The sequence below is a fragment of the Vulpes vulpes genome, chromosome 1 (assembly GCF_048418805.1).
Source record: "Vulpes vulpes isolate BD-2025 chromosome 1, VulVul3, whole genome shotgun sequence".
NCBI classification, from domain to species: Eukaryota; Metazoa; Chordata; class Mammalia; order Carnivora; family Canidae; genus Vulpes; species Vulpes vulpes.
In genome coordinates, this window is record NC_132780.1 from 61,405,785 (window position 1) to 61,477,873 (window position 72,089).

Sequence of the window (72,089 nt, forward strand, 5' to 3'; positions counted from 1 at the left end):
AAAAATCTATTTAGAAATAAATTCAACAAAAATATTTAATAAATGTATTATAAAAAATAAATAATTGTAAATAAATGAAAAGATATCACTATTTCTTAAGAACATCATAAATATGAATATTCCAGATTAGATATATAAACTTAATACAATCCCAATAAAGTACTATACACATTTTTCTGGAGCTAGAAAAATGGATTCTACAGTGTGTAAAATTAAACATGAATGGAAAAAGAATAATGAATGAGGACTTCCTCTTCTAGATATTAAAACATGCTATAAAAATTCCATACCTAAGACTACCTAGACGTGAATAGAAAGTCCAGAAATAAACACAAATGTGTAAAGCAATAAAGTATGTGAAACAAATTTCAGGTAGTTCAGAGCACTTAGGAAATAAATGATGAACTGTTTCAAAATTACTGTTTGCTTGTTTGGATAATGGTTTGGAAAATAACTAAAATTGGACTCATGCTTCCCATTATGCACCAGAATAAATTCCAAGTGGATTAGAGTTGTATAAAGTAAGCTCACACAAGTATTAGAAGTAACTATGAATGAATTTATTTATAACCTGCATATAGATAAAGCCTTTCTAAGTATCATTCAAAATCTGAAAGCAAGAAAAGATTGGCCCCATTATACATTCAAATCTCAATCTCTCTCTTCCTCTTTCAATAATGAACATATAAATCTATCCTAAAGTAAATGAAAGAGATGGGGAGACAGAAAACATGTGGCAAAATAATGGCTGGAATTTTTCCAAAATAGATGAAAACTACAAATCTATGGAATCAACAAATCCCAGAACCAACAAACATGAAGAAAATTCAATCAAAGCACATCATAATCGAATTGCATAAACCTAGAGAAAAAAGAGAAAGTCGGTGTTTTTTTAAAAAAAGTCATTGATTCCTTTTAGAAAGAGAGAGAGAGGAGAGCAGAGGCAGAAGCAGACAGAGAGAGAGAGAGAGAGAGAGAGAGAGTAGCAGACTCTACCCAAGACACTCTCTGAGCAGGGATCCCGATATGGGGCTCAATTCCATGACCTGAAGTTATGACCTGGGCCAAGAGTCTGAGGCTTAACCAACTGAGTTACTCAGGCTCCCTAAGGAAGTCTTAAAAGGAGTGAAAATTCATGACACATTACACACAGAGGAATAAAATTAAGGATGACAGTAGTTCCTCATTAGAAATAATACAGACCAGGAGACTGCTTTTAAATTATTTTAAGAAAAAATGAATCAACCTATAATTCTTTGCTGTGTGAAAATATCTTTTGAAAATGAAGACTTAAATAAAATTTTCAGACATACAGAAGTTGAAAGAATTCACTTTTAGCAGACCTGCGCTATAATAAATATTGAAGTTCAAACAGAGGGAAAACGATCTGGAGAGCATAGAAACATAATTATATGAGTAAGTATAAAGACTTATTTTTTCTTATTTAAATACCTTTAAAATATAAATTCTTAATATAAAATTAATAGCAATGTACTATGTGATTTATAACTTAAATGGAAATAAAATAAAATGCATAACAATAATAGTACAAAGTCCAGGAAGAGAGAAATGAAATATACTGTTTTAAATTTCCTATAGTATAATTGAAATGGTATCATCTGATTTGAAGATAGACAAGAATAAGTTGAAGAAGTACATAAATAACTTGTGGGAAAAAAATTCAATATCAAAAGTCTTTGGGGAAATGCAAATTAAAACAATAAGATATCCATCTACACCCATTAGAATGGCTGAAATTTAAAAGAGTGACCAATTACCATATTATCTAGCCATTTTGCTTCTAGGTTTCTCCCCAAGGAAGAAGAAAACATTTGTTCTTATAAAGACTTGTACATTATAGCAGCTTTGTTTGTAAAGCCCAAATTAGGACAACCCAAATGTGCATCAACAGGCGAATAGGTAAACATGTTGTGATACAGTAACTCAGTGAATCCCACTGAGCAATAAAATGGAATGAACTATTGATACATGCAGTAACATGGATCTCAAAATGTACTGAGTAAAAATGCCAGGCAAAAATTAGTACCTATTATATAATTCCATTTATGAAAAATCCTGCAAAATGAAAACTCTTTTACTACTTTTTATTGCTATATAACAAGTTACCACAAATTTAGTAGCTTAAAACAGCATACATTTATTATCTCACAGTTTCTATGTCAGAAGTTCTAATGTGATTTAACTGGACTCTCTGCTTAGAGTCTCATAAGGTGACAATCAAGTTATTGGTGGAGTCTGGGATCTAATCTGGGGGGGGGGGGGGTTCTTCCAAGATCACATGATTAATGACCAAGTTAATTTCCTTGCAGCTATGAGATTAGGGTTCCTTCTTTTTGGCCACTCTCAGCTCTTAGAGCTCTCATCCTTCGCACACACTCCCACAACCACGTTCTTAGTCATGTGGCCCTCCTACACACACCACAGGGCAGCTTCTTCAAAGCTAACAGAAGATTCTCTCACTTTAGTCTGCTAAGATAGACTCTTATATAACATACATTATTGACTAGAAGTATGCTCTGTCTACATTCCAGGAGACAAAATTATAAAGGGCATCACTCATTGGCTGTCATCACATCTATAGTGAAAGAGAAAGCAAATCAGTGGTGGCCTTGTGGTGGGGTGGCAAATGGGGAAGATCAAAGGTAGGCATTAGTCACAGGAGGGAATTTTGGGGAGGCAATAAACATATGTTCATCATGGTAATAATTTCATAGGTCAGTGTGCCAAATATGTCAAATGTATGCCATGTCAAACTTACTAAATTTAAACATGTTTATTGTACATCAATTATACCCAGTTATAGTGTTCACAAATAAATATACGCATTTTCTTGTTTTTACAAAGGAAAATGATAAGCCAGAAACCATAAAAAAACTACAGGATACATAGGAATGGTGTAGAGGGTATTAAGATGACCAGCAAGACTTCTTTTTGTATAACTTCACATATGTATTTTTCTTTTATACTAAATATTTTAGATATTAAAAATAAAATTACCTGAAAACAAATAAAAATGAATGAATTAAATATCTTTTCAACTTTGTGATTTGGATGTACTTAGTTTTATATTCTAAGAATGGAAAGCTACAAAAAATGTGAACTTAACTAAGTAGGTTAGTTTTTATTTGCACTATAGATATAATTTCAAAACACAGTATACTGTAGGATGAATCACTAAATTCTCCTCCTGAAACTAACATTACACTATATGTTAACTAATTCAAATTTAAATAAAAACTTGAAGCAAAAGATAAAACGTGGAGAAGCAAATTAGGACAACCCCCTGCCATATTGATACTGATATTTAACCATTTTTAAGTATTCAATTCATTGATACTAAGAGCATTCACATTATCATGCAACCATCACCACCATTTGTCTCCAGAACTGTCTTTCCCTCCAAAACTGAAATCCCTTACTCATTAAATAATAACTACCCATTCTTCCCTTAACCTAGCACCTGACAATCACCATTATACTTGCTTTCTAGCATCTGAGAACTCTAGGTACCTCATGTAAATGGAATTACACAGTACCTGTCAGTTTGTGATGAGCTTATTTTATTTAGCATAATGACTTCAAATTCGTCCTCATGTCATGTCATAATTTACTTGTTAAGGCTGAATAATACTCCAGTGTGTGTGTGTGTGTGTGTGTGTGTGTGTGTGTGTGTGTGTGTATCACATTTTGTTTTTCCATTCATTGATGGACACCTGAATTGCTTTCACATTTTGGCTATTATGAATAATGCTGTCTCTGGGTGTATCTCTGTTTGAGTCTCGGCTTTCAGTTATTTTGGGTATTTCATAGAAGTGGAATTGCTGCATCACATAGTAATTCTCTTTTTAACTTTTTGAGGCTCTACCATACTGTTCTGTAGTGGCTGCACCATTTTACATTTCCACCAACATTGGACAAGAGTTCCAATTTCTTAACATCCTCATCAACACTTGCTATTTTTAATTTTTTTTGTCCTAGCCACCCTAATGGGTGTGAGGTGGTATCTCATTATGGTTTTTATTGGACTGTCCGTAATGATTAGGAGTGTTTAGCAAGGTTTCCTATGCTTATTGGTCATTTGCCTATCTTTGAAGAAATCCTTCTTGAAAGAAGAAATGACGATTTAAGTCCTTTGTCCATTTTTTTAAATAACTTTGTTTGCTTTTTGGTTAAGTTCTTTATATGTTACATATATATGTGTATGTGTGTATGTGTAATATATAGAGACATATAAAATATGTAAAGTTCTTTATTAATATGTATGTATTATATATATGTACATATTATATGACATATGTATGCAAACTTGAATCAACAGCTGAAAACACACAGACCAATTAAAAAATAAGTGCCAAGAATTCTGAAAAGGCCTTTCTCAAAGAAAATAAGTATGTATGTTATGTGTATTATATATATGATATATACAATTATATATCACATATATATCTTTTTTATACATGTGTAGTTCATTGTATATTCTGGATATTTTTTTTTCTGGTATATGAAAATTTATTGTCCTGTTTTTACCACCAAAACTTATGATCTTGGTCTTTCCTTCTTGCCTTTGTACAAGGCCAGGAGAGAGACATTGGCTACTTTGACAACTTTAAAGCGAACTCCAGGAATGTCACCGACAGCATGACCTTTGCAACCAAATCCAGCCACCAGAACCTCATCATTTTCCTCAATAAAGTTCAAACAACCATCATTGGGTACAAAGGCTGTGATCTTTTTGCCGTTCTTGATCAGCTGGACCCGGATGCACTTCCTGATGGCAGAATTTGGCTGTTTGGCTTATTCTAGATATTAATGTCTTTTGAGATATATCACTTATAAATATTTCCCCCTGAATTATATTTTCCCTGTGTTGATGGTGTTCTTTTATCACAGTTTTTAATTTTGATGTAAAATTTATCTTTGTTTTTGTTGCTTTTGATGTCATAATCAAAATATCATTGCCTAATCTGATGTCATGAAGCTTTTCCTATACATTCTCTTCTAAGTATTTTATTGTGACATTGGATTTTTATTGTCCGTATCCTTATAAACTTGGAGTGTGTGTGTGTGTGTGTGTGTGTGTGTGTTTCTTTCCCCTGACTAAACAAATGACAACTTTGAACCGTGTATAGACTTAATACTAGAATTTATTTTCCAAAAAAACATTCTCTATTAAAAGGATACTGAGACTTAGCTAAATGGTTAATTATAGGTTTGGGGAAAGAAAGTAAATGGTGAGGGATGCCCGGGTGGCTCAGCGGTTGAGTGTCTGCCTTCAGCTCAGGGTGTGATCCCAGTGTTCTGGGATTGAGTCCTGTAGTGGGCTCCCCATGGGGAGCCTGCTTCTCCCTCTGCCTGTGTCTCTGCCTCTCTCTCTGTGTCTCTCACAAATCAATCAATCAATCAATCTGTAAAAAACAAAAAAGGAAATTAAATGGTGAGCCGCAGTCATCTTGTTCCAGAAACAAGGGATTTCTAAGACTGATGGGCCTATAGCAAAAGGACAAAGTGGGTCACCACTGACCAAATTTGTGATGTTTGAACATGAAAAATGTTAATGTTTATTTATTATAAGACATTAAATAAAAACGTATGCGTGTATAAAGATAGAGGGTATGCAAAAAATGTAGGGAAGTTTCTTATAGAAAAAAGACTAGTTAGTAAGTTAGTAGAAGGAAATTTATAATTTTGCAAACCCTCAGTACAGTAATTGATTCTTGAAATGTTTATCAGTATTTACTTAACATCTTTGTGTGTGAATGAAATAGTCACAGTATGTCAACCATGAATTACAAAAGAAAAGTTAACTTTACAATAGAGATAGGCCATTGTTACCTCCTTAACAAATTGATCAAATTTAGCGTCACTAACAGTGATTCAACCAGTATTTGATTCACAGTAGTCATACAAACTATGATACTCACTTCCTCATGTGATACAATAAGAAATCTATGTCATCACTTCAATTGTATACTCTCCACTAATTTTGACATGAGGAAAAAAATTAGTGCAGAATATAAGATATTCTAAAAGACAACTGTCACAAATTGAATATCCTAAGAAAAAAAAAGAAAAAAAACAAGAGTCTTCAAATTAAGAGAAATTAAATGTCCATAACAACTAGATGCAATGAGTGAAGTTTCGTGGATCCTAGATCGAAGACCTATAAAAGACATTTTGGGGGAGAAATAAATGGGGAAATGTAAATATAGTAGATGATATTATTGGATGAATGTTACTTTTCTTAGGTATTTTGATGACAATATGTTAGGAAACAGAATGTCCTAAATGTTAGTTTTATGGGTTGCACATGAAGAGAGGTGTCATAATTTATGCAACTTTTAGATGGTTTGCCATGTAAAAGAAAAAAAAAAGATGTGTAGGTTAGATAAAATGTTATGAGTAAAAACATGTTCATTGTGCTATTCTTCCAATACCTGATGTCTTAAAATTAATCCAAAGTTTTAGGAAAACAAAGAGTACAGATTAATGCTAGTTAGCCAGACCTGTTACTCCCATGTCTGTGAGATTTTGGGAAAGTTACTTAACCTTTTTGGGTTGCTGGGCATCTCTAAAATAGAGATGATAATTAAACTTACCCAAGGGATTTTGGCAGATGTATAAATGACAATATATAAAAAACACATAGAACACTGCCTATCACATAAATCTTCAATAAATATCTGTTTATCTTACTAGACTTACTCGTAATATTATTGCTAGGTTGGGGTTTTATTGGTTGAGGATTTATGGGTATTGAGGCTTGAAAATTAGTGTTCTGAAATCAGCCTTTAATGCTATAAATACAGGATAGGATGACTACCGATATCACAGCTACAGAAAAAAATATAACAGCACAGAATTGATTTTACATATAAGTTGTCTCATAAAGGGTTACCAATGAAAGGTTAAATCATTTGCAACTAGCTAGCTAAATATTCCTCATAATCTTATGATGAAATTTAATAATACAAGTGGTGAAACTATTGCCATTGCCTTACCAAAATTTGTCAAGTATAGATAGCACTGTCAGCAACCTAAGAAACTACTTGCAGAAATGACCCCACTAGAGGCCTTGGAGCCAAAGGGTAATTAAAGTTGGGCTCTGAGCCACATGTGAAGTCTGTTTTATTCTTTTAATTAATGACTGCATTACTACCTCATCCTGCTGTGGCATGGGACCCCATCAGAATTAGCACCACTATAAACCACATTAAGACAAGTTTCCATCAGCAACACAGCTAACACATAGTTAGTTTAACTTTATGAGGCAATAAATACACACTATAATATTTGTTGAGTATCAACATCGACATTTTCACTATATAGCAAGGAAACTGTTCTCACAAAATAGATATTTAGCATGGTTGGAAGAGCTTCAGTTGCAAAGATGTTGATAACTGAGGAAGCCTCATGCTGTACACTACCCATTTTCTGTTGCAGATTCTGGGTAATTTAAATTTATGTTGCATAAAATTTGTCTATGCAAAATAAGGTTTTTGTTATTGAAGAGTAAAAGGGAATTCTCTAAACATTCATTTTTAGTGGTTCCATTTTATTCAAAACCATTCACTTTAGCACATGGAAGGGTTTTCACATTATATCTATGTATATAATTGGGGGTTATATTTATCAGAAGACATTTTTTGTTGTTTATTATTTGTTGTTCGATTGGTTAATTTTTGCTCCTTTTAAGCATATTTTACATAACCAATTTCTGCAGATCTCTTTATCAGTATGGTTTGCTTAAACTCTTAGTATTATTTTTGAATTTCAAGTTTAACTGACATTTAAGATTTGATGCTTTATTTGAAATTAAGACTTGTAATGGTATTCCACAGAAGAAAAATTATAATACAGTAAATTCTGTATAGTCAATTCATGCTTGTTTAAAAAATGTGAATTTGTTTAAATGGGATTGATATATTAGGAGACAATTTGAGCATTCCTGAATTTTCACTTGTTTATGTGCCATTTCATATAGAAGAAACACTGGAGGTATGCAGAAACCTTAAACCAGATGAGCCAAACTGCATTGGAGTGCACAGAATGCAGACCCATACACCTCAAACATCTACCAGATATTTCAGTTTATACCAGAACAGTGAGTCTGGATTTTTGTTAGAGATGGAAAAGAATCGAGCATGTATAAGTGCTTATTCGAAGTACTCAATTAAAATTAGAAAGAAACTGGAGAATGAGAAGAAATATGAAATAAGAAGGGAGTAGAGATTCAGAAAGATGACAGGGTATGGATTCAGATCACACAGGAGGAATTAACCTTTCACTGGAGAAGGGAATTCTGTTCATTGTAATAGGAAAGGTGGATGGGTAAGATTTAGGATGATTTAGTAACTTGGTGAGGAAATGTGGTGATGTAGCTTGTTTTTACATCTTTGACTGTCATTGTGGAAAAGAAGTCAACTTTGTCTGTAGAGAATCAGTGACAAAGGGAAGAGCCAGAAGTTTGAAGAGAGTGGAATAGGCCTGAAACATAAAACATGATGATTAGGAGCGCCCCAGTTGGTTAAGCGTCTGCCTTCTGCTCAGGTCATAATCCCAGGGTTTTGGGATTGAACCCTGCATTGGGCTCTGCCCACAGCAGGGAGTCTGCTTCTCCCTCTCCCTCTGCCCCTCCCACCCTGCTCTTGCTCCTGCACTCTCTCTCTCTTTCTCTCTCATTTAAATAAATACATAAATGAAATGATTAAAGGGAGTGTATCTGGGATCCCTGGGTGGTGCGGCGGTTTGGCGCCTGCCTTTGGCCCAGGGCTTGATCCTGGAGACCCGGGATCGAGTCCCACGTCGGGCTCCCTGCATGGAGCCTGCTTCTCCCTCTGCCTGTGTCTCTGCCTCTCTCTCTCTCTCTGTGACTATCATAAATAAATAAAAATTTATTTAAAAAAAATAAAGGGAGTGTATCTATGTGTGTGTATATAATTAAATATGTAATTATATATTATAAAGTATATTAAAATGATACATATGTACACATAATTTAAAATGATAATATAATTTATCACATCATTAAATTATCTTCTAACATTATATTTAAGGGCTGCATAAAATGCATTTAACTGAAATGTTATTAGTGATTTAAGTTGCCTTCCACATTTCCCTGTTAGAGGCAATTAAATAAACATCCTTGTATCCTTATTTTTCTGCTAATTTACAATGAACTAACTGCAATTCACTAATTTACAATGAACAAATTCCTAAAAGTGGAAATGCTGGGTCAAATATAATGTTAAAATTTGTTTTTTTTTTTTAGATTTATTTATTTATTAGAGACACAGAGAATGAGAGAGAGAGAAAGAGAAGCAGAGATGCAGGCAGAGGGAGAAGTAGGCTCCATACAAGGCAGAACTCGATCCCGGGTCTCCAGGATCACACCCTGGGCTGAAGGCGGTGCTAAACCGCTAAGCCACTGGGGCTGCCCCAAAATTTATATTTCTAACAAAGCAATATAAGTGCATATTTAAAAAGTATTCTAAAAATATTTTAAGATAGTATTTTAGTGTTTATGATGAAAAACAGTAATTCATTGCCCCTCAACTTCACTGTCTGAATCCACACTTCCTAAACAGAAGAGCTTTCATTCTTTTATTATTTTCTTCTCCATTTCTACATTATTTTATTGATCATATTGACATTTCAATTTGGACATTACTTGTCATTTCTTAAAATGGAAAATAAATATCTGGCTCTCTCTACTGTGAGTCCACACACATCCTCCCATATATACATGACCTTCTAAATCAATATTCAATGTTCATATTATTAATATTGCTTTTAGTAACACATCCTATGTACTGTGATTACACTTTTTTGTTTTTATTCAATGTTTTTTCCCCCGTTGGATTTAATAACTTTAGTCCCAAGTTTCTCATAAAACTTTTAAGTTTTTCAATATGGTCAAATATGTCAACATTACAGTCTGTTTAGCTCTTCCTTTGTCGTCCTCTTCTTTTTTATTTTATTTTATTTTATTTTATTTATTTATTTATTTTTTTTGTCTTCTTGATGGTTTTCCTTTGGCACCTTCTGACTTTGTTTTATTCTACAATGGTTGAACTCTTCCTCTGTTTCACAACTGATGTAGTGGGACTTCAGCATTCAGTAGATTTCCTTTATCTCTTTCTCTAGTTTGGAAAAAAGGTTCTCTAGTTGCTTCCAGAGAAAGAGGGCATGAGAAGAAAATATTCTGAGATCTTGACTATCTGAAAATTCTACCCATAGACTTGATTCGGTTCTTCCCTTTAATTTTTAAAGTTTTGCTTAATTAATATACATCTATACATCTATATCTGTATCTATTTATATGCATACATCTATATCTGTATATCTGTATATACATTTTCTATCTCTATACCTTTCGCTTTCTGTGAGATTTTTCAACTTTATCTTTCAAATCTTTGAGTATAATTTTTATTTTATCTTGAATTTTCCTTTTCCTATTCTGAATGCCTTTTCTCTTGTCTTTTCTTTTCTTTTTTTATGGTCTCTCAGTTTCTTTCAAGTTTCTTTTATTCTTTGGTGGTGGTGTTTGCTTCTTTTGGTTATTACCTTTAAAATTAAGCTAGACTAAAAAATCTACTACCAAAATGACTGGGGTGCATTGACTGAAAATGTCTTGACATGGAGAGTCTTGTTCAATTGATGCAAATTTGGAAGCAGAGTCTGATTCCTAATAGTTACTGAATAGATTCTACTTAATTGTGTCATCTTGCTTTGTGTTTTTGTTGTCTCCTATATTTGTTCTTCTGCTTTTATTTTACAATTTATTTTTTACTAATTGAGTAATTTTTAACATTTAATCTATCAGCTTATTAACCAATACCTATTTGCATTACTTTTACTGTCGTCTAGGGATTAAAATATACTTTTTCAATTTCCCATAGTTCTATTTTAGACTTAATTTGTACCACTCCATGTAAAATTTAAGAATACTGTAACTAGTTTTATATAGCCCTTAAACCTCTTTTAGTCTAACTTATTATAAGCCTCACAATATAAAGTTAATCATTTTTCTTAAATTCATAGTTTTTTAAGGAAATTAATTACTTTTTTATACTTCTACATACATTTGTATGTACATAAGGAAATTAATTACTTTTTTATACTTCTACATACATTTGTGGTACCCATTCCTTCCTAAGAATCTGAGTTTCACCTGGTATTATTTCCTTTCAACCTGAATGAATTTCTGTTAACATTTCTTATGATACAGCTTTGCTGACAACAGATTGTATTAGGCTTTATTTTTATATATCTTATATGTCTGTTTCATTTATGAAAAATATCTTCACTGAAAAATAATTCAGCATTGACAGGGTTTTTTAATGTTTATTTTATTTGTTTATCTATTTATTTTTAAATTTATCATTTTCAAGTCATTGTTCCATAGCACTCTGGAGTTCTTCATATAATTTTTTTCACTTGATGTAACATCATTTTTTTCTGGCTGCTTTTAAGCTTTTTACTTTGTTTTTTAGGTGTTTCACTATGATGTACCTTGGTATGGTTTTCTTTCTATTTATGTCCCTTTTTTTATATGTAAGTTAAAACATTAGATACTTTCCCACAAGCTACCAAGGCTTTCTTCATTTATTCTGTATTTCTTCTTTTTTTGATATTTCAAAATTTCTATTACTTTCTTATCAATATACTTATATCTTCCATAGTCATTTTTAATGTTTTAATAAACCTATCTAGTATTTTTAATATGTACATGTTTATTCATCCTAGAATTCTACCTTGGTCTTTTTTTGGTAGTATCTAGTATTTTTAATACATACATGTTTATTCATCCTGGAATTCTAACTTGGTCCTTTTTTTGGTAGTTTTTAATTCTCTTCTGAAATTGCGTATCTGTTCATTTGTTAGGAGTATGTTTCCTTTTGTTTTCTGTGCATGCTTAAAACCTCTCTCGAACAATTTAAACATTTCATCTCAATCATCTGAGTAAAGTCCCTGTAAATTGCTCTTTTCTTCTCAATTTAGGTTATGTTTTTCTCTTTTCTTTAATTGTATATTTTTAGATTGTATCCTGAACATTGCAAATTATAAATATAGAAATTCTATATTTTCTTATGTTACTCCAAATATTGTGATTTTAAGATTTTATGTGGTTGGTGGCTAAGTTAAACTCCAAACTCTGTCTCCCTTTTGGTAGGCACCAGTTGAAACTCCTTATAATTCTTAGATACTTTGAGTTTACCCCATTAACATATAATTCAGGGATTTGCTATATATTTATTTAGAACTTATAAGCAATATATATGAGGTTATTTCTTTATGGTTTTCCCTTTTATGGATGTCCCAAATCCCAGTTTCTGTGCTGCTCTGAAAATATATCTTCAAGTTGATAGTGTTCTCCCTGAGTTTTGGCTGCCACCTGTACTGACTGGGGAATATCCCCTTCCACAAAGCCATAAAACTGGAAGACTCATCTTCTTCTATTTTTACCAATTGTCTGATTTTGTTCATGTTCCAGTACTTTCACCCATATGATTTTTCTGAATTTAGTCTAGAGTTGTAATTATTAGCTACAGGAGGGTAGATGTGATATACACTACTGCACTGTTATCAGTAGTAAAACTTTCCCATTTATGTGTATGATGCCTTATCTATCCAGTAATTCAATTTCCAAACTTAAGAATTGTGTTTTCTTTCTTTCCGTCATAATCACCATCTCATATAATTTATAAAAAATTTTGTCATCTGTCTCCAAAATATGTGTCAAATTTGATTACATCATTTTCCTATTATCTCCCTAGTTCAAACTACCATTATCTCTTGTTTTGACTAACACAATAGCTTCTTAACTGTTTTCATTGTTTCCACTATTTCTCTACTACCGTGGAGAAAGATTGATCTTTTAAAATGAGAAATCCTATCTTTCTGCTTAAATTCTTCACTAATTTGTCATTGTCATTCAAATAAACCCAATCTCCATCATACCTTTCAGGTCTTTATAGAATCAGAACCTGCCCATGTCCTTGATTTAAAAATCTAACTTTCTCCCTGTCTTTCATTATACACTATTAGCATGTTTTTGTTCCTCACATGTAGCAACTTATGCCTGCCCAGGACCTTTTTTTTTTTCTATTTTGCCTCAAACATTCTTCCACCAGATACTTACCTAACTCTCATTATTCCACAAATTTTACTCAAAGAAGACCTAGGCACCACAAAGTAGCTACCACAACCCAGAATTTCCTATCCCATTTTCCTGTTTTATTTCCTTTGTGGCAGGAATAATTTTCTGGCATTATATATTTACTTGCTGTTTTTTTAATATATGCATATATTTACATGTTAACATACTTATTATATTTTTCATAATTGTAAAACTAGCACATAGAACACTGTTTTGACACATAGTAAGTGCTTAATAAAGATCTGTTTAGTAAATTAATGACTGGCAAACTGGTATGATAATCACAATTCTTATAATTTTGGTTAAAATTACTAATTTTTTATATTTTAAATTCTTAAAAAATTATATGTTGGTCTACAGATGTAACTATAAACAAGGCATTTTTCCTTTATCATTTATTTTGTTATGTCTTCATGAGGAAGAGTGTTAATACAGATTCTACTAGATTGATAGAAGAGTTTGTAGTAAACTGATCATCTCTAGGCTTCAACTCATAGCATGTATCTAGTAGTTTTCCTTCATTTGATTTACAATTTTTTAAATTAATGAACAAAATTTAATATTCTAAATATCCACTTATTAATTAGAATGACAATAGCCTATTAACATATGTTTCCATTTGGTAGTTTGAGATGTCCTTAAAAATTGATGTGTCAGTTTGAGGTCAACTTGGTTGTTGACTCCAAGTCTACTTGGTTGAGAACAACTGCCAAATCAACAAAAAGCAGAAAAAATAATATCATAGCAATAAAGTCAAGGTCTTCAACAATTAACTCAAGGTCTAAATACTTTCTCACAATTAAGCAGAAATATTTTGTATAAATTGCAATTATGTTGGCATTTATTTTTGAGAAAATCATGAGGAATAAATTCGTAGGATAAATAAATTTAAAAAAAATCTAAAGACATATCAATTCTTTTTCCAAAAGGAAAAAATACATATAATATAATTGACTTACCTAGATTTTAGTCTTCTTTTTCTAAAAAAAAAAAAAAAAAAAAGTTTTATTTATTTATTTGAGACACAGAGAGAGAGAGAGGCAGAGAAACAGGCAGAGGGAGAAGCAGGCTCCATCCAAGGAGTACCATGTGGGACTTGATCCCGGGACTCCAGGATCACGCCCTGGGCCAAAAGCAGTGGTAAACCGCTGAGCCACCCAGGGAACTCCTCCTTTTTTAAAAGATTTTATTTATTTATTCATGAGAGACACACAGAGAGAGGCAGAGACATAGGCAGAGGGAGAAGCAAGCTCTCCGTGGGAAGCCTGATGCAGGACTCAATTCCAGGACCCAGGGATCATGATCTGAACCAAAGGCAGACGCTCAACCACTGAGCCAGCCATCCAAGTGCCCTAGATTCTAGTCTTCTAAAGCAAATTCTCTACGTTTAATGAATTGATTCTTCTATTTGTTCTTCATAGGGCTAATATATTCCCACGGTTGGGAACATTAAAATCCACTGCAAGTACTTTATAACATTACATTCTTCTCTGAAAAAACTTTCCTATTTTTGAATGTACTATATTTTCAATGTACCTTGGTGATATGATAGAAATACACACATATACACCGTGACACACATATTTTTGCAAGACAAAAAAATCAGTTACATTTGTTTTGCTGCCTCATTGGGAGTATTTCCTTCATACCATTTTTGTTATGAGTGGTAGAAAAAGTTACTTTGCCTGCTTTTTAACATTTTCAAGTGTTGGTTTTATACTTTAGAGAGAAATTCAGTTAAATGGCAGTTTGACAGCTTTTCTCCTGGTGTTAAAATGAAATTGATCAAATGTACATTAGAGCTTTTAGACTCTGGAACATTCAGTAACCACCAGAGAATTCTGCTTGAATAGTATATGATTTATCAAAACTACTACATGAACAGCCAGATTGTTCATACTAAAGCTCCAATCTATCTGGATCACATATTTCTTCTTTTTTTATTTTTATTTTTCTAAAATGGCTTACACCACCACTGAAGTATGAGGTTCTCGTCTCATGAGAATTTGATGGTTGCACTCTGCAGTGTGCATAGGCCAAAAGGACTGAAGGCAGAATCTTCAAACTCAGAAATCAGGTAATTCAATTCCTCATAATGGTACTTCATCTCTCTAATAATTTCTCTTAGACTTTGCTAGACATCTACAGTCACTATGCAGAGGGAAGTAAAGAAAAATTACCCACTTATATCTGGTGATTTGCATTTGGCTTTATTGCTAGAGGATTACATAAACTTACTTTATAATTTAAAAATAACTTACTTCATTCATATAAACCCTGTACTTGTAGCGTAATTATACCATACACATTTCAGTAATAAAAAGAGAAAGTGAGAACTAGATTAGATAGGAGCAACATTTTTATCATTAGCTACTCTTAAAATTGCTTTGTAATACTGTAATTTCTGTGAACTTTTTGTGAATAAAGTATTGATGTAAAATGATAACAGTGTGTGGAATTTTACAGGATATGTTTATAACTTACATTTCTAATAAACACAGTCTTTAAAAGAGGAATAGAAGGCCTATTACTTGTGAAAATCTCTTCCATTTATACTGTCATCTTAGTGTTTTCCCTTCCCATTATGCTGACAGAATTACCACATTAACACAATAGCCTGCATTATGATGACAAAATTATGGCATTATATCAGTAGACCATAAAGAAATGGTTCTATTAATAAAAATATTTCTTTACAAATTGGATTTCTTTATTACTTTCTGTAGAAAGGATCTATTACATGAAAATACAGCAAAGTACTTCTAAATCCAATGCTGTTCTTTAGTGGTGTTTAACTGAGTGATTATTTCCATCACAAGAGTAATGATAATGTCCTTTCATTATTTATAACCTTATAATGTCACTTATTTGTACACAGCTTTAAAGATGATACATCAATTGTCATACCATCCAAAGGCACATGTTGTTCTGTTTTTTCCTCACCACTATCTCTCCCACTTCCCTCAAAAAGAGAAATTTTAGGAACACCAGAATACAACAATTTCAGATCCTATTGCATTATGGTCCTCAGAAAACAAATTGAAAGCATCTGGTTTTTAAGAATGATCCAGAGGGAGATAGTTTGAGCATTTCAATATGCAAGTAAATATAAAATCACTCTTCTTTTTAAAAATATTATCCACATACATGTAAACTGTGGGCAGTCAGGTCACAGCAATGTTTAAAGATCTGGACATACCACATTAAAGTGAAGACAAGTTAACTTTTCTTTCCTGAGTTAATGGCGACTCCCCTCATTTATTTATCTATATCTGCAGCTACACCGAAAATCCTATGTGTAGATATTTTGGGTTGACAGAGTGTCAGAAAAAAAAGAAATTTAAAAACATTTTGCAATTCCATTAGGTGCTTATATTGGAAATTTCACTCCTGCTTCAGCTCAGTTGGCATGTAACCCATGTGCTGGTAGATTCTACATTTGCAAATATGATCCATTTACAGTTAAGTTCTCTTCCATGGTGTGAGGTATGGGTCTAGGTTATTATCGTAGTTTACATATGGATATCCAATATTCCCATTGCATTTATTAAAAAGACAGTTCTTTCTCAAATGAATTACTTCTGCATGAAACAAATTCAGTTGTCCACATATGCATGAATCTCATTCTGGAATTCTCTAACCTGTTTTATTGATCTGTTTATCTTTACACTGGTACTGCATTTCCTTTAAAATAAGTAGCATTAATAAAAGTCTTGAAATCAGCCAATGTGAGTCCCCCAATTTTATTCTTTTTTTTTTTTCGAGATTATTTTGGCTATTTTGCTTAACTAGCCTTTGATTTTCCAGATGAATTTTAGAATTAGCTTAGCATTTTCTATAAAAAGCTTGCTGAGATTTTAAGGGGGAGAAGGTATCTCTGGGGTGCCACCACATATTAAACATTTTTAGCAAGAATACTATTTTGTATGTGACACTGTGATCAGTAGGAACCATGTAAAGTTGGATTGTCTGATGCCTAGTGATTCAAAAGAGTTCTCACAGTTCAGCTGTGATCTTCTTTATTTCTCCAGTGAAAAATTATAGTTTCCTTTTTTTTTTTTTAAAGATTTTATTTACTTATGCATGAGAGACACAGAGAGAGAGAGAGAGGTAGAGGTAGAAACACAGGCAGACTGAGAAACAGGCTTCATGGAGGGAGCCTGATGCAAGACTCAATCCCAGGACTCCAGGATCACGCCCTGGGCTGAAGGCAGGCGTTAAACTGCTGAGTCACTCAAGGATCCCCTATTTTCTTCTTTTAAATATTAAGTGATATGTGAGATAAGACTTCAGCACTATGGAAAAATATAGTTTCTCGTTAGTATAGTTTCCTTTATTAGTTTAACATTTAAGGTTAAATTCAAAAAGAGGGATAAAATTAACAGGCAAGTCTCAATCTGCCTTTTATTTATTCTCAGACTTCATATTTCCTTGCCTAGGACTGGAATTCCCATATTAAAAACTGAAAAAAATAAGAGATTTGAAGTCCTATATATGTCTGTTGCACCCTGGCTCCATCACTGACTAAGAGTGTAATCTTGAGCAAGTTGCTTGACATTCTAAGCTTCAGTGTCTTTATCACTAAAATTAGGACAATATAACCTACTTTCTTTTGCTGTTCAGAAGACTAATTATTTGAAATTAATAAAATATCAGTCACTTAATGAAAACCAATATAAAAATTTATTTCTTCTTTAATCATTGCAAAAATCCTGTGGAGGCAGGATTTATTAAATCTGTTTTGCAAAACTGAAGCTCAGAGATTAAATAGCTTGCTAAAGATAACACAGTTGCTAAGGGGCAGTGTTGGAGTTCAAGTCCAGGTGGATTTAATGCCACAGAGAATGTTAGTTCCACTTTTTAATGCTATTTATAATGACCACTTTTGAGAGTGAGCTTCCTTCACAGTGTCTTGAGTTTGGGCCTAAATAAATGATCATACAATGTATTGCCATAGTTGTTTATGAAGCATGAGGAGTATGGAGAGGAAAGGTCATTGTACCTGGATGGTGGAAGTCTGGCTCTTTGTTTGTCATTGATTAACATTTTATTTATTATCAAATCACTTGAACCCTCCAGATCTCTTTCTATCAAAAGAGAAGTAACATTATTTTATCCCTTCTACCTCAGGGACCTGTGAGTCCTAAGTTGGTAATATATTCTACTGTGCTTTGTACTCTGCAAATTTATGAAGCCTAAGAGCCTGTGATTTTAATTCATGTACCTATTTTAACTCCTCTGTTATTACAAAAATCAGATGATACCTGTAATAATAGGGCACTGCAGCCAGACTCATGCGTTATATTCCATATGGCACTAGCAGTAATAGCTTCTCCAAATATCATACAATCTTGAAATCATGATTTATCAGTTAATGGGAAATTGAGGTTATGTTATTTCTTCAATACAAATCATCCTGACTCCTTTACATTTCCATGTGGCTTCAAAATATGTGACATATATTTGTTCAGTTGGCCATCTTTGTTCTGGATATTTCCTTTTAGGCACATTTTCATGAAGAGACTTTCTTTATTTATAACTCTTCGAGCATTCTTCATGAAGTTCTCACAAGTGCTAGATGGTACAAAGTAGGTAGAAAATAACTAGACATTTAAGATATAAATAACCACTCATAATTTAGCCTATTCAGTAAAGAGCCACATCTTTTACACAAAAGTGATACCTGCTTGACTGTTCTTCCTAAGTAGTAAAAAGAAAGAATAAAGAGAGGAAAGACGAAAGAGGGGCTCCTGGTGTGCCTAAACTATTGAATTTATGCCTCATAAGAGAGTTCATATTATTTTAGAATGCACTTAATGTTTTACAATATTTAAATGATAAAATGTTACCATAAATCTTATTACCTACCCAAATCTCCTTTTAAAAAATAATTGTAACCTGTTTTCTCCATTGGTAATTTACCCTTGTGAGTTTTCTAAAAGAATTTATCATTCAGTTCTTACAGTACGGAATAAATGGCAGTCAACCTAGTCATAGGCACTAAATGAAACTGCTTTAATTTTGGTTTATTGGTAACTCAAGATGGAGGTATTTAGATTTGAAAATGTAGTGCGGGGCAGCCCCGGTGGTGCAGCAGTTTAAGACCACCTGCAGCCCAGGGTGTGATCCTGGAGACCTGGGATGGAGTCCCATGTCAGGCTCCCTGCATGGAGCGTGCTTCTCCCTCTGCCTGTGTCTCTGCCTCTCTCTCTGTCTCTGTCTCTCAGTCTCTCTCTCTCTCTCTCTCTCTTTCTGTCTCTCATGGATAAATAAATAAATAAATCTTAAAAAAAAAGAAAGAAAGAAAATGAGGTGCCTTCATGAGTAGATCAACCATGAGGGAGAATGGAAATTTGAAAATCAAAGAATATGTAAATTTCTCAAACGTACGGGTAACAGGAAAGATGAATATCAAAATAAAAAAGTAAAATATAATTTTCTAACTCAAAATGTTTGAGAAAATCACTGAAAGTAAAAGGTAGCTTTAGGAGAGAAAAGGAGGGCACCTGGTTGGCTCAGTGGTTGAGCATCTGCCTGTGGCTCAGGTCGTGATTCCGGAGTCCTGGGATTGAATCCTGCATCAGGCTCTCCGTGGGGAGCCTGCTGCTCTGCCTCTCTCTGTGTGTCTCTCTCTCCTGAATAAATAAATAAACAAAATCTTAAAAAAGAGAGAGAGAAAAGGAAACATTTTATAAATGACAATATGTTAATCCCTGAACAGATATTTGAATTTGTTTCATCTTAAAGGTACCCATCATCTATATTTTTGAAAGTGTTCTTTTTTATTATTATTGGGATTCTCCTCAATACCAATGCTATCAGGAAAAAAATAGATGAGAAAAAAAGAGTTTTTTTGAGACACTGATAATTCTAGAGGTAGAGGTCAACAAGCCTGTGAAAGAAACTCATTTGGAACGCTGAATGAACACCACATATTTGTTTCAAACACTTTCCTTTTATGTGTATAAGGTTCATCTTCTTAATGTTTATAGTCCTTAGAAATAGTAAACGATATCTTTTTCTCCAGGAACATTTGATAAGACAAAGTAAAAACAGAAAATGCTATCTTGAAGAAGTCCACGAACAAACTATTCTAATATTACATAGCTTGATTGACTATAAATTGTATGACCAAACATCCTCAAATTTCCTGTGTCATTCTACACTTCAATAATTCTTGTCTGTTCTTTAATTTTGGCAATACAATAAGAATGATAGGATAACTTATTCAAATATGGTTTACTTATGTAATAAAAATAGTGAAGGAAACATACTACATATGTCCATATTCTATGATTAACATGTTTCATTCACCATTTTAATTACTTGGAGAAGTAGAGGGTACTACAGTGAGTCCAACTACATGGGCAATAAATCAATCAGTGAAAGTTCTGGACATTGTTGTATGTTGTCACATACGTTGATGTGACAGGGTAATGTGTTAAGGATTACAGAAGCTTGATGTTTGGAATCCTCCAGGACTCTGGCCTAAGTATCTTTGGCTTGTTCTAATTTGTATCTTTTCCCTGTAATAAATGTAGACATGAGCAAATAGATATCATTGAGTTCTGTGAGTCTTTAAGAAAATTATCAAACCTAAAGGTGGTTTTGAGAAACCACTGAACTTGCATTTAGTGTCAGAAATGAGGACAGAAGTGAGATAAATACATAGTATCTCGAGTATCTCTGAATTACATAAAGATTTTATCTTTTTTTCCTTCCATTCTGCTCATAACTTTTATCACTTATGACCTTGTTCTGTAATTTATCTATTGGTGTATCTGTCCATCTCACTAGACTGTGAATGCTTTAAAGCAAAAGATAGTTTTGTATTTATTTCCATATTGAGTGCCTAACTCAAAGTAGGTGGTCAATAAATGTTTACTGAATGAATGAATTATTGAATATCTGGAATTATACAAATTTAATGCAATTTACTCAAGATTGCTACACTTAGGCTCTATTGTTAGCACAGGTTGTTTAGAATTTGTGGATTTCACTCCCAACATGACCTCTCTTCAATAAATAAAATTATATCGTGCAATAATTTTAGCAATAATTTTAGCCCATAGAGCTAAGTGTCCTCTTTTAATTAAGAGGGTACTGATTTGAGAGTCAGAATAATAGGGAATATATTGAACTGTATTATTTAACTGTATAGCCTTGAGGAAATCACTTCACCCATTTAAGTTTATTTCCTTATTTGTAAAAAGAGAGGAATTAGGCTTTAGTTTCCTATTGTTATAATATATAGTTTTTTTAAATGTCTGAGGGAATTATCAGTCCGTTTAATCTTCCCCTATTTACTAAAATTATAGAGTAATTAGAATATATATGCATTATTGAATATGCATTTTAAATGTATATGTAAGTATGAAGATTTATACGCAAATAATTTATTTTTCAGTCTTATAAACATGGTAGTGAGGGTAGATAATTGGCAAAATATTAGATGGGATCAAGGGTGATTGAACATATCACCATTTTCAGATGACCTCCTCAAGAGGATATGAAATTTGAGGAACCGTTTCCCATTCAAAAATAATGTGTGACCAAGGACTTTTTTAAAGAAAAAATTTAAAGTCATTTCAGTGGTAGGTAAATCATAGCTCCTAGTAATGTAAGTTATTGGCCATATTAGAGAGCACAGAGATGTTTCTATTTTCATGGATATAATGCCTGTTCATTTATTCATTTGCTCATTTGTACATTTATTCTTTCATTCAACAAAAATGTATCAAGTATCCATTGTACCTTAGGTGTTATACTAGGTTGTGAGGTTAGAGATAAATTAAATGGTCTTTAGCCTCAGGAAATAACCATTGTGGCTCATTTTGTTGGCTTTTGTTACATACTCTGGAGATAGAAACCACAGCTTGTACATATGCAAATAAACCTGCTGTAGCACTTGCAGCCTTTTGTGAGCTGTTTTTGGGAACAAAGGCTGAGAGGAAATGTACTGAATAGTGAAGTTGGGACCCCTCTGCAAGATCCAGGGAGTTAAACTTTCTTAATTTAAGACTCCTGAAATCTTAAGTTGTCGATAAATATTAAACATGTGGACAGTATCTCTATGAGATTAAGTTAAAATGGAATTGTATTGCTCATATATGTATAATTCATGAGCGTAGTTCTCTGAATGAACTTTAGTAAAATCTAATGAATTAAGCTAATTCACTAACTGACTCTGTAATCCCTGAATGTGTGCTGTAGGTCACCTAAGTTCCCAACAAGTGAGTAAATACTAGCACGGACAAGCCCAGCTGAAGTATATTTGAAATAATGGAGCAGCCAAAGAGGGCATGTGGGAGGGCAACTGATACAGAAACAACCATTGCTGTATTTGCCCAAGGCCTGCCCTTGCAACCAATGCCAATTTGTTCAGGTAGAAAAGTGAATGACACATAGCAGAAACATAAGTATTGGATTTTAACAATATAAGATTTTTTTCACCCTCTGTCTTAAAAATACTAATTTTTTTCTTCTAAATTTTTATTTCTAGTTATGTCTTAAAGATCCTTAGATTCCAATTTCTAAGCTAAATAAGATAATCTGGTATGTTCACCTTCATGTGAATGTGTATAACTTAAAATTTTTTGAAGTATGGTCAATTAATGATGTCCATGTTATGATGATAGTACAAAAATATACTATTTCACAAGTCAAAATTCTTTACATAATTAAATGAGATTTCTGAGAATTCTACATTTATTATAGCACCAAAGCCAAAACACACATACCTAAAGAGTTTGAAAAATTATTTAAGATGTATGGAAAGATTTGAATGCCCACAAAGTCAAATATTAGCAAGTTAAAAATCCACTGGATTTTTCTTTAAAGAAGTAAAGTAAAATATAAAGGATAACTAGATACATCAGACTTTTTAAAAGCTTCCTAAAAGCTTTAAAACTGTTATCAACACTTCCGCAAATATAACTAGGTTAATGAGAATTATTAAATTGTAAATATACTTTCATTAAAAGGTAACAAAAAAGATAAATCTTCTTTTATCTCATTTAATATAGTATAGGAGTGTAAATACCATGATTTGCTTTGGACTAGAAAGTGCTGATGGGAAAGTTTTGTTTTGTTTTGTTTTTCCCCCAAAGAAGAAAGGATCTTCACTTGTCTCATCAAGAATCACCTATCTATAATTCCTTAGGAGTTGAAGATATGTTCCTCTAAAACCAGAAATTCTTAGTACTTGATAATAATCATGTCTTGTTGCCTTTACTGAGCCAAATATTTAGAAGCAGCTCCATTATCACAAAGCATAATTCCTTTTATTTTCCACACATGGACATGTATGATATAGAAGGTAATATGCAATCCATTAGATCCTTTTCTTTATAACAGTAAAATCTAAGCTCTGTTGCTTTCTAAAACCACAGGTTTTATAAATTTGACAAAATAGAAAGTGTCATGATAATATTTATTTTCATCATCTAGTTCCAAGATACACATAATATATTTTGTTAATTCTCTTTCTTTAGTTGTGCTAACTATATAGAAAACAAAACAGCTTATACAGTCATTGAATTGGATTCTGTTAGGCTATAAAATAAAAACTTGGAAAAAACTGAGAGAACTTGACCTCTCAGATATCTTTTTGCCACATGGTAGATTTTATTCTAAAAGCATGTCTTCCGTTTTTTAATACTGATTTCATTATTGTTATCTGAAATCTAAATTGGGAGAAAACTAGATGTTGGAATTTTCATTATATGCTACTACTGAGCAATCTAGGACAAGTAATTTAAACTCTCTGAACCTGACTTTTTTACCTAGAAAAATATCTATGTGTCAGATTTAAGTAGCACAAAAAATAAATTAATAGAATATAAACATGAAGCTTCTAGTCTTAACAAATTAATTAGTATTCAAAATAATGTAAATATTTAAGCTTATAATAAACTTATATGCATGTATGCTTTCAGTCTGATTTGATATATTTGATCAGTAAAGCCATATAGATATATAAAATAATTGAAAATTCATAAATATGCCAAACATGTTGAGGGGAAGAAAATAAATGTACCTATCATCTAGGCTAAATATATTTAAATATTTAAATTTTAAATATTTAAGTTTAAGTATTTTTCTGTATTTCCTGGAAGTCAAAACAAAAGAAAATGGAAATTCTCATACTATTTTTTTCATGAAAGACCTTTTTTTTATATTTAAACATATTTTTACAGAAAATAGAGACTTTTTAAAAGCTTATCTGACTACTTTCTATTTGGAGCATTGCATTGAAAATGCTACCCAATGAAGAGTGTCTGTAGGGCTTAAACTGATAAACTCTAACAGGCCATGTTCTCAATCTAATTTGATGGAAAAAATGTTATATAGATACTTGTCCACCCTCAGTGAACAAATGTTAACTATTTCTTCTGTCATCCAGGACTGACAAGAACGGTTTCTTAGGTAAATTCAAGTTTAATCTCTCTGCCGAGCTCAGTGACATATCCCCATAATTCACGGTGCTTTTAATGTGGCTTCCTGACAACCATTTTAAGTTAAATATGAAATAAATAGTAATAAAATAAATATCTAAAAGGACATAATTATGAAAAAAAAGGATAAAATGGTAACATACTATTAGCCAAAGTACAGAGTCTGAGTCAACAGGGTCTTCTAAATCAAGGTAAGTGGCTGAGGTTTCCCATGAAGCATGTGGAGAGCACCTGGTCAGTGACCCCAAGACACTGAGGCTGCCAGCTTTTAGCCTCCTGCTTACAAAGAATCTTTGCCTCAGACTTTAGTATATGTATTTAATACCCACAGTGGAGTGGATTCTAAGCAGCTTAGGCATGTCTTGCTGAGCCTTTCTTAGTGGTTTCAATAATCCAAAGGCACTTTTAGAAAGCTAGTGCCTTTCACTTGGAACAGGACGCTGTCAAGAGCACAGGAGAAAGCTTTATTTATTTATTTACTTACTTTATTATTTTTTAAAATTTTTGGTAGAGAAAATGTTAAGGTAGACTGGGGTGATAAGTTATTGGAATAAAAAATAGAGAACTACTTGTTAATTTGGTGGAAAAAAGACTGGGAAATCAAAGTGTAGGAAAAGTAAAAACAATTGGAAAAAGACCAACTGCAGAATCTGCCTGAATCGGCCTGCAGAATGCAGACTATGCTCATCTGTGTGAAGGGCAAAAGCACAGAGGAGACTGTGTCAGATATCTAGATATTTGAATGTTATACATCAGCTTACATCCATGCACCTGTCCATACTCCCATCCTGGACTCACAGCCTACTCCCTGGTGATGGTCCTTGCAAACAGCCAAAAAGAGCCCTGCCATCTCTGAATCTGAGTGAGTGGGATATGGTAGGACAGGGCAGGTCAAAAGCTGGACTCAGACCCAGGTCTTCTGAGCAGTGAGTGAATCTACCTAAGTTTGTATATGTGGGGCCGAAGCGAGCACTGAATCTACCTAAGTTTGGACTGGGTTACAGAGCACATAAACTTGCCAAGCAGTCAAGGTCAGTGTGTCTATGATCCACTCACTTCTGTTTTCTAACTCAAGATTTCCAGTTGTCCTAAGTGCTTTCCAAAACTAAACCATAGTGGCAGAGGAAAGAGGGACCTCAATTGTCTGGTCATTGTCAGAACTCAGTTTAACAGGACACTCATCATTTGACAATTGTGAGGAACAACTTTATATAAATTCTCTAGCTTTCCAAGGCAGAAATTGTGACTTTTTTCTTCCCCTTCCATCCCACCCTCATATTTAGGCACCCACCCTGCATTCTATGGCCTCGGGTCTCAATTCAGCTCTAGTAACCCTTTCAATCTATTAACCTTTTTACTGAACTAAACAAACACCCTGAAAAAAACAACAGAAAACCCATAAAACTATAGGTGAGAAGAATAAAAATGTCTTCAGGTGTCTTGTCTGTGATATGGGAGTACTCTGTAGTGCAAGGCACAAGAGGAACCCTTCTTGTCAATCTAAGGTGAATGCTCTTGCAGCAAAGCATTTATCTTTAGTTTTATTTTGCTTTCCTTCTTTTTTTTTTTTTGCCTTGTCTTATAATGCTGATTTATTTCCCAGAAACCTTGTCATGAAAATGAAGAATGTATTTGGTCCCTTGAAAAAAGTGGCTTTATTCCACAGATTCTCCTACAGGACAAGCCTGCAGATTTAATTCCCTTGCTTTTTTGTTATTTGAGGTCAGCAAGAAATAAGCACAAGAAAGTGGACCTAAGCAAAGTCAAACTGTTATTAAATCTTAATTCCATGTTTGAATTTGGAGATCTCAGATAGCCAATTGTAATAGGAAACTATCCTGTCCATTTATAATAGCAATATAATATTTTGCTTGCTTTTTTCCCTTTGTATCTGCCAGTACTAAAGAAAAACTTATAAGGAAGGAAATACTGGTGGAAACCTACTTTAATTTTAGTAATAAGTTATAATTAATTATCTTCTCACAGAATTTCTTTCCAAAAAATTATAGTAAAGACTATAATTAAAGAATATAAATATGGGAGGATAAGTAGAATACTCTTTCTTGAGCTTCTTGTTCCTAAACTCCCTTGCTTCATGGTGAACTTTTTAATTTAATTTAATTTAATTTAATTTAATTTAATTGATTGATTTACTTATTTATTGTTGTGAACTTTATTTTAATCTTTACAATTTAATTTTTTTTGCAGCAAAAACATTTAACATGAGATCTACCTTCTCAGCAAATTTTAAATGCATAATACAGTATTGTGAACAATAGGCACAATATGATACAGAAGATGTCTAGAATTTATTCATATTGCTAACTGCAACTTTATATTTGAACAATAATTCCCTATTTCTTTTCCCCTCAGCCCCCGGAAATCACCACTCTACTCTGTTTCTATGAGTTGGACTATTTTAGATAGCTAATGTCAGTGAAATCATGAAGTATTTGTCTTTCTGTGACTGTCTTATATCATTTAGCGAAGGTTCATCTATGTTCTCACAAATGGTAACATTTCCTTTTTTTAAGGCTGTATAATATTTCATTGTATGTATATATCACATTTTCTTTATCCATTCGAACACTTAGGTCATTTCCATATCTTGACTATTGTGAATAATGCTGTGATGAACATCAAGATCTTTGAGATCCTAATTTAGTTCTTTTGTATCAAATATATACCTAGAAATGGGATTGCAGGATCATATAGTAATTCCATTTTTAATTCTTCAGGAATCTCCGTACTGTTTTTCATAGAAGGTTTGCCATTTTATATTCTTATCAATGTACCAGGGTTCCCTTGTCTCAACTCCTTGTCTTTAGTTATTTTGATAAGAGCCATCCTGACAGGTATAAAGCAATATCTCAATTGCAGTTTTGATTTGCAATTCCTTGATGATTAATGATGTTAAGTGTCTTTTCATATACCTTTTTGCTGTTTGTATGTCTTTTTTGGAGAAATGTCTCTTCAAGTCCTTTTCCCTTTTTTTTTTTTTTAAGATTTTATTTATTTGAGAGAGCATGAGAGTGCATGAGAGAGGGCACAGGCAGGAGGAGAGGAAGAGTGAGAAGCAGACTCCTCACTGAACAAGGAGCCAGACAAGGGGCTGGGATTATGACCTGAGCTGAAGGTAGATGCTTAAACAACTGAGCCACCCAGTCTCCCCACCATTTTTTAATCAGGTTATTTAGGGATTTTATTGTTTTAGGAGTTCCTTATATGTTTGTAAACTAACTTCTTATCAGATACATGATTTGTAAATATTTTCTTCCATTCTACAAGAAAGTGGACCTAAGCAATGTCAAACTGTTATTAAATCTTAATTCCATGTTTGAATTTGGAGATCTCAGGTTGCCTTTTTCACTGTGTTGATTATTTCCTTTGCTATGCAAACTTTTTAGTTTGATGTAGTCCCACTTGTCTGTTTTTGCTTTTGTTGTCTGTTTTTGGTGTCATGTTCAAAAATAATTGTCAAGATCAATGTCATGAAGTTTTTCTCCCATGTTTTTTTCTAGAAATTTTATAGTTTTAGGTCTTATATTTAAGTCTTTAATCCATTCTGAGGTGGCTTTTGTATATAGTTTATGATAAGGGTCCAGTTTCATTCTTTTTCATGTTGATGTCCAGTTTTCCCAGCCATTTTTTAAAAAGATTATTCTTTCTTCCTTGCATATTCTTGACACCCTCATGGAAGATCAGTTGATCACTTATGTGTGGGTTTATTTCTCTCTTCCATCATATAAGTCAATATGTCTATTTTTTATGCAAATATCATACTGTTTAAATTACTGTAGCTTTGTAATATATTTTGAAATTAGAACAAAACTGGAGACATCATACTTCCTGATTTCAAAATAATCTTCATAATTTTAAATAGACGGACATTCCAGCTCTCTGGGATTTACTAACACTGGGAAGATCTATAAGTGTTTGAACTAAATTTTGGACTAAGAATGAGTAGAATAACATTTAGTTTAAAAGAAGTTATTCCAATGTTAACCTATTAGTTTTTTACCATCCCAATTTTTCAAGGTTTCTTAAAGTTGTGATAAAGCAAAATGGTGGACCTTATACATTTTTTAAAAAATGTAAGCTGTGTTCATTTTAGGACTGAGGTATTCCCTGGGTGCAGTGCATAATAGGGAGGTGCTGCCCAAATACTGGGTTTTGTTATGGTTTATAGTCACATTAATCTTTAAGCTGAGCTCTGAACTTAGTCATTTGGAAATAAATGCTCTCTAGAGAGATCATCATCAAGAAATAACTAAGTAATTATTTAAAAGTAAAGTCTGTTTTCTGAATTAATGAAGCAGCTATCCTTATGGATAACCTAAAAATTGTAGGCTATTTCCTATTTACTTATTGGTGCATTTTAATGAGTATGCAATAACCTAAGAAATGGGAGGTTTTTCTATTTTAAATTGCCTAAAATCACGATCACAATATGCAATGTCAAAATGAAATTAGCATTTTTAGTAAATACTCCTACAAATTAAACCTGTCATTTTCTCAGGTTTATACTTTATATTATATAAATTGTATCTTGCTAAATTGAGTCAATTCCTTCTTTCTGCTAATTGCCAGTATTAGAAATTTATCATTAGTTGTTGTTTTCTTTTTTAAAAGGCAATAGTTTACATGATTCTAAAACTAAGTATACATGTAAACTTTAGTAATGGAGATTGGTTTTTCTAAATATATGCCATAACTAGAAGATCCTTCTATTGACCCCAAAATATTTGTCTATATTAAAGATCTTTCTTCCTTTATGGAATGCCTATTCTTTTTCTTTCTTTTTAAAGATTTTATTTATTTATTTGAGACAGAGAGAGAGACTGAAAGAGAGCATTAGTAGTGGGGAGAAGCAGAGGGAAAGGGAGAAGCAGACTCCCCACTGAGCCAGGGGCCCAACGACATGAGGCTCAATCCCAAGACCCAGAAACCATGACCCGAGCTGAAGGCAGATGTTTAACCATCTGATACCCAAGTGCCCCTACCTTTTACTTTTCAAATACAGATTATATCCTTTTCATTTTTAATAATTGGGGGCATAAAAGTATCTTTAGTTTTTTGTTTCAGTTTTACTTCATTCTTTTACTTTTTTGACAATGACTTTCTTTTAAATGTTCATCTGTAGTTCTTTTATTTTGAACTGAGAAAAAGATACACATCCTACAGCCTGGTTAGAGGAAAACACAAACTTTCCCCAAAATTTGAAATTTAATTGTAAAATAGTTTTATGTTACTAGCATATTAAAAATATATTTTTCAAATTTATTGACTCATAATGATATAAAGAGCTCATTTTAAATGTTACTGACATTGTCTTGCTCTTTTTGCCATATTATTCTTTTTAAAATATTTCCATATATGTCTCCTTGTTTTTAAATTTGGCCCAAGATTTTTACTGAGATCCTCATATTTCTTCACTGAAACCACATGCTAATGCTCTGTATGTTTGTTATAATTTGTCTGGAAAATTATACCTAGTACAAAGAATAAAAATGGCCAGTGACCATCGTGTACCAATGTGGATCTTTTTATGAGCCATAACTTTGTCTCATAAAGAGCCCTAGATTCCAAAACAACAAATAAATAAAAAGCACACTGGTCAGAACTAATTCCTTATTTTTTTCCCCATTTCCATTCCACTGAGACTTGGATCATCTGTGCAGAATCACCAGTGGCTTCTTAGTTTTTTCCTACATGTGATGTGCAGAATTTATCACAGTCATTTTACACAAGTCTATTTTAATTGCATTTTACTGTTGCAAACTGATAGTAATGCACATTCAGAGTTTCCTGTTGGGTTTGATTAAACAGATAAACACATCTAGTGTGACATAAATTAAATTGCAAGAAACTAGAGTTTTTCTTTTTGTCACTTTCATCATAGGAAATGTAGTAGTTCATAAAGTAGAGAAAGCAAGAAAGAGTTCAGAGCTTTGGGCTTAATGTAGTGATTGAAATGGAAAGCCATGTAAAACCTCCAAGGATGTGTTCTTCCAAGAAAGGCAGAGAATCGTGGAGACACTTTACATGATGGGATATATAAGTAGGGCCCTGGAGGTCCAGATGTGAAAGCAGACTATTGGAGTTAAGCACTTAGCTGAAAATTGCTTTCTATCATCTGAGCTAGAAGTAATCAGAAGCCAGGCATGAAGGATTAAAGCAAAATACTTTAGGTATATACTTGGCTTCTGAAAGTTGGAATTTTATTTTTCTTCTTTTATGCCCATGCTAACACCTGACTCTCTTCACAATATTTAGAAGTAAAGTGTTCCTATGATAATTTGCTTTTTTTTAAAAATTAGAGAAACGTATGTATTCACAATAAAAGCAACCCTCCAGAGCTTGTTTAGTGGTTATAGAATATAGTGTAATGCTGTCACATTTTTCATCTGAAGAATCATACATCCTAAAACAGATTTTGAAGAACATTTGGTGAAAACTGTCTTATGATTGATAAGAAAAATGAGGCCCGGAAAGGAAATTAAAATGCCTGATATCAAAAGATCTTTGTCTTTAATCCTGTGGCCATAACTATTCAGATAATGTTATTAGGGGAAAAAGAACAAAACCTCTAGATCAGATGTTTCCTAATGGAATGAGAGCAGGTACCCTGATAAAAGGCCAAGACTATGGTAATCAGGTTGTTTTCTAGTCAATTCAAATGACAAATATTGTTGCTGTTTTCATTATAGTTGTGATTTACAGTTTGAAAACAAGTCACTGTCAGGTGCCTGGGTGGCTCAGATGGTTAAGCATCTGCCTTCATGTCAGGTCATGATTTCCAGGTCCTGAGATGCAGCCTTGCATCAGGCTCCTGGCTCAGAGGGGAGCCTGCTTTTCTCTCTCCCTCGGCCCCTGCTCATGCTCCCTCTCTATCCCTCTGTCTTATGTGAATAAACAAAATGTTTAAAAAAAAAGTCACTGTACTGTTGAATAATCATGACTAGATGACATTTATTTAAATAATAGGGGCATATCTATTGTAGTTTTCCATTTTTAAGATCCTGTTTTCCCTTGGAAAAATCATTACTCCACAATATAATTGTAAAATTGAAATTTCTCTAATGTTTCATAGTATATTTTAGACTTTTCAAAGACATCTATTAATATCTTATAGTCTTATAGTCATAGTGGGTACCATTTATTGGCCATTTAGGAAAAACACTTTGCCAACATTTTCTAAGTTACTATTCACAATAATCTTATGAGGTATTAGTTTTCCCAATTTACTGATGAGAAGACTGAGGCTTAGAGAGATGATGTAACTTGTCCATGGTCACACAGTATTGGTAGTCTTCTTTAACTTTTGGAAAACCCTGTATTCCTTTCTTTTAGGAATTTCCCTCTTCTGTTCCATATAATTTTAATGAGACTATCATTGAAGTGGTCCAGGCTTTTCACTATGGAGCTGGATATATGACCCTACCTAGACCATTAGAGCCTTTGGAGAAGAACTGATGTGGAAGAGGAGGTTCTGGCCCATTCTGAAATTGTTCTGTAAGAACTATGTAAACATGGGACTTACTGGGATCTATCTTTCCTATATGTGACTTGAGGAGAGAAATAGCCAAATGAGAAGAAGCAGAGCCAAGAACAGGAGAAAAAGAAATACAATTCTGGTAACAACATTTTAGTCTTTGGTGTGAAACCCATTCCAGTCCTGGACCATCCCAGTCACATGCACACAAAAGCCAAAGTCCTAATAATTTCTTATTATATGTTGGCCAAAGTATTACTTTATAGTCATACAAGATGGTTTACAGTCACTTCATACAATGTATACTTATCTTTCTGTTTTCTCAACCTACCAGTTTTATCCTCTGTTTCTTCACAGTGGAATATAACTGCTCTATAGCTCTCCAAATTATATGTTAATGTTCTGGTCACATGTACAGTCTAACCATCTGTTTTGAACCCCTGTTTCAAATGTAATGGACTTGATTCAATCACCTGTAGCTGGGAAAATGGCAATGCAAAGCACATGAGTAGCTGTCAATAATGCAACTCTGAGGAAGTAGAAATTCAGAGCAAAGAAGGCCTGGGTAGACCTCCCAGAGGCATCATGTCAAAAATTTTCAGTTCCTTTCAACAATACTGTTCAGCCATCTAATCCTTCTGAATTGATGAGGAGTACAGTGTTCTTTTACTTTATTATTTATTTATTTCTTAAACTATAACTTTATTTTAAAAAAATAGTTTTGGAGAGGAAGACATTTATTTATGAAATCTATTTTAGTTCAAGCAATGAAAAAAATCAAATCAGGGGTGCCCAGGTGGCTCAGTTGGTTAAGCATCTGCCTTCAGCTCAGGTCATGATCAATAGGTCCTGGAATTGAACCCTTCATCAAGTTCCTTGCACTGAGGGGAGTCTGCTTCTCACTCTCCCTCTGACCCTCCCCCTGCTTGTGCCCCCCCACAAAATAAATAAATAAAATTATGAAAGAAAAAATTCAAATCATATAGTGAGGTCAGAAAAGAATGATCAGAGTTAAAAAAATTTTAAGTACCCTGAGATCGAGTCACATGCTCTACTGAGCCAGCCAGGCGCCCCAAGAAAAGATGTTTTTTAAACAACGGCACATGTATTAAAACATAGATAGGGGCACCTGGGTGGCTCAGTGGTTGAGCATCTGCCTTTGGCTCAGGTCGTGTTCCCAGGGTTCTGGAATCAAGTACCGCATCAGGCTCCATCCAGGGAGCCTGCTTCTCCCTCTGCCTGTGTCTCTGTCTCCCTCTGTGTCTCTCATGAATAAGTAAATAAAATCTTTAAAAAATAATAAATAAAGTTAAATTGCTTTTGCTTGATATGTAACATTTTTTTACATATAGTAGGCACTCAGTTAAAGTCTGTTAAATTAATAAATTGTTCACGTATATGTGTTTTAATAAGTATTTTAAGCATTTATTAGTAACATTAATTATTTAGGTCTAATTTATGGAATTGAAACAGCTCACATTTCATAATGTGAAGTTTGAAAACTGTCTTTCACTATAGAAAAAAAAAATATTTTACTGGAAGCAAAGAGTCTTTTTAATATCCCGCTAGTGTCAATTATCCATATGTGTCCTGTGTTGAGATACAATTGCCTTTACCCAAATAATGGTTCTGACTTTGCACTACCAGTGCAGAGTTTAGAGGTCAGTTCCATTCAGGTTTTGAAGAGATAAAGACCTATGGTTCTTTTTAAATTGTTTTGTTAAGATTAATTTGTTTTGTTACGATAAATCTTAACTTGAGAACTACTACATAATTAATGAAAATGTATATGTGAGAGGCTGTTTTCTAAAGGAAAATTATGATTCAATTAAATATTGCATATGCTTCATTAGATCTTGAAATGATCTTATTTAAATATTGAACATCTTTTAAGAATATTGAGATGGCAATTTCCCCATGATTAAAAATGCTATCTCCATTCTTAAAAATTTAATTTCAATCATCATACTGTTAGCTCTTCTCTCTTCAGGGAACAGCCCAAAGTTTATGAACAACTTCTCAGATAAGGCTCAGAATTCATCAGGTCATTGTATGGAACAGTCCTGCTTTAGTGAGTGTTCGTAATTTTCGGTATTTTCCTGCAAGAGAAAATGTTCTGTGAGTAATAGCCTGAGTATACTATTAATTCTGTCAATGGCTATGAGTAGAAGGAAGGAACTCATCATAGATATATAAGTTTATTTATAAATCAAATGAATAATTTCATTCTGACCCCACACAATACTGCTTGATAATTCTGATGATGACCAAAGTATTTCCAGCCTAAGGGTACTTTTGAGATAGCATGAGATACAAATAAATATTTCTCACTTTTGTATCTCCTTTTCTTTCTTTTTTTTTTTAAGATTTTATTTACTCATAAAAGACACACACACACACACACACACACACACACACACACACAGAGGGGCAGAGACACAGGCAGAGGGAGAAGCAGGCTCCATGCAGGGAGCCCGACATGGGACTGGATCCCGGGACTCCAGGATCACGCCCTGAGCGGAAGGTGGTGCTAAACCGCTGAGCCACCCAGGGATCCCCTGTATCTCCTTTTCTTAAGCTATTTAGAGGGAGCAAAACTGTCTTATTTTTATTTCCTATTTTTCTAAAAAGAAAATTTTCTTCCCTCAATTTTCTTCTCAAGTGCCTTCCCTGCATGTTCTCTGGGGACTCTCACTTTGAAGCAACTCTGTGTCCTTATGTATGCACATGAGTAGGGTCAGGAGTCATGAAATTTCTTTGCAGACAGAGCAGACTCCAAGTGACCTTGGATAACAAGGCCAAAAAGAGTTCCATTTCAACCTTCTTGACTACTTCTTTCTAACCATTGAGGATCCCTTAACAATTAAGGCAGTCTTTTCTGATACAATTAGATATACAATTTTAAATAGTGCTATCTTAAGAGAACCAATTTTTGACCTTAAATTCATTCCAGGACATGCATGACTGATAACAACTCTTTCCTTTGAAATAAAAACATGGTTTTTATTGATCAAGGTATCTTGGACCTGTTATAAGGATAATGTTCCTACACTATTTGAAGCTATAGTTTTATTCTTTCTATACAAATCCACTAATGTTTGTTTTCACTGTTTGAGTATCTCCAGAAAATTTAGAATCTTTTCATGGGCTATTTGACTCCCTTTAGACAACTGAAAGAGCCAAACTTCAACTGCAAAGGCTTTTTTGCATATCAGAGGCCATGGGCCACCAATTGAGATCAGCACCAAGCAATGCTATTGTTTTATTTTTGACTGAGAGATTGGGCTCTAAACCGAGAATCCAAGCACTGTTCTGACAGTTAGATATCTTAGACTCCAATCTCTTTCAACTTCAGTTTATTTTTTTAAAAACAGAGCTAACACTCATTCTTACTTTATGAATCTGATTGCGATCATTCCATAACAACATGGACGTAAGGCAATCTGAAAGTATGATTTAAGGAAAGAAATAGTTAAAGCAGCTGGATAGAAATGAATTCACTTACTTTACTGTAGGGGTACCTCAAGAGAAAAGAAAAGAAGGCAGGTAATGTGATCTAATTTTCTTGTCTATAGGACCTCTGGGTAAATAAACTAATGACATTTGCTAGAAGGAAGAGACCTTGTCTCCAAAATGCCTATGGCAAAAAGTCCCTGGGTAAGTTTACTTATAGTAAATAGAACACAAAATCTGCGAGACATGGCTCCCTGGAGAATGCCATGTAGACAATACAATTCTCTGGGGATATAAAACAGAGATGTGACATAAATTAAATTCTCTGTACTGTGTGAAGAACCCTGCAAATCTCATTAAAAGACTTCATCTATTTTGGCTAGAGGATTATGACCATACAGGAAAGAAAGGCCTGGGAGGGGTTTTCAGTGTTCCATACCCCTCTCCACTTCTTCTGAGTTATTTGATTACTAGTATCCTTAAAATTATTTAGCAAAACTTGATGGATTAGATTCTGATTTGCATACATTTGATTGGATGATACTATCATAAGAGTTTGCTTAATACCTAACATTGCGGTGGCGATAACATATATAAATCATCTATATGATTTTTTCTTATATGATTATAAGAGTTTAAAATTTTATATGGGTAGCATTTAAAATAAGTAGAATTTTGCCTAGAGCTCCAAACTTAGGGTTACTAGTGGGTTTCTTTTGACAGAAGTGTTTATACTATCTTCAAACTATTTTATTTCTAATATATCTTACAGAAATTTATTGAGATTCCTATATGTAATAGTTGCCTTCTCTGATTTTCTGTTCTGATTGAGATTATTTCTAGTTTTATAATATATTGTCATTTTATTTATTAAAAATTTTTATTTAAATTCAATTTGCCAATTTTTTATTTAAATTCAATTTGTTATAGAGTATAACACCCAGTGCTCATCCCATCAAGTGCCCTCCTTAGTGCCCGTCACCCAGTTTCCCCATCCCCCTCACCCACTTCCCCTTCTGCACCCCTTTGTTTCCCAGAGTTAGGAGTCTCTCATGGTTTGTCTCCCTCTCTGATTTTTCCTCATTTAGTTTCCCTCCTTTATTTTATAATCCCTTTCACTATTTCTTATATTCCACATGTGAGTGCAACCATCTGATGATTGTCCTTTTCCCATTGACTTATCTCACTCAGCATAATACCCTCCTCTCTAGTTCTATGCACGTCAAAGTAAAGTGTGGGTATTCATCCTTTCTGATGGCTGAATAATATTCCATTGTATATATAGACCACATCTTCTTTATCCATTCATCTGTCAAAGGACATCGTGGCTTTTTCCATAATTTGGCTGTTGTGGACATTGCTGCTATAAACGTTGAGGTACAGGTGTCCCATAGTTTCACTACATCTGTATTTTTGGGGTAAATACCCAGTAGTGCAATTGCTGGTCATAGGGTAGCTCTATTTTTAACTTTTTGAGGAACCTCCACACACTGTTTTCCAGAGTGGCTACACCAGCTTGCATTCCCACCAACAGTGCAAGAGGATTCCCCTTTCTCCACATCCTCTCCAACATTTGTTGTTTCCTATCTTGTTAATTATAGCCATCCTCACTAGTGTGAGGTGGTATCTCATTGTGGTTTTGAATATATTGTCATTTTAGTGGATGTTGTGGTGGGTAGGGAATCTGTAAAAGGTAACATGTATAGTTAAACATATAATCTTTGTTCACTGTTTTGAATATTCACTTTTTAAAAATCTAAGGAATAGATTGTTCTTTAAAGAATAATGAGAGTGATAAGGTAAAAGGGAAGAAGTCCGTATTAGAATACATTAGCTAATAATAAAATAATTAGGATTATTTGATATTTTCAGAGAAAAATCTAAGATGATAATAACCATATCTAACTCTTATGTAGTGCTTACTGCGTGCTAAGAAGAACTATCCTCAGGGCTTTACATGTATTACTTCATTATTCCTCACAACTGCCTTGTAAGGTAGTGTTATTATTATTCCCATTTTATAGATGAAAATTGAGACACTGAGAAATTAGCACGAGTTCACACAGCTAGTAAAATAAGAGAGAAGGGATTAAAATCCAGGAAGTCTGGTTTCAGAATTGATGCTCCTTAACTAATCTGATAAACTGCCCATTTACTACAAGATTGAAATAAAATAGTTTAATGAAATATCAATTGAATAAAATGTTATTTATATAAAATGCAGTTTTTTTTAAGAAAAAAACTTGGAATTCTTTTAGTGTTAAGGTATTCTTATATTATTTGTAAATAGGATATTTCTTGTAAAGTGCTGAGTGTGAATTATCAACTGGAAATTCTCTAGAAACCAGAGTTTCAAAGCATTAACTTCTGAAGTTAGTTGTGCACCCCAATTCCTCCTTACATCCCAGTCTATTCATTTGTCTAGGTAGGGCTACAAGGTACAGACAACCTTGTGACAAATACAGGATAATGAGATCTTTATAGTGGCAGGCCCTAATAGACTCTATGTTGTTCTGGGAAGCTAAGGCTGCTCATGGCACTGCTCCTATGTTGGAGCTATGGACCATGACAGAAACTGTGGGAGATGGTTAGAGATGGCACAGATATTGGAAATAAAAGATCTATTACTATATCTGTATATATATCTGTCATCTGTCTCTCTCTCTCTCCCTCTCTGTCTCTCTCTCTTTCTCATCTCCTTTTCCTGCCCAGTTCACTACAATTCAGTTAATTCACTACAATTGTGTGAAAATAGTAAGTTTTTGGCATAGTAAGTATCACAAAGAGTCTACTCTTGTCTTCTTGATATTTCATCCTACCCTCCATGCTTCTGGTCAAAAACTGTTAAAGGGAAGAAAAGGAGTAGGAGAGCCCAATCAGGGTTATGGGATAAGAAGTCTTTTGCCAAGTAGCAAAGTATCAATATCAGATTGGCTTATCACCACCCTATTTGGTGCTTTAATCTGATGCTGATCATAATGTCACTGTGCAATGCCAATCAATATTAGATCACCCGACCTCCCTGATTGAACACTCACTAGCATGTCAATTCTGAATGAGAGCCTCTGAGAGAGCTTCTGAGAAGTGACAATCCATAGAAATCAGGTGTAAAGAAACTCTTATTTGATACAAGTAAAAGAGATACAGCTGGAGAACTAAAGATAGGTTGTTTATCTCTGATTAAATATTTTAAAAGAATCACTAGACACAAAGAAAGGGAGGCACAAGGATATCAGAGATGAAAATGGTGACTTGAAATAAGTGATTTTTGACTGAATTTTCAATGCCATTACCTAGGCATGAGAAAATCTGATGTCACAAAGAGCAAATGAGTCACAATGAAATTTAATTTATGTTTCAAACTCTGTATTCATGACCTCACCATTACAGAACTACGGGTTACATTTTTAATAAATTGAATAATTAATAAATTCTTATATTCAAAAAAATATATTTTTTCAAAAAGATCTTTGACCTTTTGTCAATTACTTAGGGCATTTTTAACACATGGGGAAGCATTTTATCAGGAGAAATATAGTAGACTGCTCAAATTTAGTAGTAATTGGAGCACTATTCTCTGGATACTATCCTTAGGCAAGTACCAATTACTCTTGGTCTATCCTGGATGACCTGAGGGGACTGTAACTTCTTCAGGTTGTATATTCTGAGCTGAATTCCTAGGAGAACAGAATGTAGCTCAATATTTTAGTTTGTGGCTTGATTAAGGGTAATTGCTGGAAAGTTCCATATAAAACATCTGTTCCATTTCTTTCTTTCCTTCTTTGCCTCTCTCTTTACCTCCTCCTTTTCTTCATCCTCCTATTTCTTTATCCTCCTTCTCTCATAGACTGTTCTATGGAAATCTGACCATTTATCTGTTAACAAGAGCTTTTCCCCATCCCAAAGTTATTTCCTCTGGGTCTTTTCAAATATTGACATAAATGATCTATATTCAAAGACTTGAATTGCTCTATGTCTTGTAAGCCAGACTATGTCTCCTATCTGTTTCCTCTTACTTTTTAGCACAATGACTTACATGTAGAAAGCACAAAATAATTTTCATATATAATTTTGATTGACTCTACTATGACTCTTATGAATCAGTCCACTGCTTTGTATATATTCAGTGCTACCACAATCATTAAAACAATCTCTGAATTTTGTATAAAATATGCGGATGCACTAAAGTTCAATTTTGTCTTGGTCTTTAAAGATTAATTGTTTAAGAAAAAAAAAACCTGGAACAGTTTCCTTTCTAATGCAGCCAATGGTGGGAAAATCACAGAATGACATAAAAGGGGGAGAAAAAAAGATAGTTCTTTACTTATTTCTATCCTGAGGTACATTTTGTCTGTCTATTCTTCAGTTGGAAATGTTTCCATTTTTTAGCCATTATGAATAGTATAAACGTTCATGTGCAAGTTTTTCTGTGGACATATGTTTTTAATTCTCTTATTGTAAATTCATGGAGTTTTCACCCTCAGAATAAAGAATGATTAAATAATACCTGATATTTTTTAAAGTTTACAAAAATATATAATCTTAATAAAATATAATTCTTTGTACTGAAAAGAAGCTAAAACACAAGGAAATTTTAATTAAACTATACTAATATTGAAGTTAGAGAATAGAAGTTTTACATATAAGCAGATCAATGAAAATACAGCTTCCTTAGATTTATGTAATAAAAAAGATGAAACCCTCTTCTATACTGAACTATATATAATGAGAAAAAGAGAAAAAAGCATCACTAATTTTTCAACATAATATAGTTCTATGTTGGAATAAAGAAGGCATATATTCATTTAAGCCTTTATTGATTTCATATTATATATAAGACACATAGGTAGAGGGTAAGGTTAATAAGACATAGTCCTGTTCTCAGGAATTTTAAAACTAAGTGGAGATAAATTATTAATACAAGCAATACTGGTACAACTATAAAGTTATAGAAATTCAGCGGAGGGAGATAATACTTCACCTTGCACTGACCGAAGGTGGAATGAGATTTTAATTGTATAGTCAGTGAGAAGTATCAGTTGTAAGGTGTTGGGAATCCCCGATAGATATTCAAGATAGAGATCAGAGTGAGAGAATCATATAATGGTCATTTTGCATAGAATAAATGAGAAACATAGTGATACAATCTTCAAGAAAGAGAACACAGAAGCAAAAGAGTACAGTATCAAAGATGAAAGCTTTTTTGAACTCTTGTGATAGGCCATGGAAAGAGAAGGAGCAGGAAATAAAACAAAGGAATAATAGAACATGGCAAAGAGGTATGTTTCAGAAAACTCATGATAGACTTTTGAGTGTTAAGACAAGAAAAAAGGTAACACACACACACACACACACACACACACATTTTGTTTTCAAAATATGTTGAGCCTCCTATGAGCCAACATTGTGCAAGGCACAGGGGAAAAACAAAAGAAGGATAGACTGGGTCTTCCACATTCAAGGGGCTTACAATTTAGTCCAGGATACATGTAAAAACAAATATAATTTAATACTAAATTGTATGTAGTGACTATAAGTGCTATGGAAGTATGGATAAAATTAATGAGGATTGATACACTCCGGTAAAGTATATTAGCTGAGATTGTTTTCTTTAGTATCTTGCAGAAAATTGACAAAATGAAGAGCTTACATAATAAAAAATATGTATCATGAGAAAACGTGTATTTATACAAGCTAGGGTTTGTTAAACAGCAGGGCTTTCAATAAAAAAAAAAATTAAAAATTCTCTCGTTACTCTTCAGGTAACAAGATGGCTAAGAAAATGCATTCATATAGTCTTATACTGTCCTTTCTTGAAGAAAGGAAATTTATGAATGTTTCTTGATTGAGAGAGAGGAAACTTCCCAGAAGATTATCAGAGTACTTCTACCTCATTGGCCATGCCCATGACAACCCTAGGATCAAGGGAGCCTGTGATGGGTGAATATCTGGCAGAAAGGAGGCTACATTTAGCTTCCACAAGTCATAATGGATGCATGGCCCTGTTTTCCCAGAAATTAAGGAGTATCTGCAGAATTACATAACCATAAAATGAAGTGTTTGTTCCTAGGAGGAAAAGGTGGTTTTGTGAACAATGTGAATGGTGTTCCTCCATTTTTCCTTATCATGTTTCATAAAAAAGTTAACTATATTTTCAATAGATATCTCTTAGTATATATTCAATACAACAGCATCTACAATTTGCATTGAATATTTATAAAATATAATTTTAAAGGGAAAATGAACTATTTTAGGGGAAGATGAACCATCTCCTTAGAAATGTAAACCCAAAGGATTTTAGTGTCACAATATAGAACAGTCACTTCAAGTTTGATTTTCATATATTAAACAGAGCTGAATTAAGCAGACACATTGCCAGTCTAAAATGGCATTATCTCAGTGGAGTAAAAATGCTGCATGTGATGAAAATCCTTGATAATTCAAAGTAAAGAAAATTTGGTCAATATAACTAAAATTGTGAAATTTCTGGTAATTTTTTCAACTTTTAACTCTTGTGACTTTTATAATAGAAGAATAAAACATTTTTCTTAACTGTTTTCTATTGAGCCATTATAGTATTTGCAGAAGGACTAGCACTGCATTTATTATTAATTTGTCTCCAAGGCTCACGGGGTAGGCCTGCAGAGACTGGAACTAAGTCTAGATAGAGAACAATAAATAATAAATAACAACAATAAGAATTTGCATTTTCCAACATCCTCCAGCTGTGGAAGTCAAAGTGGTTCACAAACATTAATTAAGCTTTGCAAGATTCCAGCGAGGGAGGCAAATAATGTCCAGATGGGAAAAATAAAGAACTGAAAAGCTAGTGAAGGTCACACATAAGTTAATAACAGATTCAGGAATATTCCCCATGGGCTCTCTCATCCAAAATTCTCTTCCCAACTTCACTAACTTTTGATTGTATCCTTTTAATTTTTTTCAAATACCAAGAGTCTCACTTTGAAGGAAAAAATATCCCCAGATCTATTTGGCTCTTGAAATCACTGAGTGACAATTTTTTTTAGAACTTATTCTTAAACTTTTATTTTGTTTGTAATGTTCTATGTACCGGTTTTCATGGCTACTGAAATGTATAATACCATTATGTCCTGCTCTGCAGGTAGTTAACTCTGAACTCAGAAGAAAACCAAGTCTAGGAAAATATAGATCACATTTGCAATATTACTACTGGCAGTGAATTCAGCAGTTGTAAATGTGCTGAAACTGACAGGAACACAACTGAGATAACCTTTAAAAAATTCAAGGAGACATGAAATAATCTAATCTAAATTTTTATTTATCTGATGCTCTGCCCATATTAACTGACAACATTTATTTCATATTTCATACAGTTCATATTCAGGTACTAATATTCTGAACTGGTCATATTTAAATGAAATACTTTAAGTGGTTAATTCATTCATATATTTTGGAATACCACTTACTTAGGGTGAAGAGAGTTCTCAATTTAGTTGACAACCTTTTTTATTTTTTAATTCTTGTAGTTTGGGTGTTGGGAATTAAACAGGAAATTTGTGTGCTGAAGTGTGAGGAAATATGGTTTGGGAAGTAAGAAATGTGAATATCTTTTCATATGCAATTTGTCCTCACAGATACATTCGATGTTAGATAACAACACAAATATAACAAAACTCTAAAAACATCAGATACATAGATAGTGTCCTTTATGTGTTCTATAGATAGTTTAGCTAGTGAGCTAACTTAACTAGAATGCAATTGTTATATGGGCCGATTCATTTATGACAATAAAAGTTTCTATTCTGTGATGAAAATCACCACAAATCCAGCCAGCCACATGAGACATTTGGTGCTGTGAGTCTAAGTGCGTGAAGAGCTTTTATCAGATGTTTCCCGCAATTGTGAAAGCATAATTTGAGTGAACTTCACCACCTTCCTATATTTGCAATGTCTTTATTTTCTTCAAGGTAGAAAGTTATGATCATAGATAAAATGTACATTTTTAAAGGTGTTTTTCCCCCAAGGAGAAACAATGTAGAATTAAGTGGTTCTAGAAAAGATAATGTTTGCTATCAAGAGCAGAGGGATAAGAGGATGCAAAGCAAGGGTACTGGATTGACGAGAGAAATGTAGATTATTTATTTATTTATTTATTTATTTTTTATTTATTTATTTATTTATTTATTTATTTATTTATTTATTTTAAAGCAAAAGTAAAGGAGGCCAGCAAAAGTTAGAAATTAGAGTCCCTCTCAGCCCCCACATGCCCATTCTATTCAGTCTTCAACTCTTGCTAATGGTGGAGGCTTTTTTGTGAGAGATATATTTATTTATTTGAGACAGAGAAAGAGAGTGAGAGAGAGAGATAACGCAAGCAGGGGGAGGAGCAGAGGAAAAGGGAGAAAGAGAATCCTCAAGCAGACTCCCCACTGAGTGTGGAGCCTGAGGTCAGGACCTGAGCCAAAATCAAGAGTTGGATGCCTAACTGTCTGAGCCACCCAGATGCCCTGCTGATGATGGAGTCTTAAAGAAAGTTTCAGAGAAAAAGTAGCCTCTGAGATGGAATCACTTTTTTCTCCTTCTAATAAATACTAAAATATATAGAAATTAATTTAAATTTATATATATATATAAATAAGTTGCTAATGTCTTTAGTTGCTTAAAGATTTTGATTGAGGATAGCAGATATGAATTTTTATGTTCTACTTACTCTTGTCAATGGTAGCAAATATATGACAGGATTTTCTAGATACTTCCCTGATACTAAACAAGGAAACAGAACAATATTCTAATATTCTCATAATGCTTAAATAGGCACACAGAGATGTCCTCACAGCTTTAGCAATGAATGCATATCTGATTAAGAAGAATTGAAATAACAAGCACCTGTCAAACAAAATGGTGCAATATTTATAATTACATTTCACAATATTCTAAAAGATGTCATAATATTTTCTGAATGGATTTTAGCACTAACATTTCTAATATTTCCCCAAAATAAATCTCTAATTTCTTTAGATCTCATTGAACATAAATTATCAAGGAACACTCAGTGTAAGTCGAATATTTCCCACTAAGTGTCAATTTATAATGTCATTGACCTATCTAACAGGCTCCAGTTGAAAGCTACACCATTTTCACTTCAGTAGGAACTTTTGCATACTTGTTTCAGCAACGAAAACCTTTGATTTAGTTAAAATGCATTTAGTCATGTATTGTCATACATGTAACTTAAATTGGTTAACTAATCAGATATTGTTGAAAGTCAAGAAATGCTGCACAATGAAGCACAATCTAATTTCTAATGTATTTATGACATAAAGCTAGATATTGTATAGAAAGGCAGATAAAAATATACATGCTATATAAAGAACACAAATACATTATAAATGTGCATATTTCTGAAAATTGAAAGGGAGATGTGACCTGAAGATGTCAGCAGCTCTAGAATTCACTTTTTGCAAGGTGTTTCTCTAATCTTTAATGTTGAGTAAGTCCAGCACTATCTTATCTAAAATTTTCATGGTGCTCATCAGAATTGTTTGATCACATACCTATTAATTGAGCTCATTCAGCGGAATTCACTTCTTTTTCTGTGTATTTATCTCAAACTCTAGAATTAGGAATATTTTCCTGTCCATCTAAAAGCATGTCTTATCCCCTGGACACAACAATCTCCTATTGACCATAGCAGCTGCCCACTGAAATGATTACCACTGAGCTATTTTTCTCTAGTTCACTGTGTCCAATTAACAGCACAGCAAGTATATCAATTTTCATACTGGGGTAATCCCCTCAAAAACCATTATTTTTTAAATTATTTAAAATTTGGAATCTAGTTGCCTTCAGTGTTTTTGCATTATCTTTGACAAAATCACCAAGTGCTTTCCTGGTACATGTCATCTTGTTTTTAAAAAATAAAAGTATATTCAGGTAATATTAACTGACTTCTGAGGGTAGCTTGAAAATCAATTAAATTATTATCAGAACCACAAAATCTGTTAATGTTTAGGCTTTGCTGATTCCCTAAGAATATTTTATTATACTGTCTTAAAACATATTTCTGACGCATTTTTGACCTATATTTTTAATTCATTGTATAGTTGCTTTTTTTGTTGCAAGATATAGATGAGTTAAAAAAACATTTTTAGTGATTACAATGCCATTTTATGAAGTAATTCAACAGATATATTTGATTTGTGTAGATTTCCACTAAAAGATTGCTTTAGTTCCTATGGAAGGCATTATTTTGCCTATCACCTGACTAATGGATCTGCCTAAAGAAGGGCCATACTCATTTGCCAGTCTGTGCTTTGATCTCAAAATGGTAATGGTGAAGCCTTGAGGAAAGACAAGATATAATAATATAATGTAATATAATATAATATAATCTGAAGATATAATCTTTAGATTTAGGAAAACAGTTTCTTACAGATGGATTAAAAATAAGTAATACATCCATTTCTATTATAGTCTGTGGTCCTAAAACAATGTTAATATAATCAAGTATGAAGACAATACAAGTTTAAAACAATGTTAATATAATCAAGTATGAAGACAATACAAGTAATATAATATAATATAATCTGAAGATATAATCTTTAGATTTAGGAAAACAGTTTCTTACAGATGGATTAAAAATAAGTAATACATCCATTTCTATTATAGTCTGTGGTCCTAAAACAATGTTAATATAATCAAGTATGAAGACAATACAAGTTTATAACCAATAGAAAATAATTAGACTGATAGCTATCTTCAAAATAATAATAAATATAATAGTAATTGTAGTAATATAATTATTACAACAATAATTGCTAACAGCAAGAATATTAGAGTTCAGAAGACACTGGACTAAAAGCACTGTGGAAAAATAATTTTAAGTCTAGAATTACTTGTATTTAAGCAAGTGTAACAGTAGGCAAATTAACAGTCTCAATCCATTAATGAAAGAACTAATAAAGAATGAGCTTTAGGAAAAAAAAAAAAAACCTCAGGAGAAAAAGTAGGATGTAAAAGAGATTGTTAAACAGACATTGATAAACAGGTCAGTAAATCTAAATAAGGATATTTTAAATAATATAATCATAAAAATTGTGATAACTTTTGGAGATACAAAAGCATAGTGAAATGAAAACTATCAATAACATAAATAGGCTGGTAATTAAAGCATTCTAAAGATGTTTTTGTTACTCTAGAGGAGAGTGGATTTCTAAGTTTTCTGATTTTTTTTAAGTATGAAATCAAAATAAATGTGACTATAACCACTAAATATCCTCAGGTAGAATTTTTAACTTCTAAACCAGAAACAGGCCAAAAAGGAAACGAAAAAAAAGAGGTAAAAAAATGACTAATGAGGGTGAAACACAGCATAAGATGGTAAATATATAGACAGATTTAGCAGCTATTATAGCAGCTCACAGATCATTCACCATTTAAAAATCAGATTGAGAGGAAATAATCCTGTTGTATATGCAGTTGAAAAATAGATATGCCTAAAGCCCAATAGATCCAAAAGATTGATAAACAATTAGAATAAAACTTTGCCTCTCTTCATTTCCCTTGACCTCACCTCTTACGCTTCTTCCCTCCTCCTAAACCTCAGCCACAAGGAGCTCCTGTCTTTTCCCCAAAGATAGCAGACATATTACATTCTCAAGGTCTTTCATTTGTCCTCTCCTAGAAAGCTATTTTTCCAAAACATTCTTCACACTAGGTTTCAGGTAGATATCATTTCTTCAGAGATAGACTTTCCCTGATCTATCCTACCTAGAGTAGATTCTCTTATTACATGATGTTGTCTTTATTTTTTATAAAATGTATTACAATCTGATATTATCTTATACTACTTTTAAGTAATTTAAAAATCTAGTCCATAAGAAGCCATAAAGGAAATGGAGTCATTTGTTTTTTAAGAGGTTTTGTCTGCAAGAAGCGTTACCACTTCTATTCACATCTGTTTGGCTGATACGTACTTAATTGGTTGATCACAACTAATAGCAGAAGAGAGAAGGAAATGGAGATGAGAGCTGAGAATTTGTTCTACTAACTCTAGGGATTTTATTATTAAAAGTAAATAGGCAATAATAATCAGGGTCAATCTTTAGCATTTTTGCTGAAAAATAAAACTCTGAAGTATATCTCTGTACTCTTCTACTCATGCCAAATAAACTAAGAAAAATGTTCAATGACTTTTACACAATCTTCTCCATCCTACTTAAGCGTGAAAACTTGGTATTCTTTTAATTGTCTCTTTCTGCCTCAATCCTCATCTCTGAACCTAACTTCTGAGTTTTACCAAGGGTTTAATACTTCTAGTTTTGGTAATTAAAACATTTTCATTGGTTCTGTGTCTAGTGCCAGGACTTTATTTTTACATATGTTTGTCTTCCAAGTCCCTCAGTATATGCATTTGCATTTTGGATATAGAAGTTTCTAGGTGGACTTAGGCTATGTCTTCACATTCTATATATTTATCTTTTTTTCTTGAGCAGTTTAACTAGTTATCAATTTCAAAGAGACAGCACCAGATATTTACTTTGATAACTTTCTCCATTTGTTACTATTTCATTTGTTCCTTTTTATCGTCTTCTCCTTGCTACTTTTTTGGTTTTATTCCCTTTTGCCCCAGCTTTTGATATAGAGTTTTAGATCATTAATTTTATGCTTTCTTTCTTATGTATATGTATTTGTGCTATGCATTTCCCTCTACTCACCTCTTTAGCAGCATTGCATACATTTTGATGTGTTGTATTTTCATTATCATTTAGTTCAAAATAATTTCTATTGCCTTTTTCTTTTACCCATGTGATTTTTTATTTTCAAGTTTTCATAATATCTGGAATCTTGCTAGATGTCTGGTATTTATCGATTTCAGATTTAATTGTATTGTGTTCAGAGAAAGTACTCTGATTTTAGTCCTTTTAATTTATTGAGACTTGTATATGGTTCAGCTTATGTCTATCTTGGGAAACAAATTGTGTATTTGTTTGTTTGTTCACTTTAAATATTTTATTTACTTACTTGAGAGAGAAGAGAGCGAGCAAGTGAGAGAGAGAGAGAGAGAGAGAGAGCACAAGTGGAGGGGAGGAGCAGAGAGAGAAGCAGACTTTCCCCACTGAGTAGGGATGCAGGGCTCTTTCCCAGGACCCCTGGATCATGACCTAAGCCAAGGCAGACACTTAACCAACTAAGCCACCCAGGCAACTGACAAACCCTGTATTTGAAAAAAAGCTTCATTCTGCAGTTGGTGAATGTAAAGTTTTACAAATATCAGTTTTTTCATTAAAGCAGTAAAATGGTCGAAAATGATTTAAATTCTATATTTCTTTATTGTTGTGTGTGTGTGTGTGTGTGTGTGTGTGTGTGTGTGTAGGTATCCTAACAGTTATTTAAAATTTAAAATAGATGTAAACTTTCTAATGTGATTAAAGAATTGATGATTTATTCCTTAAATTTTATAATATGTTTTATTTCTTGGAAAAAATTTAAATTTACAGGAAAAATGTGAAGATACTAGTTTCCATAGACCCTATATCTGAATTATACTATTATTAATATATTTAGTATGATATACTCTTGAAATATATTGATACATTATTATTAACTAAAGTCATTTTTTCTTCAGATTTTCTTAGGCTTTACTTAGTCAACGCTCTTTTTGTGTTCAAGGATCACATGCAGGATATCACATTGCATTTAGTCCTCACAAGCTCTTCTGGCCCATGACACACACTCTCAGACTTCCCTTGTTTGTAATAACGTTGAGAATTTTGAAAAATATTGGTCAGGAATTTTGTAAAATGGTCATTAGTTTGGATTTGTTTTAGATATTTTTATATTTTATATATTTTATACATAATGTATTTATAAGTACATATGCATGTATATAAAATAATATACACATGTATATTATTCTAAAGATGTAAAATCTGAAAGTATACATTTCTTAGGGAGGAGACAAAACCCAGAAGAAACAAAAAAGTCTTCATGAAATTGGGTAGGAAATAGTCTCTTCCACAGAAGACAAAACCATGAAAGTAAAATGCCCTGGGAACCCACGTTGGACCCAGACTCCTCTGTCTGGGCTCTTTGGCCTGAAAGGCAGCATGTTTTTTTACTAGAATTTCAGTAGCTGGTGCCTCCTCTTCTGTGACTGCAGCTCCCCTCAGAGTGAAGCTGCATAGTACTAGATAGAGGAAGGCCTCATCCTGTGCTTATTGCCTACTTCGGATTTTATCTCATCCAAATCCTGCCTGCTTTGGTTTAGTGACTGGAGTCCTCTTGTGGTTGTTTAAACAAAATCTAAATGATTTTTTACCCCCACAATTTATAGTTACTTTTAGAATAGTATTTAGGGGATACCACTCAGATCAGATCCAATGCTGAGCTATGTCTCCTATCCCTTTCCAAAGAATATATCAATTTGGCATTTTGTACTGTTTAGGAAATTTACTTACATTTTGGTATTGTCAGAGGAATGAAATTACATCATTAATATTGGCTTTCCCCTATCTTGCCAGTAGTCTTACTGCCCTCCAAATCACTTAACCCTATTATATCACCATCCTCATTCCACACACATCATTGAAGTTTACTCTGGAGCTTCAGGCTCATGGCTCCTTTCAAGGAGAGTAGCTCCCAGGGCCAAATTTTTCTTAAAGTTTCAGATTTCACTGGCCACTGCATTTTCCGAGGCCTGTTACAAATGAGAAAACAAAATAAACCCTATCTGGATACAGATGATTCTCTAGGAATTGAAGATGTGTAACTTAATTAGGCAATGTCTTTCCTGGATTAAATTTAGAAAAGCTATTTATCTCATATAGGTATAACAAATTCTGCCCTTCTGCATTATTCAGTGACTCCAACTTTGCTGTAGACAGGTCTTGGGCATAATCTCCTCTATTTTCCCCTCTTTATATTATCCTCTTATCCAGAGGAGCATAATTTGCTTCTGAGGTATAATCTCATTTTTTTTATTAATCAGTTCAGTGATATCTATAGTTGTCTTAAATTTCCCATTCTTCTCAGGGAAAATAATACCAAATTGAACACTTTTCTTCCCTTTAGGATATACAATACACCCAGTCCTATTTCCCTGACAATAAGTAATTACAACTTTGTAACACTCAGTTTAGAATATCCAGGATGGTGAAATTATTTTGAAATATTTAACTATTCAGTTTATGATTTTATTTTCCAGGTCCTGTTCATGAAGTTTCAGATTCAAAATTTTTCCCTTAAGTCACAACCCACAACTTCCTTCCAGCTTATCTGCTTTCACATTCTTCTCTTATATATCTTCTGCTTTTATTATAGATCAACACAATCTTCTTTTTTTCTTAGTTTCTAGCCAGTCAAAATCTATTCTTTCCCTAGTGTATCTTCATTTCTAATTAACATGCTTACGATAGGTTCTGCCTAGAAACATGAAAATTTATAACTGAGAAATTTTCTTTTCTCATGGAGAAAACAACCAAAGGGCCCTGTGTCCACTTGATATATGATTGTTGATTTGAGTTAGTCAGAAGCAGTTCATGACATTTTAACATACTGTGCTCATGTGTTAAACTCTGATGTCACAATAAATGCTAGGTCAGTAATAGAGACCTTTGCATCAGGATGCTGAAATTTGCCTTCACTGAAACCTGAACTTTTCTGGACCACGCTTTTGTAAAATCATGTTGAGAGATATCTGGATCACATTATGATAATCATGCCAGCATTGCACTTTTCAACTGAATATGGAATGCCTGCTTGTATTCCTGTAGTTGCTACTCTTTAACAGCAAAACAATACAGTATAATGAATTTCAGTCCCAATTCACTGAAACACCAAATTATAATCAACTAAAATAATATAGAAAAATATAGCATTCTGAAAAAAAAGAATAGGTTTTAAACCACTGAGGAAGTGTTCAGACACAATTACTGAATGAATGCTATGACAACAAAGTTGGCATTTATCTCAGTTTGGCTACAGATCTCCCAACTATCTATAAAGAAATGTTAATGGCTGCCTTCTCTGGATTAGTATCAAAGAGTGTATTCAAGCATAATGAAAAAGCAATAATAATAATAATAATAAACCTTAAATTATAATCTAACTGAATAAAGATCGAAAAGGAGTAGATGATATAAATAATACCTACCAGAAAAACTTTCCATCAATGATAATCACTTATCTGAATTGTCTGCTTATTACTTACTAAATAAGATTAAGTTGAATGCCCAATAAGAAAATGAGAAATAATGTTCTCATAACATTTAAATCATTTAAACCAAACAGAACTTTGTCTTTTGAATTGTGAGTCTTACCATCATCGATCATTTCTCACACACCATTATGAGCTCTTAGAGTTTGTGCCATTAAGGTGATTTAAATTAGGGAGTCCTTCAGTGAGATAATATTTAAGCTATAACAAACTATGTGTTGTACTGTTTTTATACAAATACAAAGAAAAGTAAATTATGATACCAGTTTCTCATGGTTCTCTTAACTCCTCTGTGATGTCAGGAGATTCTTGCAAGTGATCTTCTTTTCTATGCTTCCCCTTAAATTATAATACTGTCTGGAATATATTAATTACTTCTTTTCTTTTCCCTCTTCTGTAATAATATCTCTACCAAATTTCATTCTCAAAAAAGGATTCAATTACTGCCAATGTATCTATCTTGCTTGAACACTCTTTTGGGAAACAAACTTCATTATTGATCGCCTCTAAGCTTTTTCACCTCTATGGATTGTAGATATCTCAAAATTACAAAGGCAACTTGACCTCATTTCCCCCCCCTCCCTATACAAGTTAAACTAGGTCCTTTTCCTCCCAGTTATCCCATTTTAGTGAAGGTCACCACCATTTGCTCAGTCACTCAGTTGTTAACCTGATACTTCCTCCCTTATATCCAATTAGTAAAAATTCTGTCACTTTTATCTCTTAAATATCTCTAAATTGTGTTTCTTTTTCCTATGTCCACCACCATTGTCTTGGTCCAGTTCTTTATCCTCTGTTACCTGCACTATTGCAATCGAAGGAAAACTGTAACTATGCCAGTTCATTCATTTATATACCAAATATTCATAAGTACCCATGCTGTTTCAGATTCTGAAGAAAGTCTGAGAATAAAATAAGGAAATGAACCCTGTACCTATTGTCAATACTGGAGTTTTCTATATGAAACTATTAACTAGGCTTTCCTGTCACATAATATAAGCCAGGCATATCATATTTAGGATCACTAATTACAATGATTTTACAAGATACGTGTGATTATTAAGTCCTTTTTAAGGGGAGATTAAATAATCTTCTCTGTTTCAAAGATAATATACAAACACTTTGTCTGCAGTGCTTTTTTGCTTTTCCACTAATCACTCAGGTTCAAATTCCAGTACTTTCCTATGACTTTGTACATTTGAATAGACCATCGAGCAGCCTGGAATACTTTCATTACATTGATCACCTGATGAAATCTGATGTGTTCTTCTAAGCTCAGCTTATGTTTTATGTGCTTTAACTAGCCTTTTATGATTGCACCAGGAAAATTTATACACATCCTTCTAAGCCTGCCCTAGCAGCCTGAGCTTATGCCTACAAAAAAAAAAAAAAAAAAAAGAAAAGAAAAAAGTGAATCACAGTGCATTGCAATTATGTTCTTATTTGTCTCTCTTTCAGTACTGTGAACTCCAGGAAGGCAGAGGGATATACTCATTTATCTGCCAGTGTGGAGTAGATATGTAGCAAATTATTTCAACAGAACCTGAGCCAAGAAAATTGTTCTAAAATGTACATGATATGCCTTTGGCCACTACATTGTGTCTTTCTGATCTCATTTCTTACCTCTCTTTCCTCAGCTCACTCAACCCAGCTACCTTGGTCTTCTTGCTCTTCTTCAAATGAATTCACTCCATTTATGGTCATCATACTGTCTTTTTTCACTGCCTCGAGTGCCTTTTCCCATTTGTTTGCATTTTTTCTTTTTATCACTCATTCAGATATGTTCACATGTCACTTTGTCAGAAAAACTTCTCTGAAGACCTTATATACTAGATCACACTCATGCTTAGATCACACTCCTTTTCCTGGAACTTATTATCATCTGGTATGGAGCATATTTTTTTTATTTTATTTTTTAAATTATTATTTGCCTTTACAAATAGAATATAAGCTCCATGAGGCAGGGACTTGGCTTTTTGGTGCACTGCTTATCTCCAAAGTCTAGAATAGAGTCTGGCACAAAGTAGACCCTCAATAATATTTGTTCAGGGAATGTTGAATAAACGTGTGATAGACAGTAAACAGACATCATACCATACACAATTTATATGGAGGGCTCCACTGCCTTCATCTGCTGGCATTATAGTGCTCCTTCATGTTTATCCAGCTTTTGCAGATATTCCAGTATTTGCTCTCCCGTATTTTTCCACCCATATGTGGCGATTCTCCTCGGAGAGGTAAGTACTCAGCTGTGACGTCCAGGAATTCTTTCCTACAAGACCAGATGTGTTCATTTTATCATGAGCTATGAGAACCCAGTTTTACTCAAGACTGTCTCAGTGGAAATTTCAGAGGAAGTGAAATATTAATAAAGATCACTGGAAGAGCTGAAAGAGGGTAAGTTGTACTTTTCCCTCATATTAACCGGATATCACACCAGAAGTAGTGATAAACACTAATTCAGAGAAAGGTGACAAGGGGGAAGATTGTTAGGCCATATGCTACCCTGTGGTTCTTGTTGATCTTCCTTAGAATATTCCTTCCTCAAAAATATTTATGATTCCAAAGCCCTTTAAGTACAAACATTCAGGGACCCAAAGCAGTGCTTTTCAAATCTGTATGTATGACTGGAGCTTTGTTTGTTTTTAATTAAAAACAAAACAAAATAAAAACCTTTACAGCTATAAATGCTATGAAATTTATAATTTGCAGTTCAAGACTGATACAGTCATATACAATCATTGTGGTTGGGTTTTTGTTGTTGTTGTTGTTACATTTGATTTGTTACATTTGTCTTATTTACTTCACTAGATTATAAATTCCAGAAGGGAAAAATTTGCAGCTCAACCTCCTTTGCCAGGTGCCTCATAGTTCAACAAATACAGTGACATTATACCTTGTGCATCTCCAGGAACCGCCAGGTGGTTCCTAATTCTACTTCTGGCATAAAAGAGTTGTCAGAAGAGTTTATAAATACAGCCTTGGGTTTACAATATTTTTTTAGCTCATGAAAAGGCCACACATTACTGTTTTTAAAGTAAATATTTATAGCAACACATTTGTTAGTTAATCCAGTTGCCATTCTCAGCAATTATATATAATTACCATTTAGTCCTATATCCTTTTCTCAGTTGGTTGTAACCAGATTCTGGTGATCCGTCATTTGTTTAAAATTATTTTTTGAGTTATATAATTATTCAGAGTGGACATAACTGCAAGTCACTTGGTCAGTTTCAAAGAATAGTTAGCCTTTCAGTGATCTTTCCAGGAAAACAAACCCTATTAGCCCTCAACAAATATTCTATGACACAAAGTTACCTTCCTTTTGAAGTGTCCCCTGTTGGATGCTTCTTCAGGTGCAGACCTGTAATAATTATAAGGAATGATCATTAACATATTTCTTCACATCTTAGACAATATTCTCAATTGATTCCTACAACAAAAATTGGTCATTAATAATAGATTGTTTTAGTGCTTTTTTAATTGGCTTTGTTGGAACAACTAAAGAGATAGGTTACTATTTGGCAATGCCATTTTATTCACACTCCTATTGTTAGCACTGTGTAGTTGAGATTTTTATTTGTTTGTTTTAAAATGCTGGTTGAGATAAAGGGAGGCTGACAGAGCTTCCTTGTGATAAAACAAATGAAACACATACATCCTCTAAAATGGATACAGTGCTGAAAGCAAAGATGAATAGCCCACATATATATCTCTATCTTAAATGTATATCATGGCACAATGCAGCACCATGATTGAGAGACTTCACTCAGGAGAGAGAAATGGCAGAGGCTGCAGTGAAAGTACTGGTCTATTGTTGGTGATAACTTCCCCTGGGAGTCAAGTAGAACTCACATGAGGGGGCTTTTCTCTAAAACATAGCACCTTCTCCTTGCAGCTAGAGCTGGAGAACATTGATCATGCTGAGTTGAAAAGCATTCACACTGGCTGCTTCCTTCTTGTTCTTGAAAGTGCTATTTGTTTTACTCCACAAGCAATGAATTCCCTTGACTTGATTTACAAGGAAAATGTGAGTGTCTAAAATTGTATGAGTACTAAAAAATAAAAGTAAAAAAATGAGTAAAACTAATGTCTTTTCCAATTTCAAAAGATCTTTTTACTTGGCATAAAAAAAGATGTCTCAGAACTCTATTTTGTTTGTCAAGAGTGGATGTGGTTTAAATGTTTCAAAACAGCTGTTTCCATCTTTAAAAAAAAAAGAGAGAGAGAGAGAGAGAGAGAGAGAGAGAAGCTTAATCATGGAGGCTTGATGCAACAGAATCACTCCTTGCCTCTTCCATGTTCACATGGACACCTGGGTACATTGGGATTAATGTTAGGACTAGGTTAAAAGTAACATATGTACAGGGACCGCTCTAACTTCCTGTTCACCACTACTAGGTTCCCTATGATGGATCTAGAAATTGACATTTTATGGAACCAGATTTATGGACACTTAGATAAGTCAGAAGATCTAGAAATATGCCTTGAATTTTCCAGAATTGCTGACCATTCTCTGTATGATATTGGATCATTCTTTGAACATCTTCTGTACCAAAATGACCATTTCTATCCAACTGAAATGAATATCATATTTTAAATATAGTGAAAATAGTATCACAAAAGATATCTCATTTGCAAATATCTTCTATTCTGTAGTTTGCCTTTTAGTTTTTATTGATTGTTTCCTTCACTGTGCAGAAGCTTTTTATCTTGATGAGGTCCCAATAATTTATTTTTGCTTTTGCTTCCCTTGCCTCAAGAGAAATATGTAGTAAGACGTTGCTACAGCTAATGTCAAAGAGGTCACTGCCTGTTTTTTTTTTTTCTTCAGGATTCTGATGACTTCCTGTCTCTCATTTAGATATTTCATCCATTTTGAATTTGTTTTTTGTGTATGATTTAAGAAAGTGATCCAGTTTCATTCTTTTACATGTTGCTGTCCAGTTTTCCCAACATTAGTTGTTGAAGAGACTTTTTTCCATTGGATATCCTTTCCTAGTTTATTAAAGATCAATAGACCATATAGTTGTAGGTCCATTTCTGGGTTATCTAATCTGTTCCATTGATCTATGTGTCTGTTTTTGTGCCAGTACCACACTATCTTGATTATCACAGCTTTGTAATATAATTTGAAGTCTAGAATTGTAATGACCCTACCTTTGCTTCTCTTTTTCAAGATTGCTTTACCAATTTGAGGTCTTTTGTATTATCCAAAACATATCAAAAACTCATAAAACTCAACACCCAAAAAACAAATAACCCAGTTAAAAAATGGGCAGAAGATATGAATAGACATGTTTCCAAAGAAAACATACAGATGTCTAAAAGAAACTGACACATGAAAAGATTTCTCAGTATCACTCATCATCAGGGAAATACACATCAAAACTACAATGAAATATCACCTCACACCAATCTAAATGGCTAAAATTAACAACACAGGAAACAACAGGTGTTGGCAAGGATGTGGATAAAGGGGAACCCTCTTACACTGTTGGTGAGAATGCAAACCAGTGCAGCCACTCTGGAAAAAACATATGGTGATTCTTTGAAAAGTTAAAAATAGAACTACTCTATACTATAATCCAGCAATTGCACTACAAGGTATTTACCCAAAGGGTACCAACTTGAAAGGATGCATGCACTTTGATGCTGATAGCATTATCAACAATAGCCAAATATGAAAAGAACCCAAACATTTATCAACTAATGAATGGATTAAAAAAAAAAAAGATGGCATGTATATATAATGGAATATTACTTAGCCATAAAAACGAATGAAATCTTGCCATTTGCAATGACATGGAGAGAGCTAGAGAGTATTATGCTAAGCAAAATAAGTGAATTAGAGAAAGACAAATGCCATAAGATTTCAGTCATGTGGAATTTATGAAATAAAACAAATGAACAAGGAGATAGGAAGAGAGGTAAAACAAGAAACACTCAACTATAGGGAATAAACTGACGGTTACTGGAGGGGAGCTGGGCAGGGGGTGGGTTAAATAGAGGAGGGGCCCCGCCCTCTGCACCGCCCCCTGGGAGCCGAATAACGCCCTTCCAATACCCAGCGCTGACCCCGGAGCAGAAGAGGAGCTTTCTGTCAAGGCTCACCACGTCGTGGCCCCAGGCAGGGGCATCCTGGCTGCAGAGGAGTCCGCAGGGAGCACCGCCAGGCAGCTGCAGTCCGCGGGCACTGAGGACGCAGGGCGAACCTGCTGACCCCACCGCGTCAACCCCCGCCTCGGGGGTGGCCTCCTCCTCCACGAGACACTGCACCAGGAGACCCACGATGGGCGTCCCTCCCCCCAAGTCATCAAACCCAAGGGTGCTGGTGCAGACATCAAGGTGGACAAGGTGTGGGACCCCTGGCAGGAGCAGGCGGTGGGACCCCCCCTCCCAAGGGCTGGGGTCTGTCTGAGCCCTGTGCCCAGCGCAGGAAGGACGTGGCTGGCTGCCACGTGGCACTGTGTGCTGGAAATTGGGGAACGCACCCCCTCAGCGCTTGCCATCCTGGAAGATGCCAACCTTCTAGCCCGTTAGCCAGCACCTGCCGGCAGAATGGCATCGTGCCCCTTGTGGAGCCTGAGATCCTCCCCGATGGGGACCACGACTTGAGGCACTGTCAGTGCGGAACCGAGGAGGTGCTGGCCGCGTCTACAAGGCCCCGAGTGACCGCCACATCTACCTGGAAGGCACTTTGCTGAAGCCCAACGTGGTAACCTCAGGCCACGCCTGCACCCATAAATATCCTCATGAGATTGCCATGGCAACTGTCACAGCACTGCGTGCACAGTGCCCCCCGCTGTTACTGGGATCACCTTCCTACCAGGGCCAGAGGGAGGAGGAGGCATCCATCAACCCCAATGCCATCAGCAAGTGCCCCCCGCTGAAGCCCTGGGCCCTGACCTTCTCCTACGGCCGAGCCCTACAGGCTTCTGCCCTGAAGGCCCGGGGTGGAAAGGAGGAGAACCTGCAGGCTGCCCAGGAGGGGTAGATCAAGCGAGCCCTGGCCACCAGCCTCGCCTGTCAAGGAGACTACACCCCAGTGGTCAGGCCGGGGCTGGAGCCAGCGAGTCCCTCTTCATCTCTATCTAACCCTGTCTACCAAGGCTGCCCCCTCAACACTCCAGCCCCCGCCCCCTCCCACACTTATTCTTGAAGAGAGAGCCTCACCTGGGGCTCCAGGCTGTCCTTTCCCATCACTTTGGCCTCCCACATGACATTGGTATGTGGTGGTGTCTGTATATGCTAACTCCCTTGCTCTTTCCAGCCCACTGCCAATAAACAACTATTTAAGGGGGAAAAAAATAATAAATAAATAAATAAACAAACAAACAAATAAATAAATAAATAGTGAAGGGTATTAAGATTGGTACTAGTTGTGAATAGTATATAAGTGATTAATCACTAAATTCTACATCTGAAGTTTTATTGTTGTTGCTGTTGGTCTAAGGTCTAAAAAATTGTCGACACCCAGAGTGAACTGTTGCCACTGGCCCACTACCCGAGTCCAGAGAGAACCCTAATAAACCACCTAATAAAGGATTGAGTTACCAAGCTTACTCTCGCTTTTTAAGTCTCAAACTTCCAGTTATCAAGGTCATTGCTTTTCACACTTTAATGTACATATAGATCATCTGTTATTAATATATAATTTCCAGTTTAGTTGACTGAGGTGGGAATAGTTCTGCATTTCTAACAAGCTTCCAGATGATGTTCCTGCTGTTAGTTGATGTACCACAGTTCTAGTAGCCAGTGTCTAGAAAACATTTAGTAGGACCATTAGTGAAAGAACCATTTAAATCTTTCAAAAAACAACGAAGGAAAACCTAGGTACTAATATCCTCACAGTTTCTTAACTTTTTAAGTGAAAATGTATACCATTACTAGTTTTTACAGACCAACATGTTAATCTAATATTTTGCATTAGATTGTACATTTTTTTCCAGCTTTATTGCGATATACTTGACAAATAACATTTTGTAAATTTAATGTATAAAACGTGATTTGATGTACATTTATATTGTCAAATGATCACCATGGTAAGACTAGTTAATATATTGCTAACATAGTTATGCTTTTTTTTTTTTTTTTTTTTTTTTTTTGGTAAAAACATTTAAGGTGTCTTAGCAAATTCTAAATATACAGTAGAGTATTGATAACCATAGTTGACTAGAGTTACCATGCTGTACTTAGGATACCCAGAACTTACTCATTTTATTACTAAAAGTATGTACCCTTTGACCAATATCTTTTCATTTTCCCCAACCCCAAACCTCCATTAACCACCAATATACTCAGTTTCTATGAGTTCAACTTCTTTAGATTCCATACTGACATTTTTAGGTTGTTCCCATGTCTTGGCTATTGTGAATAATCCTGCCGGTAATCATGGGAGTGAAGATATCTTCAAGATCCTGTTTCATTTCCTTCAGAGATATGACCAGAAGTGGGATTGCTGGGTTACATGGTAGTTATACTTACAGTTTTTTAAAGGGACTTCCACACTATTTTCTTTAGTGGCTAAATACAATTTACTTTTCTACTGCGGTGCACAAAAGTTTCCTTTTCTCCACATGTTCTCTCTTATCTTTTTGGTAATAGCCATTCTAAGAGGTATGAGGTGCCCAGACCAATGCCAAAGAGCTTTCCACCATGTTTTCTTCTAGGATTTCAAGTTTTACATTTAAGCCTTTAATCCATTTTAAGCTATTTTATTAGTGGTGCAAGATAGGGGTCCATTTTTTTTTAATGTAAACATGCAGTTCTAGCAGAATTTATTAAAGAGACTATCCTTTTCCCATTGAGTATTCTTAGGTACCTTGTCAAATATTAGTTTACTAGATATGTGTGGGTTTTTTTCTGCATTCTTAATTTGGTTTCATTGGAGTTTTTATAGGGATTGGATTAAATCTGTAGGTTGCTTTGGATAAAATGAATTTTAACAATATTAAGTCTGCTGCTCCATGAGCAGACCTGAAGGTTATCTTTCTACTTATTTGTGTCTTCTTGAATTTCCTTTATAAATGTCTTAGAATTTTCAGTGTACAGGTCTTTTACTTCTTTAGGTAAATTTATTCCTAAATATTTTATGGTTTTTGATTCTATTGTAAATGGTATGCTTATTTTATTTTCAGATAGTTCACTATAAGTGTATAGAAACACAATTGACTTTTGTATGTTGATTCTGTATCCTGCCATTCGCTGAATTTATTGATTAGTTTTCAAAATTTTTTCTGCAGAGTCTTTAGGGTTGTATATGAGATGATGTCATCTCTAACAGAGGTAATTTTACTTCTTCCTTTCTAATTTGTAAGACATTTATGTCTTTTTCTTCCCTTGTGCTTCCAGGTGGAACCACCCTTGTGGTTCTAGGACTTCCAGTGAATAGCAGTGGTGAGAGTGAGCATGCTTCTCTTGTTTTTAGTCTTTGAGGAAAAGCTTTCAGTTTTTCATCATTAAGTATGATAGCTGTGGGTTTGTCACATAGGCATTTATTATGTGGAGGTGTATTCCTGCTATACCCAATTTATGGTGAGGTTTTATCATGAAAGGATGTTGAATTTTGTTAAATGCTTTTTCTACACCTATTAAGATTTTTCTTTCATTCATTTAATATATATATATATTCACACTGATTTATATGTTTATACACATATAAACATACACATCCATTTATATGTATATACACATTGATTTGTGTGTATTGAATCCCTCTTTAGTTCCAGGGACAAATCACACTTTTCTTTTTTTAAAGATTTATTTATTTATTCATGAGAGACACAGAGAAAGAGAGGCAGAGACACAGGCAGAGGGGGAAGCAGGCTCCTCGCAGGGAGCCTGATGTGGGACTCGATCCCAGGACCCCAGGATCACGCCCTGAGCCCAAGGCAGATGTTCAACCGCTGAGCCACCCAGGTGTCCAAGTGACACTTTTTCATGGCTTAAGATCATTTTAATTGAATGCAGGTGAATTTAATTGAATTCAGTTTGTTAGTATTTTGTTGAGAACTTTTACATCTATATTGTATTCATCAGAGATACTGGTCTATAATTTTATTTTTGTATAGTGTCCTAATTTGGTCTTGGTCTCAAATGAGATTTGAGTCTTCCCTGTTCTTTAGTATTTTGGAAAAGGTTGAAAAAGATTGGCATTTAGTCTTTAAAATGTTTGGTGGAATTCACCAGTGAAGCTGTCTGGTTCTGACCTTTTATTTGTTGGTAGGTATTTGATATTTGATTACTGATTCCATTTCCTTACAAGTATTAGTCTATTCAGATTTTCTATTTCTTCATGGTTCAGTCTTGGTATCTCATAGAAGATCATGGTAGAAGCATCATCATGCTTCCAGGAATTTAGCCATTTCTTCTAGGCTATCTAATTTGTTGGTGCATATTTTTCATGGTAATTTCTTATGACCCTTTGTATTTCTGTGGTATCATTTATAATGTCTCCTCTTTCACTTCTAATTTTATTTTAATCTTTTTTATGTCTTAGTAAGTCTAGCTAAAAATTTGTCAATGAAAAGAAAATCAAACTTAAGAACATTGCCAAAATAAAAGAAACTATATTAGTGCTATTAAAAGAATAACACTGTATTAAAAATGCAACTCTCAACAAGTAACATTTGCAACAAGCAATAAATGTTTCTATAACACATTAAGAAAGCATTTTAAGTATTCTTTAGGATTTAAAAAGTTATTTATATAGCAGAAAATATACAAAAGTAAAATTTGAAGTCGTTTATAATCTTTTAATCTGTCAGAATATGTAAGCCATGCTTGCTTCTTTTTTGCACCTTAGTTCTTTGTGTGCCACACAGAAAAAAAGTGACACTTGGGCTCCACATTTTACATAAGGATGTATTACTTACAAAATAGAAGATGCTAATTGCTTCAGGATGTTAATAAGAAGAATGTAAATGTAGATTATTGATATAATTAATTGATGATATATCTATTTACAATCAATTTAGGTTAGGTTCATTTACTCTTCTAGTCAATCAATTTTTTCACAGTGATGAAGGATATGCTTTATGCTAGCCATTGCATTATATGTATGGGGATAAATATAAATTAATGATTATTTATCCAAAGAACTAGATGATAAAATATAGACAGGAAACATATAATACAGTAATAATGGTAGTAGTAACTAACATTAAACCTGGGCTGCCGGTAGAACATGTAGTAATGGTACCTATCAAAGTGCAGCATCAAGGAAGACTTCTCTGACTTGAAAATTATAGGATTTAATTCAAACAGTAAATAAAGATGAGGTACAGGAGAATGATGACTAGAGTATTTCAGGCTGAGCAAGTAACATGTATAAAAGCAGTAAAGTATGTGAGGATAGGATAGTGCATTAAAGTGTAGGGTAGAGGAGCACTTTGATGAGTATGAAGCTGGAGACAGGCAGGGGCAATTTTAATGGTCTAAATGTCATCTTAAGAGTCTTAAGCTTTCTACTGAAAATAATAGAGAATGTTGGTGACGTTAGTGTGGATTGAGGGGTGTATGAGATTACCTATGGGGACATCAGGAAGCTCTGTAAGAAATTAAACAAATGATGGTTATAGACTGAACTAAAGCCATGCAGATCACCATGCAGATTAAGAGCAATACTGACTTTGAAAGTCAGTGAAATGACAGATTTTGAGGATTGAATGTGGAAAGGAAGGGAGAGGAAGTGTATAGGATTATTTTTGCCTGCAAATATCAAAGAGATACAATTAACAGTTTCTAAAGGAAATAAAAATTTCTTTTTCTCATACAAGGTACCCTGGAATAAAGATCGGAGAACTCAACCATGCTGTTACAGTTCCATTTTTCTCTGCCCTTCTGCTTCACAATCCTTGATGTGTTTCCTTTTTGCACTTACATGTGGCCTCGTAGTCATGATGTACTACTATAGTCTAGGCTACATATCACCTTTCAGGCAAGAGAAAGGGAGAAAGGCAAATTCTTGTATATCTTATTGGTTAGAACTATGTCACAAATAAACAAATATTAAAAGGAGGGCTGGGAAATCAAGCATTTTTAAAGCTGATGTAGCCTTTAGAGTAGAGACAGGTAAGAGAGAAGAGAATTGGGTAAGTGAGGGGATTCACCAACCTACAGTATCTCTCCCAGAGACGTACAAGAAAGTGGATAATCATTGATTGGAATCCTTGAATAGGTGAGAAGGGACATGTGAAAGACAGGCAGAATAATTAGTTTTAATGTAGAATATGTCCTCCACTGACATAGATGATAGATATGTGTGTAGAAGATGGTAGATACGTGTGCAGACACAGTCTAAACAATTAAGGAAACCTAACAATACACTATAATATTTAACTACATTGATTATCTACAGTATTTTATTAACTATTAGTAGCATCAATGACTTTAAAAAAATTAACTGCAGTGATTATCCCTAGTTCCATTTTTGTCTTTATCTCTTTCCCTATATATATATATATATATATATATTTATTATATAATTATATATATTTATTATATAATTATATATATAATATATATTATATATAATTATTATATAATTATTATAATTATTATTATATTATTATATAATTATATATAATTATTATATAATTATATATATAATATATATTTATAATTATATATATAATATATATATTTATTATATATATATTTATTATATATATAAAATATATAAAATATATTAATATTATATATATTATATTATATAAAACTGTATTACATTAGTGTACTATGCTAAGAGCAGCACCTTTAATATATATATATATTTATTATATAATTATATATATATAATATATATATTTATTATATAATTATATATATTTATATATATATTTATATATATATAATTTATATATATATATATATATTAAAGGTGCTGCTCTTAGCATAGTACGCTAATGTAATACAGTTTTTCTTCACTTCATTACACATGTATAGATAATCCCTTCTAATAAATAGCATTCAATTTACATAAAATCACCTGCATGCAAATTGTTGCATAAAGCATATAAAATGAATTTAGAGATCTGGGAAATTTTTGCATTATGTAAAGAAAACAAAGTAACAAAAGAGTATACAAGCTGAAAAGAATGTGAACTACGTCCCCTGGTGATGTGTACCATGGTGGCTCTGAGCACAATACACACAGTGGCTCTTCACGGGAATAAGGTCCTTGCTTTTAATTTGAAGAATTTCTGTTTTCTTGATTCAGCTCAAGCCATTTGTAATATTTTTGTTATTCTCTTTATTATTACATGATATTTAGAACTGGAAAGGAAAGTTTAGTAATCTGTTTAAACACATAAGAGAAACCATAGTAATGCTAAAAAGATGTTTGTGGTTAGCCATGAGTTATTCTAAAGATTTAGAACTCATGACAGTTTTTGTAATATAAAAGTGTGTAGTGATATTGCTAATGCAAATAGATTTAGGGAAGGCATATTTCCGAAGTGTGCAACTTTGGAAATTAGGAGATTCTATTTGGGAGCACAAAGGAACTTTGAAAATTTCAAAAACCTGAAAATGAACTTGACATAATCTCTGCATAATGGATTTACCTAAGGTCAATAAAATTGAGGTCATTTTTATTGACCTTACATAAACAGATATCTTCAAAGAAGAAATAAAAAAATACACAATTAGGGGTTGAGAGCATAATAAGGGGCAATAAATTGAAAACAGTATAAAGAAATTAAAGTTAATAAAATAATTATTATCCCATTTTTATATTATTGTTTTTAATATTCCTAGTCTGCCATATACTATGAGGAGTAAGTGGATATCACTCAATCTCCTTATAAATATTACATTTATCTTCATAAATCATAAGTTTTATTTGGTTATAGTTTTGAAGCTGTTACAAAGTTCATGAGCAATTCCCATTTTACATCATTTATTCATTTAACAGAAGTTTTTTAGGTCTGTTTTGGATTAAGATTCTTGGAAAACAGACTCTGATATGGAACTTTTTGTGCAGAACGTTTTTGAAGAGTTATCTCAGGTTCAGTATTTGTTGAGGAATGAAAGAAGTGAGATTGGCAGATGAAGTTTGGCGGGGGTGTAGTTAAGATAGGGTTGGCTGATCCCAGAGTTATGGACTGTGATAGCCTTGTAGTGTTGATCCGAATTGAGGTGAAAGAGTAGGATCTTTACATCCTCACCTTGACTAGTCACTGGTCTGGATGCACCAGGGAAGAAGCATGACCTTCGTAGACTAAGTGGCTCTTCAGCTGAGAGCTGGTTATGTTGAGGAAATCAGCTATGCTGCTAACACTCCTAGCATCTGGGGGATGAGGACCTCGTCTGGGATTCAGTTCTAGAATCTGGGGGCTACACCACAGTGTTTATTACAAGAACCATGTTTGTGACAGAAACACTTTTAGGTACTTGGGATAGTCCGTGTAAGCATAATAAGGGGCAATAAAAAAAAGTATAAGAAAAGGGACATAGATTCTTGCCTTTAGATTGCATTTTTATACGCTTTTCAATTTCTTTAATATAGATTCCCCTAATTTGGTGCAATCTATCTTGAATATTGTTTTGTGTATTAACATCACAGCTTGCTTCCTCAGTTAATTTATTATATTTGTAGAATATACTTCTTCTGTTCTTCTATTTTTATGTTCTGGGTTATTTTATTTGAGGCCAGCTTTTAGAAAAACAACATGATAAGATTTATTTCAAGTGAGAATATTCTGTACAGGGTTACCTCATATTTTAATTTATATTTTTTGTTACGTGGGATCTTATTAAGCTTTATTTTCTGCTTTTTTTTCTTTTATTTCTTCCTGTTTTATATATTTACTTGTGTTTATTATCTGTAGGAGACAGAATTTCTGTAGTCCTAATAGAATAGTCCTAATTTTATTTGTGACTGTCATTGAGTTTAAAAAATCCTTTTTAAATTTACATTTTTTAAAAGACAGATAAAATCTAATAAGTGATTGATGATAATCTCATGCCTTTATCTTTTCCCTCTCTCTTCTAGTCTTTGATAAATCAGTATCTCTTGATAAAGTTAGATTACTTTTGTACATTATTAAGAACAGATATCTGATTTTAAATATTTTGCTTAAGTTCCATTTTATAGTCATATTTATAATTATTTAAATAGTTTTATATATTTCCTACTTTTATGAGTACCCCCTATGTGCCAGGCATATGTCCATACTGAGGAAAAATAACTCCGCAAAAAGGACGCAGTGCTTACTATCATGGAATTTATAATACAACTGATTTTATTACTTACTTATGATCTTGTTATATATTTAGTTTTGGCTTTCTTAATTTATAATTTTGACTTACTCTTGGAACAGATGAATATTGCTCTGAATAGCTTTCTTAAGAATTTGAATTTTAGAAATTTTTATACTTCTGGGAATCTTTTCTTGCTTTATATGTCAGTGACAAACCAATATATCATAAAAATCTTGATTACCATGTTTTTGTCATAGTACTCTGCAGACTTTCTTTTAATGTTTACAGTTGCAGGGTAAGTGTCTCAGAATTGCTTGAATTTTGCTTCGTGGTTGGTGAACTAAATTTATTCCTGCTGGGACACTTGCAGGAAGTTATTTTATATTTGAAATGAGCCTTAAACATATTATAGCAAAATCTTTGATCTTGAAGAATAAAGGAATATTTGTAGACCAAGCTTATCCTTCAGTTTGAGACAGTTTCTTTAAACACGTTTGATTTTTATTTTGTTCCTATCACCCTATAATTTCTTTCCTCCACTTTTCGTGATGGCCATCTCTACTTACCATTTTCATTTTGGGGGCATTTTTTTGGCATTTGGAAAATTTTCCCCAACATCTTATATTTAATTGTATATAAAGTTAGGCCAGACCCCTTGCTATTTGAATTATAGATTTTTATTTTTCTTTTCCATTTTTTTTCTTTATATTTTTGCATTTCAGCCTGTTTACCCTCTGGTCCTGTTTTAGATAATTTTATCTAAGCTTTTGGTGGACTCAAGTAAGTGTTCACTAAAATTTTCATATGTTTCTTACAGAAAAGTAAGTTATATAATTATGCTTTTTTTTGTATCAGTATGTGGTTTTATTTTCTTCATGTTTCACACGTTTTTTTTGCGAGGCTTATGATTTTTTGTTTGTTTGTTGAGCAGAGAGATTTAATTAAAATTTGATAGTTTTCAATTTCCAGTGCCCAACAGCCATTCATCTGTTGTGGCCAATTATTTTCTGGCAAACCTATAGAGTTGCTAGAGATATAGTTTATAGTTCTCTATGAAGACAATTGAATGCTTTTTCTGTACCTTTTCAAGTTTCAATACATTTCCTTAAGCAAGTTGGCATCCCAAGGGGTAATGTTTGGAATTGTCATGAATTGAATGGATGGATGTTTAGAGAGTGGAATGACTGAACAGAGGTCTCATCCTTGCTTATTGAAATAGAAAGAAGAAAATATACCTGTATCCTCAATTTGGATCAAGACACTGAGTGAGTTAAAGTCATTCCTTTCCTTTCTAGTATTATTTACCTGGTGAAAGTCTGTGAAATTCTACACAGACTTTGGCATAGGGACTTTACTCTTATACGTAAGAGGTTTTATTTCTTAGATTTGAGGGAGAAAAACACGTGGTTGGCTAAAAAAGTTATGCAAATGAAGGAACATTTCTTATGGCCCTCTTAGTGTTAACCATAGATATACTTTCTAGGCTTCCCTTAATTTAATTTTTTAAAAGATTTATTTATTTATTTTTCAGAGAGCAGGAGAGAAAGACCATAGGGGGAGGGAGAAAGGAACCCAAATAGTCTTCCCCCTGAGTGTGGATCCACACCTGCAGGCTACATCTCACCACTCTGAGATCCTCAACAGAACTGAAACCAAGAGTTGGATTCTTAACCAACTGTGCCACCCAGGCACCCATAGCCTTGTCCCTTAATTTTAATGATACATAACATTCATAGATTTTTTTCCCTTCTAAAATATTAAGGGAGGAGATTGGAATGTATATCTATGGTTAGCACTAAGGGGACAAACCATGAGAAATGTTTTTCCTATGTGTAACTTGCTTAGCCGACAATGTATTTCTCTCATTTGACATTTGTATCAAGATTAGAACATCTGTCCACACAGAGTTTAAACTGGGCATTGAATGCTTTATTGACCATAGACACAGTTTAGTTTCACTTATCATATACTGTATTAAATTATAATTAATTTGTAGCTTTATTTTATCTTCAAGCAGAATAAGTTCCTAACAGACAAGGACTATAGGTAATATTATTTATGTTCTTCAGTGTTGACTATTGAGCTTTATATATATACAGTAGTTTTCTTAATAAATATATACTACATGAAATCATACATTATTGTGCTTCTCAGTTTTATTTTATTTTATTTTTTTACATTTTTTAAAATTTAAATTCAGTTTGCCAACATATAGTATAACACCCAGTGCTCATCCCATCAAGTGCCCTCCTCAGTGCCCAACACCCAGTAACCCCATTCCCCCATCTACCTCCCCTTCTGCAACCCTTTGTTTCCCAGAGTTAGGAGTTTCTCATGGTTTGTCTCCCTCTCTAATTTTTCAGTTATATTTTATAAATAATTATTAGAAAAAGTAGTAGTTAAATATTTGAAGAAAAAAGAGCTTTAATAAATTGCACATTGAAGAATAATATATTTTTGAAAAATTTTCCAATTACTGCTTCTGGATTTGTTAATGTAATCTTAGCTACTAAAACAGACTCTCAATACAATTCTGTTTCTGGGTCATATTATGTTCCAGTGTAGTATTGGGGGTAGAGGTGGAATGAGGAAGGGCTTTGCTCCGTGCAGTTTTTCAGTAACCCAGAGTAATGGATATTGCCATTTTTTATACAGTGTTTCTAAATTTACTTGGGAATTGACCTGTAGCTAGTGGAAAAGGCAAGAGAATGGAAGAACATAAGTTGGAGGAGATTTTTATGGGTCAAGTCTAGAAGTGATATGCACAAATGCTACTCACATTCCATTGCCCCAGGCTCAATCACGGGCTACACCTAACTGCAATTGGGTGTGGTAGATGTAGTCTCTTTCTGGGAATTCACCTACAGATAAAGGTCCATACTTAAATAATAGGGAACATGGACTTTTTTCTAAGATTTTATTTATTTATTAATGAGAGACAGACAGAGAGAGGCACAGACATAGGCAGAGGGAGAAGCAGGCTCCCTGTCGGGAGGGAGCTCCCTCTGAGCAGGGAGCCTGATACTGAACACTATCCCAGGACCCTGAGATCACGACCTGAGCCAAAGGCAGATAGATGCTCAACCACTGAGGCACCCAGGTGGCCAGGAACCTGGATTTTTGACAGATGACTCTTTGCTACAGTATTTATCCAAAATTTATATTCAAATAATATATACTTAATTAAATGGGAACAATTATTCTAAGATTAGGATTTTTTTTAATAATGCAAGAGATACAAATATAATAACTTTGTATTAAAACACAGCATTCTTCTGTTCTTGTTGGTGCAAAAAACAAAAACAAACAAATGAAAAACCCTGAGAGCCATATTTTTTCCATCAGTTTCTCAAGTTACTATTTTATAATAGGTTTTTAAATTACAAGAAATATTTTAAATATTAAATATACAAAATATGCAATTAAGAGTATTTTTAACCTGTTCCAGAAATTTAAAATGTGATGGGACTGTTCTGTGGACTTTGCTAAAATAGATTTATTTTCAAGTATATTTGGTCATTAAAGGATATAAAATGCATAAATTTCCATCTGGGATTAGCCCAGCTCCCTAGAAATCAGACAAAATGCTCTGCAAACAGCCAACTCTTCTATACTCAGTGCAGTCTCATTTTTTAGCTTCTCAGGAAATTACTTTTTTGTTTCACCCTGGCTTCTTAATCTCTGCTAAAATATGGGGTTTCCTTAGAAAAGGAAGGTGAAAGTACAAATGGAACTAACACCTAAGACATACTTAATTAGCTTTTATAAAGATGATACGATGTGCTTGGCAGATAAAGTAAGATAAATCGTTTAGGCTTGTGATTCATCAAAGCTCGCCAAAAGCAAAGCCTCATTCAACAATAAAGGAAGCTTGTTGTTTAATATGTAACACTGTCCTCAGCACACAATTAAAGATAACTGGTGAACTATAAATTTAGTGTTATTCATACATGGCATTAAACATTAAGTATATTTTTTTGAATATTCTAAATAACTGAGATACTCAAATCTTAGTTTGAAACTTTTTGTGAAGAAGCTAAATTAAACTGAAGAGGATCAAGTGAGAAAGATTTAACTGGAAGCTGTCTATAGTCAGAAAAAGAAAAACAATACTTAGGGATGCCTGGGTGGCTCAGTGGTTGAGTGTCTGCCTTCAGCTCAGGGGATGAGGTCCCAGGTCCAGGAGTTGGGTCACACATCAGGCTCCCCGCAGGGAGCCTGCTTCTTCCTCTGCCTATGTCTCTGCCTCTCTCTGTGTGTTTCTCATGAATAAATAAAATCTTCAAAAAAAAAAAAAAAGAAAAAAGAAAAACAATGCTTATTGTTTGAGATATTCTTATATATGAATTCTTTATATAAAAATAAATTCTGACCATAACATGATAAAAATTCTAATACTTAGATTTATTATTAAGGCTGAATAACACAATTCTCCTTTTTCACCTCCCACCTTTACATATAAAACAAAAATTTGTTTATATTTATAATGCCATATTGTCAGGTATGTTAGTCAATAACAGGTTGTGTATATTTAGCCAGTTTACCTATACTTCCTGTGCCTCAGTTTCCTAATCTGGAAAATAGGATTAACATTTATGTTATATTGTAAGTTTACTAGGTGAATGAAATGAATTCAAATACACAGAGTATTTAGACCTATTTCATATTCTCTATTAATGTTAAATGACACTGGTTCTGTGGTAAATTTTCTATAATGTAGAATGCTCTTTATCCCAGTTTCCTGAACAGAGAACTAATAGTTCTCCTTTTTGGCTTTTTGGCTGAGATTTATATTTTCTTTCTTTCTTTCTTTCTTTCTTTCTTTCTTTCTTTCTTTCTTTCTTTCTATCTTTCTTTCTATTTTTAAAATTTATTTGAGAGAGAGAGAGAGCATAATCAGGCATAGAGGCAGAGGGAGAGGGAGAGAGAGAGAGAGAGAGAGAATCCCAAGCAGACTCTCCAGTGAGCACAGGCCTTGACATGGGGCTTAATCCCATAACCCTGAGATCATGACCTGAACTGAACTCAAAAGTCAATCAAATAACCAACTGAGCAATTAACCAACTGAGCCACCCAGGTGCCCCCCTTCTTTCTTTCATT

The 72,089-nt window shown here is 33.6% G+C and overlaps 1 pseudogene; it reads left to right on the top strand.

The window, feature by feature from the left end:
* The first annotated feature begins 4,659 nt into the window (after window positions 1-4,659).
* On the top strand, window positions 4,660-58,880 carry LOC112922682 (fructose-bisphosphate aldolase A-like; annotated as a pseudogene).
* The last annotated feature ends 13,209 nt before the right edge of the window (window positions 58,881-72,089 follow it).